Here is a 72089-nt window from a genome sequence, read left to right as displayed (position 1 = left end):
CTTGTTGCATTGAGCTCATTTGTCGGCACTTTTATCATATCAGCGTGCACTTGACATTGAAAGCATTTGTGGACATACTGAATGCAATCCGTTTCCATGGTCATCCAAAAATAACCGGCTTTGAGTATCTTCTTAGCCAAGACGAAACCATTCATGTGTGGACCACAGGTCCCAGCATGCACATCCTTAAGTAGCTTAGAAGCTTCCTTTGCGTCAACACATCTTAGTAGACCCAAATCAGAAGTTCTTATGTACAAGTTTGCTTCGTTGTGGAAGAAGTGATTTGACAATCTCCGGAGCGTGCGTTTCCGAGTGTGATTTGCATGCTCTGGGTATTCTCCTTTTGATAAGTATTCTTTGATGTCATGGAACCAAGGCTTTCCATCTATTTCTTCCTCGACATGAGAACAATATGCTGGCTGATTATTGATCCTCACGGGAATGGTATCAATATAGTTCTTATCTGGATGTTGTATCATGGATGATAAGGTGGCCAATGCATCGGCAAACTCGTTCTGAATTCTGGGCACATGTCGGAATTCTATCTTTTTAAACCTCTTTCTCAATTCCTGCACATGGCAAATATGACAATATCTTGGAATTCTTGGTGGCTCACTCTCCTTGTACCTGGTGCACAAGTAAATCTGAGTCGTCGATCACCAGCAGCTCTTGAATATTCATGTCAACTGCCATGTTGAGCCCTAGTATGCAGGCTTCATATTCCACCATATTGTTGGTGCAGGGGAATCTGAGTTTAGCAAATACCGGATAATGCTGACCCATTTCTGATACCAAAACTGCTCTAATGCCCACTCCTTTGAAATTTGTGGCTCCGTAAAAGAACATTCTCCAACTATCATATGCTTCGGTAATGTCTTCTCCTACAAATGATACTTCTTCATCAGGAAAATACGTTTTCAAGGGTCCGTATTCTCCTACCACTATATTTTCAGCAAGGTGATCTGTCAATGCTTGTCCCTTGACCGCCTTTTGAGTTATATAGACGATATCAAACTCACTTAGTAGTATCTGCCACTTAGCCAACTTCCTTGTAGGAATGGGTTTCTGAAATATGTACTTCAGAGGATCTATCCTGGATATGAGGTATGTAGTGTAGGCACAGAAGTAATGCCTCAATTTCTGGGTTGTCCATGTCAAAGCGCAGCAAGTGCATTCGAGTAGAGAATACCTAAGGTGTGAACTTCTTACTCAAGTAATATATGGCTCGCTCATTTCTTCTTGTCTCGTCATGTTGTCCCCAAACACATCCGAAGGCTCCATCCAATACAGATAGATAAAGTAGCAAAGGTCGTCCTGGTTCTGGCGGGACCAGAGCTGGTGGTGTGGACAGGTACTCATTGAACTTGTCAAAAGCTTTCTAGCAATCCTCGGTCCAGCTCGTTTCGGCATCCTTTCATAGCATCTTGAAAATGGGTTCATATATGACTGTAGACTGTGTTATGAAGTGACTGATATAGTTGAAACGTCCTAGGAAGCTCATCACATCCTTTTTGCTCTTAGGTGGTGGTAACTCCTGAATAGCTTTGACTTTAGTCGGATCCAGTTCGATCCCTCGACGACTGATGTTGAATCCTAATAACTTTCCTGCGGGAACCCCGAATGCACACTTTGCGGGGTTCAATTACAAATTGTACCTCCTGAGCCTGTCAAAGAACTTCTCAAGTCTTCTATGTGATTTGCGGCCCTCTTGGATTTGAAAATGACATCGTCCACATACACCTTTATTTATTTGTGTATCATATCATGGAAAATGGTTGTCATGTCTCTCATGTAAGTGGCCCCAGCATTCTTCAGACCGAATGGCATCATCTTGTAGCAATATACACCCTAAGGTGTAATAAAAGTTGTCTTCTCTACGTCTTCTTCATCCATACAAATCTGGTGATAACCTCAAAGCAATCTACAAAGGATTGGAGCTCATGCTTGGCATAGTTATTGATCAGGCTTTGTATGTTTGGTAGTGGGAAGTCGTCTTTGGGACTTGCTCTGTTTAAATCCCGATAGTCAACACATACTCTGACCTTCCCGTCTTTCTTCGGAACTGGCACAATGTTAGCTAACCAGGTTGGATATTCAACCACCCTGAGAACCTTGGCATTGATCTGCTTGGTAACTTCCTCCTTGAATTTCAGACTCATGTTTGGTTTGAATTTTCTGAGTTTCTGCTTGACTGGCGGACACATAGGATTAGTAGGCAACTTGTGAGCCAATATGGAAGTACTCAAACTGGTCATATCATCATATGACCACGCGAAGATGTCCTCATATTCCTTTTGGAAACGAATGTACTCTTCCTTCTCCGTTGGTGACAAATGAATGATGATGCGGGTCTCTTTGACGGTTTCGGTGTCTCCTAAATTTACTGCTTCGGTCTCGTCCATATTGGACTTCGACTTATTTTCAAAATTTTCAACCTCCCTAACGATTTCCTCGGGTATCTCATCTTCTTCCTCTGAGTCACTATTCTCATATTACATTGCCTCATTACATGTTACAGTCACTAGTTCATCAGCAAAGGTAGTAATAGCGATGTGGAAAGAAAAAGTGTAAATCTAGTAGTGAATAATAAAGAGCAAATGCATCTGATTAAAACTTGAGAAATTGTTCAGACAAAGCACGGCTCGATGAATCGAGCATTTATTTTAAAACAAGTAAAGATTAAAATGAAACTACAGGAAATTTTAAATGCCTAAAACGGCTATAGAAGTAAATCTTGCCAAGCTACCTAGGGACTCAGCGGGCTCGGGATGGTGTGGTAGTCTAGTTTCTGAGAACAACTCCCTTCGCCACAGTCTGAATAGTGAGGCCTTCTTCCTCCTCCTCCTCAATTATGGCACTGCAGTCCATGTCCTCATCCTCCAAGAACAAATTCTTCAACCCAGCGAGTGCTTCTTCCTCTGTAGTTCCCCATATTGTGTCAGCATGATGAAAAGCCTATTCCAAACATGGCACTAGTTGCTCAAGAGGGTAATATGGTCCAAGCCATGGAGGCGACCAATCATTGTACTCTTGCCATGTATATCGGTATCCGAGCCCAAAAGTGGTACCATGATTTTTCAGCTGTATTGGCTTGGTGATACCTTGGAGGTTCTTTCCCAACCCTTTGCCGGGTTCATATCCGAACCATGCTAGTATGCTTTCTATTTTGTTACTCCACCACTTATCCTTCTCGATGGCATTGACCCGTTCGATGTGATGATAGGTTTCTCCTCCTAGCCTTCTTCTATGTCCAATGGTCGGGATGATTTGACTAGTGTAGATAGGGTTACTCCCATCTCCGTATATGATCACCTCTTAAAAGTTCCATTTGAATTTCATGGCTTGATGTAGTGTGGAAGTCACGGCTCCAGCAGCATGGATCCATGGCCGGCCCAACAGAAGATTATATGAGGCTGGTATGTCAAGCTCTTGGAATTCAATGTCGAACCAAATTGGACCCATCTGCAAGCAAAGGTCGATTTCCCCGATCGTGGCCCTCTAGGACCCATAAAGAGCCTTCACATTCATGCTTCCTACCCGTATCTCTTGGAAACCTTTGTCCAACCTCTTCAGAGTGTCCAATGGACAAATATTCAGGCTCAAACCTCCATCAACCAGGACCCTGGCAATGAACTTATCTTCAAATTGCACTGTGATATATAGTACCCGATTGTGATTCAAACCCTCGGATGGTAGCTCATCTTCATAGAATATAATCTTATGGCTCTCCAACACCTGACCGACCATGTTGGCCATTTCTCCACCAGTGATGTTATTGGGTACATAAGCCTTGCTCAATACTTTCATTAAGGCGTTCTTGTGTGCCTCTGAGTTCTGCAATAGTGACAGGATAGATATCTGAGTAGGGACATTGTTCAGGTGATCAACAATGGAGTACTCATTTGCCTGTAGTTTCCTCGACAAGTCATGTGGCCCGGTCTCAATAATAGGCTATCTAGTAGTGCCCTCCTTACTTGAACCTACTAGGTTTTCAGGTGGATAGACTCTTCCAGTTCTAGTCATCCCTTGTGTAGCTTCAGATTCCTCTACCTTGGATTTCCCCTTTCGCCGAGCCTCGGCAACATAATCCCAGGGTATTGCTTTTGAGCTGAATGGGGGTGTAGTTGATATTGTCACAGTAAAATGTGTGACCACTTCTACTTCAAATGGAGCGGAGGTGGCTGCGGGCGGAGCTACTTCTACCTCGAATGGAACTGATGCAGTTACTCAACATCAATAGGTGCCTGAGTTTGAACCACAATAGGAGTAAGTGTGACTGCAACCTTAAAGCCATCCCCTTCTCGAATAAGCCTGATCGACCTCTCAGGGTCCCATTCTTCATTTGTCTCTATCACATGTACACCATCACCTATGTGATCAGGGAGGAGATTGTTGCAGACATTAGGTGCAGCTTCCTTTGCTTCTATGACCTTGTTGTCAATGAGTGTCTGGATCTTATCCTTTAATGTTTGGCACTCAGCAGTGGTGTGCCTTTTCATACCGGAATGGTACGCACAAGTTTTGTTCGGATTGACCCATTGGGATGGATTTACTAACGCTACAGTGAGAACAGGAGTGACGTAGCCTACGGCTTTCAACCTTTCATACAGTTGGTCGATGGGCTCAGCAATGGTAGTATATTATCTGGGTGGCTTGCGGTCGAAGTTGGGTCTTGGTCTTGGATAGTTTTGGCGAGTTGGTGGTGATTGAAAGTGGGATGGTTGGGAGTTATAGGTATGATGGATAGTGGATGGTTAGGAATATCTGGGAGATGAAGGTCGATATGTAGGCGTTAATGTTTGGTATGTGGGTGGAGGTGCTTGATATGTGGGTGGAGGTTTTGGATATGTTGGTGGAGGTGTTTGATAGGTGGGTGGAGGTGTTTGATATATGAGTGGAGAATTTGGGTCCTGGGCCACCATTACTGCCCCAACATCTCTCTTCTTTGATATGCCACCTGATTGTAGTGCCTTATTTGTGGCTTGCAGTGCCTCGAAGTTCGTTACCATCCTGCTCTTGATTCCTTCTTCGATTTTTTCCCCGAGTTTGATGATGTCATAGAATTTGTGATTTTCGATAACCATCAACCTCTCATAATATTGTGGATCCTGTGCCTTGGCGAAGAATTTATTCATTTGTTCTTTGTCCAAAGATGGCCTGACCTTGGCCACTTCTGACCTCCAACGAGTAGCGTATTCATAGAAAGTCTTCGTAGGTTTCTTCTTAATGTTCTGGATGTAGAAGACATCCAGTGCATTTTCTGTGTTGAACCTGAACCGGTCCATGAAATCTGACGCCATGCTTACCCAATTAGACTAGTTTTTGGGATTTTGGCTGATATACCAAGATAAAATGTCCCTAGTAAGGCTCCTCATAAAGAGCTTCATTTGGACCTTCTCATCTTTCCCGACCCCAAAAAGCTTATCACAATAGGTCCTGAGATGAACCCTGGGATCACCTGTACCATCAAACATTTCGAACTTGGGAGGTTTGTACCCTTCTGGCAGGTCAACATTCGGCTGTATGCACAAATCTTCATAGTTCAAACCTTCTATTCCTCTGTCGCCTTCAACACCTTGAACTCGGCTTGTCAACTTCTTAAGTTCTTCAGCCATGTTTTTAATAAGCAGGTCCTTCTCGGAGGATTCTGGTGCACAGGAGATTGGTTGGGTAGAATGAGGTATAGTTTCTACATATATAAGATTGCTTTGATGGGTTCCAGGAACTTGGGTGTAGTGATGGTCATTGGTGGAGTTTTGTGGATCGGGAATGGGTTGTGTGTTTTGGGGAGTGTGGTAAGTGGTGGTTGGTGGATACTGAATTAGTTGTTGATGATATTGTGGTAGAGTTGGTATTGGCAGTGGATTGATGTTGTGGGGTGGGGTTGCATATTGATTTAGTGCAGTAGGATTTTGTGGCTGTTGGTTTTGTGTGTTCTAAGGAGGTGTTGGGTTCTTTGTGTTTTGTTGGTGGATATCGGGGACATTGAGTGTGAGTGACAGGTTTGCTAGGTTGGGATCTGCTCAAGTTCTCCTTGCAGTTCTAGTATCTTTAGTTCCAATCTCAAAACTAGGTCATTCGGGGTCGGAGTACTACGGCCATCTAAAGTTTCTGCATTCTCAACATTTTCCTTTCAGATTCTGCTTAAGTCGTTCATCTTTGTCTTTCCTTTGCCCTTTATGTTGCTTGGAGGAAGAGGAGGTGGAGGGCCTCTAGATCTGGTATGATATGTTGATGAGGCCAGTATGAATGAACCAACCTAAGGGGATGGGAATAATCAAAAAGTAAAGAAAAACAAAAGGTAACAAGTCGGTGAGAATTCTGAAATATTTGTAGTATTTAAACACATATTGCGGAATGTAAACTCATTTCCTATTTGGGGAACCACATTGTGCTCGAGGTAGGCCTAGCGACAAATAAACTTGGAGAACTTTTAATGCCAATAAATACTTCATTTCATAATATAAAAATAGACGAATCCCAAAACGACACTAAGATAATAATAAACTAAGTCACTATTGGCACTTGGCCTTATTACATTTAGGAAAAGCAAGTAAATCTAGCCTATTTGGTCCCAGAAGGACCTTCTCCAGATTCGATCTTCCGGACTCCATCATATAGATCCCCCAGCTCGCGCAGTCCCAGTAGCAAGTAGGCTCTGGCCAGATTTCCTCCTTCAGCATTCTGGCAATTTTCAATCCTCTTTATGACTTTGCCTTCCAGCTCCACTATTCCTCGCCCTAGGTATTCCAGCTTTCTGTTGGAAGTGACTGCCATTTCTTTCCACTCCTCGATCAACCTCACATTCCTTTCATGTATTTCCCGGTGATTATTCTCAGAGTTGTGGACCCTCTTGCGCAGCCTGTTGTATTTAACTTGAGCTTCAGCTTCCTCGTCTATGATTCTGTTCCCTTGACCGATCACTGGTGTCACCATTCCTTTCAGATTATCCTCCAACCATGCCAAGTAGAGAGGCTCGCACCCTGTATGATACCTGTCTGGTTCAACGGTGCTTTTTTCCACAATGATTTTGCAGTGCCACACGTGCTGAGCTTGGCACTTGTAAGGGACGTCGTCATCTTGGAAGTATGCCCTGAAATGACTCATTTTGACAACCCTTGGTACAACCTATTTTCTGCCTGCTTGCCTCATAACTCGCATAGGGACATATGGGTATATTCCTCTCAACCCGATCAGCACCAAGTATGGAGTGTCCCGGGACCTGATAATAAACTAGTCTATTGGGAACCATTCAAACATCACTGCACCTATTCCTCGGTCAGATTATCGAAGAATTCTACCCATTCCTTGGCGCTTTCCGGCTGAGCAAATCTATCTGGACTGTAAGTCATCTGCTGAGGGTGATGGAAGGCAATGTGGTCGTTCCAAGCCCTTCGCATAAATTCTTGATGATAGCGAGCCTTTTGGAAATGTTCCAGCAACCATAACTGCAGCAACAAATTACAACCCTCGAAATGTTTGACCCATTTTTGACAGTGTTCCAGAACCCTGTAGATGTCAGCTATGATCATGGGGACTATGGTATATGTCTATCCATTAATCCCTTCCATTAGAGTCTTAGCGACCATGGCCAACCTAGTGTGGATTCTTCCTTTTTTCATTGGGAACACTATCAGGCCTAGAAAGCATACAATGAATACATACACTCTACGGTGGATGCGACCCAAAGAAGTGAGAGAGATCTCATCATGGTAGGTACATAAAGACTTGCTATGGCCATACCTCTTGTACAAGTATTTGAAAGGTATGTAGGAGTCCTTTAAGCATACTAGGTCGACATCCTTCTTCAGCCCCATCATCGTCAAAAACCCCCTGCCCGTACAATTTTCTGGTAACAATAGCTTGGGACTGTCCCAAGTCAATCCTGCAAGCCCTCCTATTTTCTCTAGAAGCGGTGTCATCTCTATGTCACCGAAACGAAACACAGCTCTTTCACTATCCCAGAATAAAGTGGCAGCCTCGATCAATTTGTTGTTTGGCTCAATATCTAGCAAGGAAGGAGGTTACCCAGGCACTTTTTCACATGTTTCTTGTCACTTGAGGAAAGGTCCTCTCACCAATCTAACAACAATGGTGGGATGTTGCTAACCATACCGAATCTGGGGACCTCGTGCCTCATTTTCTGCAAAACAAAAGGGTTAGACCTTACTCCCACCGGACTCAACTATTTATACATTTATGATCAACATATCGGCATTTAGTTCTCCAAATTAATGCACAAAATATGGTTGCATCTGTTGGGATTATGTAAAACCCGATGGACTTTGGATAAGGCCTATCTTAAATGATCATTATGTGGACAACATAACTGATCCGACTAGGTTTGACCATGATACATGCATACTTTTAACCAGAGTAAGGATTCTATAGGGTTTTAGACTGGTACCCTCAAGCGGACAACTCGAGGGGGAAGGCATGGAACCGTCAACTGCACCACTGATCGACTAGTTTTACCGCAAATAAGACTTTCCGAATTTAAGGGTAGTAAATAGGAAGAGCACAACCACTCATTAAAGCGTTGTTATAGGATTTGATACGCACGAGTGGAATATGACGCGGAGCATGATTTATGCAGCAATTAATAACATGTAGTCAAGTATTTTCATGTAGGAAAATAAATACAGCATTTAAATAATTAAAAGAAAACTACAGAAAAAGAAAACAAAGAGACAAGTCAGTTTCAGGACGATAAGTAAATCATAAATTCTTGAAAAATAGACAGTTAAATTCAAATAAGGGATAAAGTTACGGGATAAAGCATGCTTGGACTAATTTGTAAAAGATAAGTTTGTTATGGTAAGAGCCTAAAAATATCCCCAGCATAGTCTCCATGCTGTCGCGCCCCCTTTTTTTCCCTCCGCGGAGAGAGGTATGGGTTTCGACATTCCATGGGGTATGATAACTCATTTCTTTTTTGGGAATTGGTTACTTGAAGAGTCGCCACTTAACAGATTACGGTGCGTTAGGGCAGCTAGAGTGACTAACTCTTGGATTGGTTTGCATTACCAGAGATTTGGGGTAAGGGCTCAAAATAACCTCAAGGGGAAGGTGTTAGGCACCCCTCTTGGTCCACAACTGTGGGTCCCAGCCGTACTCATATTCACAAATTATTCCATTACAAATAAATAGTTGAATCAAATAGGTTGCAAGTAAAGCACGTTGGATAACTCAGATAGAGACAAGTTGTATAAAACAAAGGTTTTAACAAAAAAAGGAATTTTGGAAAAAGAGGAGTCCTAGGTTAGTTAGCCTATAGGATCACCCCACACAATGTCCAATAAACACTCCTCAATGAGGGGCTACACGTGACATTAGCGCGTAGTCATCATATCCCATATCTACCCTTCCCACCCCCTTAGTGGTCATTTAAAGCGAGTGTTTGGTCAGCGATCTCTATTGTGTGTTGTTACTCGTCCCTTCTTAATGGTCCCGGAGGGATTTAGGACATATACCTATAGGTGGTTCTAAATAGACCCCTAAGGTTTAAAAGGTGAAAATACTAAGGTGGCGGGCAAGAACAGTTAGGACTTTTAGCAAATAAGAATAAAAGGGAGCAATTAGAGGCTTAAAGTTTCCTCCTCAAACAAGGCACATAAATAGCACGACTCAAGCACAAATAAGGTCTTTTGTTAAACAGTATCCTAAGTCATAATGTCAAAGTGAATATACAGAAAACAGGCAGTTTGTTTTATAAACCCAGAAGTAATGACCCTATCAGTTGCCAACTGATTTTTTAAAACCCGTTAAAAAGATCAGAATGACATCAAGTATCAAAAATAGTTTTAGCATTGCAAGTTTTGGAAATGCCCTATAGGCTTGCCTACGCATGGAATAATGGTGACTATATTTTATATAGAACGAGACAAGGCAGGTTTAAAACGGACTCTTTTAATCTCTATAGGTATGATGTCTAAGGCGATTTTAAAAGAACTCACTTCAAGGAAATATAAACCACTAATTGAACTGATTTAGAAGTGAACTAATCGTTAACCAGATTAATTTATTTAAAACCAAAATAGTGTAGATCTATAGGCAGAATTTCTGGTGTTGTTTCCTATAGGCATGATATCTAGTTGAATACCGATTTTAGAAACTTGCAGGCATGAACACATGTAAACACTTGTCATAACAGAATTTGGATTAAATTATATCCTATAGGCATGGCATCTATTTGTGAAGCTGATTTTAAGACTTGTAGACATGATTTCTATTACGGAATTATTTGAAAGCTATAGGCATGATTTCTAACTGTATTACCCCATAAACATGCAGCTACCCACCCCTTTCACTAATTACTCCAATATTCGTTTACAAGTTATTACAGGCCATATGAATGAATTACATAAGTAAATAAGAAAAGAAGAAGTTATTCTATAGGGAGCCTATAGATAGGCCCAGATTTCCCAAAGCCTCAAATAGCCTCAATTCCATAGAAATTATCATAGTCTAGGTGCATCAAAGTTCCCAAAGGATCTCAAGAATCCCGGGCAGTGCTTACACCTAGACTTTGTAATCAAAATTGAATAAGTGCAGTGTGGAAGATCTAGCCTCGGTATGCCAAAGTTCAGAGGATTCTCCAGAGGATCCCAAGGCAGTACTGATACTGGAGGGGGTAGAACTTATTGACTTAGAAGTAGAGTGAAAGTGCTTGACACAAGTTGAAAGGTTTTAATGGGAAAACTGTACTAAGAGGAAGTTTGTTTGAAATAACTTAGTAAAACAACAGAGATAGTTTGAAAAGATAGTGGAGGAGCAAACAACAGTCCAAACACAACACTTTTAAGACAGGTTCATGCACAACCAAGGGTCACAGAACCAAAGCAGGTTCAGTAGTCAGGGGTCAAGGGATTGGGGGATACATAGAACACTTGATTGTGAACACATAAAAAGAAAAGGTCCTGGGAATTGATATAGACTTGCTCAGAAACAACTGACCAGACATAGTAACAGAACCAGACATAAAGAACAAACTTACATACATGGGTGATAGGGATTTGGGGGTACATGAGGATAAGCACATAACAGGCAGAGGTGATTGGTACATACATGCTCAAAAACAATTGATCAGACATGGGGGGACATGTTTATACTAATTCTAAGGAAGGGGAGTTCATAACCTGCTAATCATGTAAGCATATTAACTACAAGTCTCACAGTAAAACCATAGATAAAATTAAACTAGAAACAGGATGGATTGAAACAATAAAAGAACCATATTGTTGTTGGAACTTGAATTGAAACTAGAACATACCAGTAGAGAAGACAGTAAACAAAAGTGAAGGAGCAGGAGAATACAATGGTTAGAATTGGCTTGCAGCCGACTAACTTAGAATAGTAGCAAGTAGCACAAAAAGAGAGCAGAAAGTTTAAGTGTGTGTGTGTGAGAGAGAGAGAGAGAGAGCTTTTGAACCAAGAGTGTTCGTGTGTTTGTGGTAACAAGAGAGTGTGTCTATATAGTTTGAAAGCAGGTAGCAAATAAGGTAAAAATCAAAGTTCATCAGTAATTATGGGGACTCATAATCAATCAGTCATGAAATCAAAGTAAGTACTCCTTTAATTGAGGAGTCAACTTCAAATGGTATTAAACATGTGGCAAATAAGGAAGGAAATCGTATAAGGCTAAGCATAACAAATAAGGAAATATTTTTGCATAGTACCAGTACCCAACATGTAATAGAGGCTAGGTTCAGCATATTACAAGCAAGGAAAAGATTTAAGAAATCAATTAATAGCATAATTGACCGTAGAATAAGGTCAGAAAATATTTTACAAGGTTAAAAATTAGTAGAGATATCACGCGAAATCAGTGAAAAATCAATCACAAAGACTCAAGGACTCAAAATTAGAAAATAGCACTGATTTAGCACAACTTTATAAGAACAACCACATAGTAAGCAAAAACCAGAACTCTAAAAGGTCGAGTAGGACAAAAATCGTATATAAATTAGGGATTCATGTAGAGCACAGTCTGAATTAGTAGAATAAGCATACATGTAGGAGAAGTGAAGAATCAGAAACATTGGTGAACAAAATAGGGTAAAATCACACAATAGGCAGGGATAACCATACTTAGGAACCTTAGCAAGCAATCATAGGGTAAAATCACAGAATCACAGAAACATATAGATTAACTAAACACACTATCAAAACAAAACTTAGAAACCCAAGATTGGAACTAAGAAATTAGGGTTTTCAACATAGGCAAGTTGAAAAGGTAGTAAAATCATACAATCAGTCGAAATATACAAGAGATAGAAGTTTAAACATAAAGAATCGGTTTAACAAGTTTTTAGAAGAAGTTCCGAAAACCCTAATTTTAGAAGAAGGTGAAAACACTTTGAAATCGATGATTCTTGTAAAGAGTTACAAAGAGAGTGTAAAACATCAAAGAAATAGACTCAAATCATTTTAAGAATCGTACAGATCTAGCAAATGTAAGCAAAAATTAGGGTTTCAGAAGAAACCCAAGTAAAAATGAAAGAAAAAATAAAAATGAAAGAACCTGTCTAAAATCTCCAAGATCGTAACAAGTATAGCAAGATTTTGCTTGAAATCATATTGAAGTAGCCCAGAATAGACCAGATGGCAAACACTAGATGCAAGTCAGCTTGGCCCAGGGCCCTTGAAGGCCTCAGAGAAGGCGAGCATGGCAATAGAGGAGCCATTAGAGGCTTAGGAGTTGAAGGGAGATCACCGGAGAAGACCGGAGAAGGCAGTCGACGGTTGAAGGAGCTAGGGTTAGGTTGAGGGGTTGAGAGAGGAGAGGAGATGAGAAAATATAGAGGCGACGGATTTGAGAAATGAGATAGGGTTAGGGGTCGTTTGGGATAAAAAGGGAAAGAACTCATGAGGGCCATTGATCTTTTAGATCAACGGCCAGGATTTAACGGGTCTTGGGTCGGGTAGGCGGATTCAGGGTTTGGGTCAGGTGTTTCGGTTAGAAATTGAGCTGGGGTTGGGTTTAAAATTGGGCTGAAATTGAAAGGCAAATCTGGCTATATTTTAAATAGCCAATTTTCACCTATATAATTTATAATAAATAATAAATAATTTTTGGAAAATAATTTTGTGTACCAAAATGATTAAAAATATATATTTAACATTTTAAAAATATAGAAGATTACTTTCACGCCTATAAATGTAATTATGCATTAAATGGGCTAATATTGCAATTATGTGCAATTTAACTTTAAAAATATGAAATGCAATTATAAAAAATGCCAAAAAATATTTTAACCATATTTTGGCATAAATATAGAAATTAAATGATTAATTACCACAACAATATTTTGAGGGATAATTATTGGGGATTTTATGAATAAAAAGGAAGGAAATAAATCAATTTAAATCCTTAAAATTATGGGTAAAAATTATATAAACCTTATGAATGCTTATATATGCCTATATATGCTATTTTGAAGGTATTTATGCATATATAAAAAATATAGGAAAAAAATTGGGTATCAACAATCAAATCCAGATGAACCCCGGGGATAGGGAAAAGACTTCGTTCATCATGAAGTATGGTACCTACTGTTACAATGTAATGCCCTTCGGGCTGAAAAACTCAGGGGCTATGTACCAATGTCTAGTTAATAAAATATTTGAGCATCAAATAGGCAAATCTGTGGAAGTTTATATTGATGACATGCTAGTTAAGTCCCTGCGCGCAGATGACCATTTGACTCATTTGCAGGAAATATTTGACATCCTCAGAAGTTACAACATGAAGCATAATCCCGAGAAATGTGCCTTCGGAGTGGGTTCGGGCAAGTTCTTAGGCTTCATGGTGTCGAACAGGGGGATCGAGATCAACCCCGACAAAATCAAGGCCATCGAAGAAATCACGGTGATAAATAATGTAAAGGCAGTGCAACGGCTGACAGGGCGGATAGCAGCTCTGGGCAGATTCATATCAAGGTCGCCGAGATAGGAGTCATCATTTCTTCTTATTTACCGTGAAAATGATAATAACAAATAAATTTGATTATGGGATTCTAAAAATACGTGATCTAATTTTATGATAGTTGCTAGGCTGTTGATGCTATGTGAAAGACTTAGAAATGAGATAAGAGCTTTAAAATGAGATGTTAACCAAACCGAATCGCTGTCAGTCGGGGCCTCGAGCTTGCCTATTCGAGGGCCTTGGGGTCGAGTCTGAAGCTTAGTTGGGAGCTATTAAGGGTGGTTGATTGAGACTAATAGTTATGAATAAATCAATGACGGCTCTTTATGGCTAATAATAAGCAATAAATGATGAACAATAAATAGAACACAATAGATATAAGCAATAAATAGAGTAATGAGATCAAGAGAATATGTTAGAGAGCAGAGAGAATGTTCTTGTGTATTTAATATTGAGCAACAGATGTTTACAAAGTAACAAGGATCCCCTTTATATATAAGGGGAAATCCCAACATAGTACAAGTACATTTATTACAAAGATATGGAGATGGGACAACTAGTTAATGCCATGATGCGGGCTCAGACTAGCGTGACAGACTTTGTCGGCGCTAGCTTCACGCCTTGGGAACTCCCCACTTCTCCCCTAACCGTCAGTCTGTACCGCCCCGAGGTCAAACATCGATGGCCTTCGAGGGATGGAACTCGACCGTGGTTTTGAGCCTCGAGACATTGTAACAATGGAAAATTGGACCCTCCGATTTTACCGTACACAGATAGTCCATGCGTTTCTTATAGTAGAATGATAAGAAACGACCTTGACAACCAGCTTTCCGAGTTTCCATGATGACGTCATACTGATGAAGCAAGTCTCCATGATAACCGAGATGTCCCATCGTTTCACCTTTCTAGAATCATTGAAAACATTACCGTTTCTTATTATTCAAAGCAATAATGTCGTCGTCGGTCTAGCTCCCAAGGATTCATTGAATGCACCTGCTGATACGTCTTTCAAAGACAATAATTGCGCCGTCAGTTACCCTGCCGCCCTTTCTATAAATGGGTGCCTCCTTGAACCAACTTTTTATTCAAGTGCCTTCCAATATCTTTCCATCCTTTTTTTCTCACCATCGTCATCCATTGTTATCCACCATGTTTGAGGCTCATGGCCTTAAGGTTACATGGAGGCGTTCTCATTGGTCGCGCCATGGCCTTTTTCCTAGGCTTTTCCTTGCCGATCAAGATTACACCGTCTTGTCATTGTTGTTGTTGTTGTTGTTGTTGTTGTTGTTGTTGTTACTACTATCGTAGTTGGCTCGAGACGATGAGACAGGGGCTGATTTCTTCCGGCTTCAGAAGGTATTTGGACTCTTCACCGCTGCTCACGAGGGCGTTCGGACTATACACCGCTGCTCCCCTTCCTACCCCGACCTGGCATGGCACTTTATCCCTTTTGCTTTCTGTGGGGTGAAGTGGCACCTCTGGCTGGTAGCTTGTATGGCACGATGTCCCAAGAAGTGGACTCAAAGTATCCATGCAAGTAAGGCCAATGCCCATCATGTCTTCTACCAGATCGTGATCTTCCTGGCCTGGTGAAAGCATTTACTCTTTGGCAGGCTATGGTATTTTTTCATCCCTTTCTGCTTCTTCATATACGAGCGGCTCCTTTTAGAGCTTAATTTCTTCCTGAGAGAGGTCCTCAAGATAGGTTACCATCTCGGGACTTGCAATGGTGACAATGGCTTTCTGGAGCCCATCTTCCTTTGGATGGAGGTCCTTGAGATCGGGTACCATCTCAGGACTTGTAGTGATATTAATGGCTTCTTGGAGCATGTCTTCCTTTTTATGGAGGTCCTCGAGATCGGGTACCATCTCGGGACTTACAATGATGTCAATGGCTTCCTAGAGCCTAACTTTTTTTGATGGAGGTCCTCGATATTGGGTACCATCTCAGGACTTGCAATGATGCCAATGGCTTCTTGGAGCCTAACTTCTTTTTGATGGAGGTCCTCAAGATCGGGTACCATCTTGGGACTTGAAATGATGCCAATGGCTTCCTGGAGCCTAACTTCTTTTTTATGGAGGTCCTCGAGATCGGGTACCATCCCGGGACTTGCAATGATGCCAATGGCTTCCTGGAGCCTAACTTCTTTTTGAGGGAGGTCCTCGAGATTGGGTACCATCTCGGGACTTGGTTGGTGCGGGGGTCTCCGACCCTAAAACATCACATAGAGTCGTCAAATGTATGACACGGCTACAAAGTGACCGAGGCGATCCCGCTAGCACATCTTCCCGAAGTGATATCGACCAGTATTTTTAATTGGCCTTTGAGGCAGGCGGACCGTCACTGCCTTTTCCATATATAGGGTTGTCTCCGCCCTTCTGGAGATTCCGTCACTCTGAGTGGTTAGTCTCACTTACTACGTTAGGCCTTCCATTATTTCAGTATTAACGCTCTTGCAGTTCTCTAATTTTTCCACAGTCATGAATGCTACTTCAGGATCCGTTCGGTAGGGAGAAGAGAGTTTCGCCTCCGGTTCTCGCCTCGTTGGCGGAGCACCGCTGATGCCAAGCGGGCCTAACTCGGGGCATTTTTCTTGGAGAGGGGACTTTTTATCAGAGAAGTACCCCGATGCTCAGGATCAACAGGAGCATACCTTGAAGTTTACTTCTTCGATAGGAGAGGAACACCTTGGGTTGGTGAGAAAAGACTATGGATAGGGGGGAAGGTAGTATTGCAGATACTTTCCCCGGATGAGGGCATCACGAATCATGCCGATGGGTTTTTGAATGTATACACATATCCTTTCACGCTTGCCCCCCATTGATGGGGTCATGCTCGACTTTTGTCGAAAGTACCAGGTCACCTTGGCACAAATTCACCCGTTATTTTGGCAGACAGTATTGATGATAAGGTTCTTTACAAAAGATGTAGGTCTTAAATTCACTCTTAATCACCTCATCAGGATGTATCATCCCTTTCATCATCGAGGCATGTTGACCCTGCGATGCCGATCCACTACATCTTTCGTTGTTGACGACAAAGAAGATGGAGATCGGGGGTGGATGAGCCGATTCGTTCGGATACAGACTGTCGATATTATTCCAGTGGAGTTTCTGCCATTTCCTGAGGAATGGAATTTTACACGTAAGTGGTACACTCGTGCCTTCTTAGTTTTGTTTATAGCGAATGTTGGCTTCGTGAATGCGCCTCCTTTTCTTTTTCTGCAGCGATTTCGTGGATGCCAGGCGAGGTTCTCGATCTGCCGGATTGGGTTTGGAAGTTGGCGACCCACTCGACTTACAATGAGCATAAGTGGAGAGCTTTATCTATGGATAGGTGGGAGGCAAAACACCATAGTACGTGCTATGTGATTTGCTCCCCCCCCCCCCTTTTTCTCTCGGAAGGGCACATTTTCTTTCTGCATACTAACTCTGTCATCGTAGGCATTGGGGAGTCCCTCAAAGCAAGGTCGTGCCATTTATGAGAGAGGGGAAGATTTCCAGCTTCTGGGCTAAAGAATGATAACAATAAGAGATAGATGCCTCTGTAGGGCGACGGCACTCAAAGCAAGCGAACCTGTACCGGGGGCCCCGAGTGGAAGTATTGACTGAGCCTGCCGTGCATGTGATTCCTAGTTTTGGAAAGGCAGTTTCTCCTCTGATGTTATCTTCTTTTTCCATCGAAGGTACTTCGAGGGACACTCAAAACTCGGGGTCGTATGCACGGAGCGACTGTGCCTCAATCGGGGTCGACTGTTTCAGAGCTGAGGGAGCAAGGTTAGAAGATGTGCTCTTGACCTTCGAGGAAGCCCATCGGATTCACTCTGTGGTGAGTTTTGGCATAGGCCTTTCAAGTTTCGCGCCTTCCCTTCCTTATTGAGTTCTCTTTTGCAGGCCTTTGACAAGTTTAAGTCCGAACTGCTTCACCGTGAGGCCAGGATACGGAAAGCTCTGGATGAGGAGAAATCCCTTAGGCTCCTTTGTGATGAAAAGGATGTCAACTTGGCACACTTACGGTATGAGGCGAGTCGGAGCTTGAATTATGAGAGCTACTTGAAGGAATAGGTAGTTTTTGTTCCGAGTGAGTGTGTGTTCCTCCTTCTAGCTCCTGAGGCTAATGTTTCGTTTATTTCAGTTGCAGAAAAAGATGGAGGACTTGGAGCGCCTTCGGGATGATATTGGCCAAGCCAAGTGCGAGTATGACGAGTTAAAGACTCAGGCGGACGCTCAGGAGTCGACGGAGAAGGGTGCTCTGGCTAAAGCTTCTGCCTTTGAGGTTCAACTTCGCTTAGCTCATGATAATAGCTTGGTTCGAACAGATATGATTATGAAGCTCGAGTCTGAGCTCTTGAAAATAAAGGCTGAGGTTGTGGATGCTCGGGCTGAAGCTATAATGAGCCAAACTAAGGCTGACCAGAAAGTGGCGATCTATTTGAAGGACGATGTCGATGCCCAAGCTGGGCTGAGAAGGACTCTTGACCGTGAGGGAAGGAGCAAGGAATATACTCGGTGTAAGTCTCGAACGGAACCCTTCGAGGAGATTCATGCTAGGGCCTTTGACCTCTCGAAAGAGGTGAAGCGGGTGAAGGCGGACGAACATGGCGCTAAGTCACTTCTGTCTGACGCCGAGGATAATGAGGATGAGGCCGATGGGCCATAGTCCCCAAGGGGGACATAGATTTCCTTTTCTGATTCTACACATAGTACTTTCGAAGTATGTTGTAAATGGAGCTTCTATTTTCCCGCATGTATGTATAAAAGGAAACCCTCGCGGTTTCATTTCTTCTGCATTTCTTTTTGCCTTGATTTTAGCCATATGAACTAGTTTTTTAGTTAGAAGGAATCCTTAGATTCGTGGTATGGCCCTGAGGCTCATTAAGCTAGCCCGTAGGCTCTTACGCGATTGGTAGATACGACCTTTGGTTTTAGTGCTGGCGACAGTGGCTCTTACGCTTTTGGTCGGTTCGACCTTCGATATTAGTGATAGAGATAGTGGCTCTTACACATTTGCTCTTAGGCATATTCAGTTAACTATTTTGGGTTCAGTCTCCAAATCGAGTTTTGACTCGAGCTCATTCGACCCTCAAGTTTTTGAATTGCAAGCTGGTCCTTAGGCTCTTACGCGTTGGGTTGGTGCACCTTTTCTATGGTCTGGCAACAATGGCTCTTATGCCTTAGGTCGATACAACCTTTTATGTGGTCTGGAAATAATGGCTCTTACGCCTTAGGTCGATGTGGCCTTTTATGTGGGCTGGCAACAATGGCTCTTACGCCTTGGGTCGATGCAACCTCTAATATAGGCTTTATTTTTTCCTCATTAAGGACTTTCCGAAATAGTGTTTGCTTAACTCTTCTATGGTTTAATAAAAAACCTCGATTGTGAGTCATTATGTAACGATGATCGAGCACCTCGGGAGGTTTGGCTCAGAGGCTGAGTGTCTCGAAGCCAGTGTTTAGGAGCTAACATGGTCGAAGCTCTTTTGCCTATATCGAGGGTAGCCTGTTTAACCAGTTCTTTCGAAGCATATTCGAAGTAATTGAAGGCCTATGATTTATAGAGACGGTTAGGCATCCCCGAGTCGCATTAGTTTGGCTGGTATAGCCTTGTGACCAAGTTCGATATATATTGAGGGTATGCCTTTTTAGGGGTCTTACAAGTTCGATATATAGCCTAAACTTTGAGATCGGGTTTATGCCTTTAGTAAGGTCTTACAATTTTTACATGCATTTGAGGTCTTATAGTTTTGGATATTGGTACAAGTATGGTTCATGCCTTGCTTGAGGTCTTACAGATATTGCTATTGCCTTTTATAGGTCTTACGAGACCGAGGCTGCCCACATGTGGCCTTACGGCCCCGGGTTTGATAAGTTGATGGAGATGGCAATTGATCACAGTCCCCGAGGCATCGAGGGTTTCTTGGCTCGGGAGCCATTACTTGTGAACTTGGTATTGCCTCATTGAGGGCTTGCAACTTTGTAGTTTCCAACCCGGAGGTCGTGTGGCCTTGAGTTTTTGATACCAGTCCCCGAGTGTTCGGGACGTTTTTGGCTCTGGAATTATTTTTTGATCTCGTTGTTGCCTCATTGAGGGCTTATGAGTTTGAAGCTCCTACCCGGGGGTCGTACTTTTTCAAGTTGTTGACGCCAGTCCCCGAGTATTCGGGACGTTTTTTGGCTCAAGGGCCATTTTTACAAAAAATGATGAGCATCCTTGACACGCAAAATGCTTTGGAAAGTATTCTTTGATTACTTGGTACAAGTATACATGTCTTTGTTGTTTAAAGGCCCAGTTGTTCTATACGGGCATGGTTTGCTCGACGGTTTGGCCCGGTACATTATTTTCCTATCGAAACCCTTCTTGACGTATCTTGGCTTCTCTGAGTCGGTGACCTTCCGTGGGGTTGCCCCCAATATTCAAGGTTGATTGAAAAAGAAGCCTTGGATACTTGTTGAGTCTTCCTCAGGTAGCATATGGGTGTTGCCTCGTTAAAAACCTTGTTGGTAAAACCCTTTTTGGGATAAAAACTTGGTCGAAGGAAAAGTGTGCAATGCATGCTTTTTGAAACCTAATGCCTTCGAGTTGGAGAGTGCCTTGGTCATTTCAATCTGATGCCTGCACTCAGATCGGTGTAGAATGTAATTGAAAGAGAAAAGAGATGGTCATACCTTAGTGCAGAATGTCGGCGAGGTTTCGAGCCCTGGTATGTTTCAGTCGCTTGTGATGAGGACGCGGCACAATCCCCTACTTTGTTTAGTCGGGGATAGCTGAGATTGTAGCTTGTTATTGCTATTTTACTATTTGCTTATCCTTCGGCACCTTCGAAGGTGGAGGTACCGGTGTCAGGGCCACATCGTGCACCGCAAACATTTCTCTCACCGCATGTTGTTCCCTATAGATGGTCTTAATCCCATTCTATATGGGGAATTTCATTATTTGATGGAGGGTGGATGGTACTACTCTCATGCACTGTATCCATGGCCTTTCGAGCAAGGCGTTGTACCTCATGTCTCCCTCGATGACATGGAATTTGGCATTTTAGGTTGTGCCGGCCACGTTGGCTGGGAGGGTGATTTCCCCTTTTGTTGTTTCTCTTGCCATGTTGAATCCGTTGAGGACTCGAGAGGCGGGTATGATTTGGTCAAGCAGTCCAAGATGCTCTACCACCCTCGACCTGATAATATTAGTCGAGCTACCTGGATCCACAAGTACACGTTTAATTTGAAATGTATATACAAGAAAATAGATTACCAGTGCGTCGTTGTGAGGTTAAGACAAGGTCTCGATGTCCTCGTCGTTGAATGTGAGGGCATCCTCGGGTATGTAAACTCGAGTTCGCTTTTCTCTGGTGATGGATATTTTTGTTTTTCTCATCATGGGCTCCTGTGGGGCATCGATGCCTCCCAAGATAATGTGGATGACATGTTGTGGCTCATTCGTTTCGTTCTTCTTGGACTCCTCTCTATCTCTCGGAACTGATTTTTGGCCCGGTCGCTGAAGAACTCTTGGATGTGACCTTTATTGAGTAGTCTGGCTACTTCCTCTCGAAGCTGGTGGCAATACTTGGTCCTATGGCCGTGCGTGTTGTGAAATTCACACACTAAGTTATGATTTCTTTGTGAATGATCTGATTGCATAGGCCTGGGCCACCTGGCGTCTCTGATTTTACTGATGGCGAACACGATGTCTGATATGTCTACATTGAAGTTGTATTCTGACAAGCAAGGTGCCTCCGTCGGCCTTGTGTACCTATCGAGCCCAGCTCTGTTGACAAGTCCTCGAGGATTCTGACCTCGGTCCATCCTTCGATCATTGCGGGGTATGTTGTGCCTCAGGGCGTTTCTTCTATCTTCAACGTATGGTTGGTATCTTTCCTTATTTGGCTTTGGCTCCTTCGCCAGAAGCCTACTTGGATATACCGAGCCTGAGGGGGGCCTTAGTTGGTCGTCTTGACCCTAATTTTTGATTGATATTGATTGTGAACATCCGACCAAGTCACGGCGAGATATTCAACTAGATTTTGTTTAAGCTTCTTCGAAGCCACCGAGCTTCGTTCATTTAGACCTTGAGTAAAGACCTGCACTGCCCAATCGTCGGAGACTGGTGGTAACTCCATTTTTTCCATTTGAAAACGAGATACGAACTCCCGCAGCATCTCATTCTCCCTCTGTTTGATCTTGAAGACGTCGGATTTCCTCGTTGCTAATTTGATGGCACCGGCATGTGCCTTTATGAAAGAATCTGTCAGCATGTCAAATGAGTCTATAGAGTTAGGAGCTAGGTTGTGATACCACATCAGGGCCCCTTTCGAGAGTGTTTTCCCGAACTTCTTTAGCAAGACGGTCTCAATCCCGTCGTCCTTTAGATCGTTGCCCTTCACTGCAAAAGTGTAAGCAGTAACGTGCTCATTAGGGTCTGAGGTTCCATTATATTTCGGAAGGTCTGGCATTCTGAACTTCTTTGGAATGGGTTTTGGAGCCGCTTCCTCTGGGAACAGCCTTTGTATGAACTTTTTTGAATACACACCTTTCAGAATCAGGGGTGTGCTCGAAATTTGGTCGACCCTGGAGTTGTAGGTCTCGACCTTTTTGTCGTTGGCTTCTATGTTCTTATTGCCCTATTCGATCCTCTTTGTGAGGTCTTTGAGTATATTTACGATGGTAGGGTTAGCCATTGACCCGTTGTTGCTTGATCTCTCTGGTACTTGCTCGGCTGGGGGAGCCGTCCCCGGTGCTATCGTGTTGGGAGTTTTCTGGTGACTTTGCAACTGAGCTGTCGCTAGCTATTGTGCCTGCAACATTTCAAAAATAACGTAAAGGCTAACCTCCTGTTCTTCCCTAGCTGGAGTTTTTTGAGCTTCTTGTTGGTATCCTCGGTGCACGCTCCTGTTAGTGTGGGAGCTTACATCAACTTGTTGAGCATCGTGTGAGACTGCGTCCACGGGAATCAATTCTGGTGTGTTCTCAGGGTTTCGTGGTGGTACACCAACTCCTAGAACATCCACACAATTTTCTCCATGGTTCTCAAGTTGTTGTTCACTGAGTCAGACATTTTGACCTGAAATCAAAGATCTTGGGCAAGAAAATGTGTGAAATATAACTTGTGCTATGTAGTTAAACAAGCAAGAAAATAATCACTACTATTTTTATCCCCATGATGGGCGCCAAACTTTTTACCGTGAAAATGGTAATAACAATTAAATTTGATTATGGGATTCTAAAAATACGTGATCTATTTTTATGCTAGTTGCTAGCAGTTGATGCAATATGAAAGACCTAGAAACGAGATAAGAGCTTAAAAACGAGATGTTAACCAAATCGAATCGCTGTCAATTGGGGCCTTGAGCTTGCCTATTCGAGGGCCTTGGGTCGATTCTGAAGCTCGATTGGGATCTATCGAGGGTGGTCGATGGAGACTAACAGTTATGAATAAATCAATGACCGCTCTTTATGGCCAATAATAAGCAATAAATGATGAACAATAAATAGAACACAATAGATATAAGCAATAAATGGAGTAATGAGATCAAGAGAATATGTTAGAGAGCAGAGAGAATGTTCTTGTGTATTTAGTAATGAGCAACAGATATTTACAAAGTAACAAGGATCCCCTTTATATATGAGGGGACATCCCAACATAGTACAAGTACATTTATTACAAAGATATGGAGATGGGATAGCTAGTTAATGCCATGAGGGCTTAGACTATCCTGACAGATTTTGTCGGCTCTAGCTTCACGCCTTGGGAACTCTCCACTTTCTCCCCATAACCGTCGGTCCGTACCGCCCCAAGGTCCAGCATCAATGGCCCTCGAGGGATGGAACTCAACCGTGGTTTTGAGCCTTCGAGACTTCATAACAATGGAAAATTGGACCTCCAATTTTATTGTACAGACTTCTCTTTACTCAAAAAGAAAAACAACTTCGAATGGACTCCAGAATGCCAACACGCCTTGGAGGAATTGAAGCAATATCTGACTAGTCTGCCTATGTTCCACACACCAAAAGAGGATGAAATGTTGTATTTATACCTAGCCGTATCCGAGATAGCGGTGAGCGGTGTCCTAGTTCGAGAAGAGCAAGGTACGTAATTCCCTATTTATTATGTAAGTCGGACCCTAGGGGATGATGAAACCAAGTATCCGCACCTAGAAAAATTAGCTCTCGCATTAATAGGCGCATTGCAAAAATTGAAACCTTATTTTCAATGCCACCGTATTTGCATTTTAACAACGTATCCTCTCCGAAGCATATTGCATAAACCCGAACTGTCAGATTGATTGGCCAAATGGGCCATCGAACTCGGGGGGTATGATATCGAGTATCAAACCCGAACGGCTATCAAATCCCAAATTCTGGCGGACTTTATGGCTGACTTCTCGCCCTCCCTCGTGCCCGAGGTAGAAAAGTAACTTTTACTAAAAATAGGCACATCTTTCAGGGTATGGATCCTATTCACTGATGGCGCCACGAATGTGAGAGGATCCGTACTCGGTATAGTCCTGAAGCGACCTACGAGTGGCATAATCAGGCAATCTATAAAAACTGCAAGATTGACTAACAACGAAGCCAAGTATGAGGCTATGATTGCAGGTCTGTAATTGGCCAAAAACCTGAGAGTTGAGATCATTGAAGCAAAGTGCGATTCGCTCCTGGTAGTAAATAAGGTAAACGGGAGCTACGAGGTCCGAGAAGACAAGATGCAAAGATACTTTGACAAAATCCAAGTCACATTACACCGTTTCAAAGAATGGACCCTGGTCCACATACCTCGAGAGCATAACAGTGAGGTTGATGCCCTCGTAAACCTGGGATCATTTGTTGAAGAAGATGACCTACTCCCTGGGGCTGTTGTTCAGCTATCCAAATTAGTGGTCGTGGAAGGTCATGCCAAGATTAATTCCACTAGCCTAACATGGGATTAAAGGAACAAATATATTGACTATTTGAAAGATGGGAAACTACCCAGGGATCCTAAGGTATCGAGGGCCCTGCGAAACATAGCAGCCCGATTCTCGCTCAACGAAAACGAGACTCTGTACGAAAGAACTTTCAATGTCCCCCTAGCAGTATGTCTGCGACCGGGAGACATAGATTATGTACTCCGAGAAATTTACCAGGGTACTTGCGGAAACCACTCCAGCGCCGATTCCTTAGTCTGAAAGGTGATCAGGGCAGGCTACTACTGGGACAACATGGAAAAAGACACCAAGGAAATTGTCCGAAAGTGCGACAAATGCCAGAGATTTTCCCTATGATTCACCAACCCAGCGAACAACTACATTCGGTCTTATCGTCATGGCCGTACATGAAATGGGGAATGGACATCGTCGGACCTCTACCAACGGCACCAAGTAAAGCTAAATTTATTTTATTTATGACTGACTATTTCTAAAAATGGGTGGAAGCGTAGGCCTTCGAAAAGATAAGAGAAAAAGAAGTCATTGACTTCATCTGGGACCACATTAAGTGCTGATTCGGGATTCTTTCCGAGATAACAAGCGATAATGGGAGGCTGTTCATTGGAAGCAAAGTAACATAGTTCCTCGAGGATCACAAAATCAATAGAATCCTATCGACGCCCTACCACCCGTGTGCAAATGGTCAGGCTGAGTCTACAAACAAAACCATCATCCAAAACTTAAAAAAGAAGTTGGAAAGCGCTAAGGGAAAGTGGAGAGAAATATTGCCCGGAGTGTTGTGGGCATACCGAACAACTCCAAAATCAAGCATAGGGGAAACACCTTTCTCTCTAGTATATGGTGTCGAGGTTTTGATACCAGTGGAGGTCAGAGAGCCAAGCTCCAGATTCTGACACACCACCTAGAGCTCAAACAATGAGGCCATGACTATGGCCCTCGAACTATTGGATGAAAAGCGAGAAGCCTCACTGGTCCGAATGGCCGCCCAAAAGCAAAGGATTGAAAGGTACTATAACAGGAGAACAAACCTCCGACATCTCGGAGTCGGGGACTTGGTCCTAAGTAAAGTCACCCTCAACATCCGAAACCCTAATGAAGGAAATCTAGGCCAAAATTGGGAAGGACCGTACCGCATCCTCGGAGTAATCGGCAAAGGGTCCTACAAGCTCGATACCATGGAAGGAGAACAGCTTCCAAGCAATTGGAACATATCAATTCTGAAATGATACTACTGCTAAGGTGTCCAATGGAAGATTCTGAAACACCCTCAAACTCGAGAACATCGGGTTCTTAAAAGCATGCATTGTACTCTTTTCCTTCGACCGGATTTTGTCCTTAAAAGGGTTTTACCGGCAAGGTTTTTAACTAGGCAGCATTTATATGCTACCTAAGGAAAACTCAACAAGTATTCAAGGCTTCTTTTGCAGTCAACCTCGAATACCGTGGGGCATCCCCCCCGAAAGGTCACCTCATCAGAAAAGCCAAGAAGTGCTGAACGGGGTCTCGATAGGAAAATAATGTACCGGGCCAAACGGTCGAACGAACCATGTCCATATAAGAATAATCGAGTCCCTAACAGCGAAAACATGCATACTTGTACCAAGTAACCGAAGAATACTTTCCATCAAAGCATTTCGCGTTTCAAAGAAGATCGGTATTTTTGCAAAAACGGCCCCAGAGCCAAAAACATCCCGAATACTTGGGAACTGGCGTCAACAACTCGAAGTCATATGATTCCCTGGTCGGAGCTTCAAACTCATAAGCCCTCAATGAGGCAACATCAAGATCACAAAATGGCCCTAGAGCCAAAAACGTCCCGAACACTCGGGGGCTGGCATCGAAAACTCAAAACCACATGACCTCTGGGTCGAAAACTCCGAAATCATAAGCCCTCAATGAGGCAATAACAAGTTTACAAGTAATGGATCCCAAGCCAAGAAACTTTCAATGACTCGGGGACTGCCGCTAACTGCCACCCCCATCGACATATCAAAACCCGAGGCCATAAGACCACATGCGGTAGCCTCGGTATCCTAAGACCTATATAAGGCAACAACACTATACGTAACACCTCAATTAAGGCATGAACCACACTTGTACTAAGTAAGCAACAACAATATCTGTAAGATCTCAAGCAAGGCATGAACCATACTTGTACCAAGTAAACAAGACTGTAAGACCTCAAAGGCATGTAAAATTTGTAAGACCTTACTAAAGGCATAATCCCGATCTTAAAGTTAAGGCTATATATCGAACTTGTAAGACCCCTAAAAAGGAATACCCTCGATATATATCGAACTTGGTCACAATCTCAAAAAGTCCTTAGCGAGGGAAAAATAAAGTCCATATAAGAGGTATTACCGACCCAATGCGTAAGAGCCACTTTCGCCAGCCCATACAAGAGGTCTTACCGACCCAACGCATAAGAGCCTAAGGGTCAGCTTGAAATTCAAAAACTTGAGGATCGAATGAGCTTGAGTCGACACCCGACCTGGAGACTGAACCCAAAATTGTTAACTAAATATGCCTAAGAACAAAAGCGTAAGAGCCACTACCGCCAGCCCGTATGAAAGGTCGTACTGACCTAAAGCGTAAGAGCCTAAAGGCCAGCTCTAAATTCAAAAACTTTAAGGCCAATGAGCTCGAGTCGAAACCCGACTTGGAGACCAAGCCCAAAACAGTCAACTAAAAAAGCCTAAAGGCCCAACGCATAAGAGCCACTGTCGCCAGCACTAAAATCGAAGGTCGCACCGACCCAACGCGTGAGATCCACTGTCGCCAGCACTAAAATCGAAGATCGCACCTACCGAACGTATAAAAGCCAAGGCCTACTTCTAGACCTAAGGGTCAGTAAACCCGCGCCGAGGTACCGATGTAGGGATTGGGCCCCGCACGTTCGACCTTTGACCATTACGAGTCGCTCAGCAATAGCAAAAACCTGAGGGTCTAACCCAAGGTCTAAGATCTCAAATTGATTATCAAAAAACATCACACATTATTCAGGCAAAGGAGAAAAGAAGTGATAACAAACGGAAAGCCTTTTATACATATTGCTCACAGAGGTACGTTTACAAGGCCTTTAAAAACCCTCACAAAGAAGGAGCCGAATTTAATCTATCATCGAGCCTACATCTTTGACGGCTCCACCGGAGGTTGTGCCCCAACGGATCCGGCTACAACCCCAGGACCTTCAACGGCCTCTTCCCCTTTGGGGATCCCGCCTTCATTCTCATCATCTCCTGAGCCACTACCCGACACACTGCCAAAAGTAACCAGTGCAGCAGCTTTCTTCTCTAGAGTCTTCACCCTTTCGAGCTCGGCAGACAAATTGATACCCCCCACGTTTATATCCTCGAGAGTCCACCTCCGAGATTCTAACCGATCATGCTCCACGGCTCGATTTAGCTTCAATTCAGCCTCCTCGGGCACTCTCCCGGCTTGAGCGTTTATTATAACAACATCCTCCTTGTGCAAAGATATGAGCGCCTCAGCTTCAGTTTTGATCCCGGATAGTACAGCAACTAACTCGGAATGGAGACCTCTATACTTATCACTATCACCCTCACGTCATGAAGCTGGTGCCCGACTAAGGCCATATTTTTCTGGAGGGTATCCCTCTCAGAAGTTATCTTTGTCATGTGTCGTTTGAGTTTGAGAACTTCAGAGTCTCTGTCTCGGAGCTCCTCCCTCAATAGGGCACCTTCCTTCTCAAACTGCACGAATCAGATCAAAAATGTCAAAACGCTAGGATCTAGTAAACATTCAGATGATAACAAATGGAAACTAGGTAACATGTTCGACAAGATGAGTCTTCTCACGCTCATAACAGGTAACCTCAGCTTGAAACTATGCAAAACTCTAGTTGTAAAACGCCATGGGCTGAAGCCACGAAAAAGACAAGTTAGAAAGACAAAGATCAGGACGACAGGAAAGATTTACAAAATCTACCTGCTCACAAAACCTGTTCATCTCGCTAAAGACGAATGAAGCATCGAGCTCGGGAATTCCCTAGGGAACGGCTAAAGGCCTTTCAAATGTATCTCTACCTCTGAGGGGCACTCCCACATCGGAAGTTTCTTCATTTTGGGCATCTTGCGCTCATGTAAAAGGTAAGGTCTTTCCCTGAGGGAATCACTCACGACAATAGCACCAACAGGGTCAATCGAGGTCGTCTCTCGTCCCTACAGGGCTTCAGAACTAGGTTCCTCCGAACCGCCTGCCGAATGCGTCTCAGCTTGATAGATATTTTGGCCACCAGCCGGCTCGAGGACTTCATCCAATACTTCCTTAGTGGCCTCTCCAGCCCAAAGTTGGACCACGATGACATCAAGCTCCATCTCGGAAGCCACTGTCTCTACGGCGCAAGGGTCGATTGGGTCCCCTTCCTCTCCTCCCCCCGACACTATTAAGAAATTATTTCCCCTCTCGCCTTCAGCTCGGGGATTTCCCGCTGCTTCTAGAGTGAAGGCTTCTGGGTCAGCCTTAACTCCATCCACCTTGGTCTTCTTGGATTTCGAAGGTTCATTCGACGATTCCTTTTGTCTTTTCTTCCCTTCGTCGGGTCTCGAGATATCCTCTTCACCAGGTGATGTTTCCTTAATCGAGGAGACCTCCCCTATACCTACACAAATACAAGAGGTAAGCACAAGGAGTAAGGACACTATCAGTAACAATTCTAATTACAAGGTATGACTACAGCAGGAGTAAAGGCTCACCATGATACTTGGCTTCCCATCGAGCTTGGGACAGATCACGCCACACCCGCTCGGTGTATGGGCAAATTGAGTCCAGCCGGTCGACCCATCCTGAGAGGTCCATAACCATACCAGGATAAACTACTATGGTTGCATCAGCAGAAGGAATTAGTGCGTGGAAAGATGTACCTAAAAAGAAGCAAAGAGATGCTAGATAACGTATCTACTTATGTTCCATGTTCCACCTTTCGGGGAACGGCATCCTTTCCATCGGGATCAAGTCTAAAGTCCTAACTAGGACAAAACGGCTCGCCCACCCTCCGTTCCCAACTTCGTCAATGTAAGCAAAAAGGTCCCTCGAGGCTCGGCAGTGGAGCTTAATCAAGCCCCCACGAAAGAGACGGAGGTTGTACATCCTGACCAGGTGATCGAGGGTGAAGGGCATCTCCCCAATCAAGCTCACATAATACCTGATCATGTAGACAATGCGCCAGAACGAAGGGTGAATTTGGCCGAGGGTCACTCGATACCGTTGACAGAAGTCGAGAATCAAGGGGTCTATCGGAGGCAAGGATGGCCTCACCGGCCCAAGGGTAAATGGGTAAGTATACACACTGAGAAAATCGGCTTTGTATGTCGTTATATCCTCCTCCCTAGAAGGGACCTCCACGAGCACCGTATCCCCCCAGCGGCAATCAGTCCTCACCTTTTTAACGTCTGCTATTGAGCTAATATACTGAGACACAAGCTCACGACGCCCCGGCTTCAAAGAAGGTTTCTCGACCTTGAAATCGGAAGACATTGCAAAAGATCCTGGAATGCATTCCCAAACACGAGGAGGCAATGCTGCTTTTCCTTTAGATGAAAGCGAAGAGGAGGAGGTTACATTCTCTTGAGAAGTGGAAGTTTTCGCCATTCTTAAAAGATTTTAGAGGAGAAAAAGAAATTGCATTTCAAAGAAAGAACAAAAGTGAAGGTAGAAAGAACTTTTTGAGGGCTTGGTGGTGCAGTGAACAATAAAGAACGAGAGAAGAGGTATTTATAGAGGTCCAACACGCACGTTGAAGGAGGCCAAAGGACAGCCAGCCACTGTAATCAATACAAAGGCTTTTAAGTGTTGTCTGTACACGACCTTTTGGCACCCTATTTTATCGTTTCAATCATTTGGCAAGATGTGACCGCCATCATTATGGAAGTACCAGAAGGGCATAGATTCGAGGTCGTTTCTTATCATTTTATTCTAAGAAACGGGGGGACTATTTGTATACAGGCGAAATCGGGAGGCCCTATTTCACGACCATTGTGTCTCTTCCTTAGCCTCAAAAAGGCCCCGAAGATCCGGGGACACAGCTCGAGGCTTCGACCTTAAAGGCTTTCACACTTGACCTTGACGCAGCATGAGTCGGTGGTTACCGAGGGCAAGTGGGAAGTTCCCTAGGCATGTAGTCCGATCTGGCATCACCTGCAAGAATAATACCAGTCTGCACCAGATTGCTAGGTAGTTGTACCAGCCGTCTTACTTTGTAATAAATGCATTTGTACTATGTTGGGGTTCTCCCTCATATATAAAGGGGATCCTTGTCATTTTATAAGGATCTGATGAAAAATACTAAATACACAAGAACATTCTCTCTGCTCTCTAACATATTCTCTTGCTCTCATTACTCCCATTTATTGCTTATATTTATTGTGTTATATATGATGTGTTAATGTTGTTATTGTTCTTCATTTATTGCTTATAATTGAACATAAAGAGCCACCACCGTAGCTCTCATAACTATTATCCTTCCCTCGATCGCTCTAAGCCAGCCACCTGACTCGACCTTGAGGCCCCATATACGCGAGCTCGAGGCCCAGATCTCCAGCCGTTTGGTTTGACTATCATATCGTTTTCTAGCTATAATCTTGCTTTCTAATCTCTTATTTTAAAAAAATCTCTTACTTTAGCATCCATTGCCTAACAACTAGCATAAAAGTAGATTATGTATTTTTAAAGCCACAAAATCAAATTTAATTGTTATTACCATTTTCACGGTAAACACTCGTGTTTCCTCAAGTAAATCTAACTTGACTAGCAACGCTTCTTTGTTCGCTTCTTCATTTGCCTGGGAAAATCTTAAGGTAGGCTGCCCCACTTTCATCGGTATCAACTGAAGGCGTGAGGAACGGAGAAGATTTAGATGTGAGACCTGACATTATCTAGGATCCAGAAGAGAACTATTTAAACAACTATGAAAGAGCTCGAAATTGTTATATTAATTATCCATTGGCCCGACAGAAAAGTGTATGTTGGGAAAAACTTAAGTCTGGAGCTGAAAAGTAAGTTAATTGAATTTTCACGTGCTAACGCAGGTTGCTTTGCTTGGTCACACTCAGATATGATAGGTGTCACACCTCCTTTTTACCTACACCCCCGTAAATGTGTATAAGGGAGTTTTTTCCAACTTAAAGTGACAATCGAAACGGGATTATTTTATTTAAAATTCAGAGTCGCCACTTGGGATAATTTATGGTGTCCCAAGTCACCGGTTCAAATCCCGAATCGAGGAAAGATTGACTCTATTTTACAGTCCGCGAATGCAGAAATCCGGGTAAGGAATTATGTTAACCCGGGAGAAGGTGTTAGGCATTCCCGAGTTCCGTGGTTCTAGCACGGTCGCTCAACTATTACAATTGGCCTATTATCTGATTTTAACACATGTTTTAACCTATGTGCATTTTAACTTTAAACCGCTTTTAACCATTTTTTAAGAAAATATTGCAACGTCATTTAAAATATGTCTTGAACCACGTCACATAAATGCACTCACAGTCCACAACACATTTTATATAACATTGTTGAGATTTGGATTTGGGTCACATAAATGCGCACCCGAGTTTAAGAAGGTAATTTAATAAAATAACGCGCCTAAAGCAACTGCGCATTTTTAAATTTGCGAGGGCCATGGAAATTCAACTAAATGGCACACCTCGAATTCTAAAGGAAAAGCATTCAACTAAAAGCCCAAGGTGCGATGAAGCTTATTCCGGTCCAAATCTTTTAACAACTAGCCTACCCAAATGTGGTCGTCCTAAACATGCTTCTAGGTGACAATAAAAATAAAATAAAATAAAATAGAACTAAATAAATCAACGAAATATTGTGGAGAAAGAAAATCCAAATTAATGTTTACCTTTAATTAGCAAGGAGAAATTTAGTAATACTATACTCATAATTGAATAATATGGCATCTACTTCTTTAGCCTTCCACTCCCCACAGTATATTTCCAATTAATCATCATCACTGAATGACATTCTTTTTCTTTATATCTTTCATTTCTCATTTTATCAACAACAACAAAATAATGAAAAATCATGTCAAACTAAAGAAAATCAGATGCTAAGAATCAAACAACCAAAAATGAGCTCACATAGAAATTTATCACTAAGTAAACACATTTAAAATGAGATTCTGATCCATTAAATTCAAGAATAAAAAATGAGAGATTGACCTCAAGCAATTACAGCAGCGTAACAGGAGCCGAAAAACAGCAGCAACATGAAATTATTCCACGAACCTCGAACCTCGGACGACACCCTCGACCCAGACCTTGACGACTTCGAGCGGGAAACAGTGAATAGTGATCTCAAACTGAAAATCTCACCGGCAAATTCGAAAATCCGTAGCAGCAGACTTGAAGCTTGTTTGACGGAGGTTCACATGGTATTGGGAGGAATGATAGTTACCAATTTTTGTTCAAGGTGGTGTTACTGGATTTTTATGAGTTTAATTAGTTTTGGTTGGATAGTGTTTATTTAATGATGAGTTTTTATGGAAAAGCTGGTTTAAGATCAGAAAACGTAATTAGTTAAGGTGAGGATGAGTCTTTTTTTTTTTGGAAGTTGGGAGGGATGTCTATCGTTTCTTTTGTTGTTGACGAAGAAGCTCTCAAGGCTACCCACTCCTTTTTTTCCTCTATTTCAGTGTATTTTCCTCTCTTTAAATAGGTAGCATAAATTAATTACCTATTCACAAATACCCCTTCCCCAATTTTTTATTTGACTCCACTCAAATCCTTTTCTTTACTCTATTCAGTAATGCACTCCCAACCCCACCACTCTAGAAGCTTCCTAATTAGTTAGGTAAGACTACCCAATTTAAACAATCCCTAGACTACCCTTAAAACCCCATGTTAATTACTTCAAAAACCAAATGGGTCAAATTGACCCAAGATTCAGCTTATCAAATTAGATTAATTACTCAAAATAATAATTATCCCAACTAATTAAATACCAAAGAAAATTGCCAAAATTCGAAAATTAAAGAGTAAAATGCAACATGACTATTTTTTATGATTTTTTCTATTTTTGTCAAACAACAACTTACTTAATTAATTTAAAAATGTAAAATAAAATCATAAATGTAGATGCAATATATTTTTTTATATTTTATGATTTGAAATAAATGTCAAAACTAATCCTAATTAATTAAACTAAACATGAAACTATTTTTGTGTTTTCAAAATTATATAAAGATAAAAATAAGGTACTATTTTTTGTATTATTATTTTTTTTAAAAAAAATTATGAAAATACATAAACTAAAATATTTTTTGTAATTTTCATTTTTCTTGTAATAAAATAAAGTAAAAAGAGTCAAAATGAGTTGAAATAGTTATATTAGGCCTAAATTAAATATTTACATGCTAAAATATAAAAATATTGGGGAGGGTCAAAAATCACATGTCTACAGTTGTCCCTCTTTGACTGGAACGCGAAGAGTTTTCAGACAAAGAATGACTAGATAGGTTTTTTGACCCGACCCTTATCTGGAGGGACTAAAACTAAGAGAAAAGGGGAATGTGACTGAGCCCTGGTATTTGAGTTGCCTACATATCCTTGGATATAAAGGAATCAGGCCACGTGTAGTTTAGAGATGAGTGAGATGATGGAGTATACCGAGGTGGAGCCGATCGAGGTGCCATTCCATCGAGGTTCCGGTCCGCGGGCCTGTTATTACATCAAAATTAAAAAATGAAAAAGACTAACTAAGTCTGTCAACTATGAGTTACAAGATTCTTATCTATAAGTCTTCTGAAGCTTGATCTTGAGTCTTGAATGGTTCTTCATGCAGACTTTGGATTTGAACCTTGACGCTTGCTAGTTGCAGATGCTAGTTCGTTCTTCTTCAGATTTTCGGATCAAGATCGGACATGTAGTGCTTGTGACCTCAACCATGTCTTGGGTAACCCACATCTTTCATCAACTTCTGCATTTGGATTAACTTCTTGCCTTTCTCCTCTCTCTTTTTTCTTTATTGTGACTAACTTCTGTTGATCACCTCGGATTGTTGACTCGCATTCTTGCCGCGAGCTTCTTTTGTTGCTGACTTGAATTGTAATCTGAGATGCTTTCCCTTTCTCCAGGTGGATGCCTGACTGCTGAACTTAAATTATATTCCCGTGCTCTCCAGGTGGGCTCCTGACTACTGAACTTGAATGTATTCTCGTGCTCTCCAGGTGGACACCTGACTACTGAGCATGAATGTATTCCCATGCTCTCTAGGTGGGCACCTGACTGTTGAACTTGAATTGTATTTCCTTTCTCTCCAGGTGGGCGCCTGATTGCTGAACTTGAATTATATTCCCTTGCTCTCCAGGTGTGCGTCTGACTGCTGAACTTGAATTGTATTCCCTTGCTCTCCAGGTGGGAACCTGATTGCTGAACTTGAATTGCATTCCCTTGCTCTCCAGGTGGGCGCCTGATTGCTGAAATTGAATTGTATTCTCTTGCTCTCCAGGTGGGCGCCTGATTGCTGAACTTGAATTGTATTCCCTTGCTCTCCAAGTGGGTACCTAATTTTAACAAAACTAGACAAAACAAAGAAAATTTTCTACCCCAGTTTGGTAGTTGGGCACATATGTGAGTGTTAAACTGAATCATATTACTAAGAATTTGAAATCTAGGTCCCATTATCCAGGGGGGTCCTGACAACTCTTAACTAAACGACAATTTTAAATTAAGCTATATCTTTTAAAGGTATGACTTCCGCTAAATCTTGTTATCTAATAGGGTCTTAAACTACTCCCCACTATCCAGGAGGGTCCTGACAACTCTTAACTAAACGACAATTTTAAATCTAAGTTATATCTTCTAAAGGTGTTACTTCCACTAAATCTTGTTATGCAAGCCAGTTTTAAACTACGTCCCATTATCCAGGAGGGTCCTGACAATCAAAAATCAAGTCTTATCTTAAGGGTGACAATTTTACTGCTAAATTATATTACCCTACAATAGAACTTATGCTAAACCTTGTTATCTAATGGAAATCTTAAAGCTAGGTCCCATTATTCAGGAGGGTCCTGAAAACTCCTAATTGAATCATATCTCAAACATGCAAACTTTGAAACCAACTTATATTCCTTGGGGTACATTTATGCTAGATTTTGCTACTTATGATTGTTTCGATTTTTAAACTAGGTCCCATTTTCCAGGAGGGTCCTGAAAACTTTAAATTAAATCATATCCTAAGAATGAAAGCTTTAAAGCCAACTTATATCCTTTTGGGGTACATTTATACTAGATCTTGCTACTCATGATTGTTTTGAATTTTAAACTAGGTCCCATTTTCCAGGAGGGTCCTGAAAATTTCAAAATAAATCTAACCTTAAGAGTGACAAATTCAAAGCTAAATCCTATTTCCTAAAGGTAAAACTTATGCTAAATCTTATTTTCTATGAAGGTCTTAGAACTAAATCCCATTGTCCAGGAGGGTCCTGAACACTTAAAACTAAATCCCATTATCCATGAGGGTCTTGAAGAGCCGAGAATGAACTTAACTAAGCCATGCTTTCTTTCTAGAGGATCTCTGCAGAACGAACAAAATTCCTTACCTCTGAACCATGCTTTTCCTCATGGAGGGTTCCAACAGATTGAACAAATTTCCTTTTCCCTTCTCAAACCGTCTTTGTGCTGACAAAATTTGGGCATAACACTTGAAAAAAATTCAAACTTCCAAGCTTTGATTTGGACACAATTTGCGTCCCTTGTTTCAAACAAAGAAAACTTGTGAGTTTATAAATATGGTGCTTGGTTTGTGGCATTGACTTTGAGGGCGATTGCTCCTTCACTTCCCATGATAACTTTGGTTTCAATTTGAAAGACCTTGCCTGTTTATTGACTGACCACTTTCTCGGTCACCCTCATCACAGAAAATACCTCTGATCCGTTGAGACCCAATACCTTCTATCTGTTGCATTGCTCATGAACCGACATCTACCAAACCTTTGTGTTTCACATGATCCCCATGGTATATTGATTATTACCAACTTCAATGCACACATTGTTCTTTCCTGATTTAAATCACTGGCCTTGGTCTTGAGGTCTTGCTCCATCGCTTGCCATGATAGCTTTGATTTCTGCATGGAAGATCTTGCTTGTCACTGGTTTACCACCTTTTTTTTGTATTTCACATGGATCCCAACGCATGTTGATTGTTACCAACTCAGTGTATATGATGTTCTTCCTTGACTTAAACCACTGGCCTTGTCCTTGAGGTCTACTGCTCCCTCGCTTGCCATGATAACTTTGGTTTCTGCTTGGAAGACCTTGCTTGCCACTGGTTAACCACTTTTGTCAATCTTACCACAAAAGATACCTTTGATACGTTCACCTAACACCCTCCATTTGTTGCATTGTCCAGGGACTGATATGTACCAAAGCTTTGTATTTCACAAGGATCCCAAAGCATATTGATTGTTACCAACTTAGTGCGCTTGTTGTTCTTTCCTGACTTATGATGCTTTAATGTGCTAGCCAGATCTCATTTTGTGCACTTGGAAAGCTGGTGGCAAATTTTGAAGTCATTTCTCACTTGTTTTGACCAAACAGACTTAGAAAAGGAAGTAAACACGACAAAAGAAACAGAGTAAAGGACAAGGGAAAGAGATGATTCCTAACAAGAAAACTACAAAGGAGAAACCTATCAGATTGGATACCAACTCTAATGACCATGACATGCACTTGTGGCCTATTCTGTCAAGCAAGTCTGATGTTCAACTATTGTTGTACCCTCTGAGCCGTGAAACCAGGCTTCAATGCTCCGATTATCCAATCTGATTTATAATCCTTATTCGACTTGTAGTACCCAAAGGGTTATCACCATCAAGCCTCTCTCATTTGATTCTTTCTCTCAACTTTCAGTCACCTCAAGGTGCCTGTGAAGGTTTTCACCAATAAGACTCTCTCATTTTTATTTCTCTCAACTCCCGTCGCTTTACGGTGCCTGTGAGGGTTTTCACCAATAAGACTCTCTCATTTTCATTATTTTTCCTGCTTTGACTAAAGTGTTGCCCCTGATATGAATCACCTCTATTTGCTCGACTTGGCATCTCTCGAAGACTGATCGGAAGGTCTTTCTTTGGACCGTAATGCGGGCTTTTGGATGGGGTTAGAAAGAAAGGGTATCAAAGGCTCAAAACAGTTCGACATGGGTTTAAAATTACAACTTTTGGAATCAGATTTCTTACAGCAAACACAACTTCTACCCCAGTTTCTTTGCTTGGGGACTTTTGAATTTTTATTTTGATGGGACCGAACCGTGAGGCTGCCTACGTATCCTTAAAAGGAATCAGGTTGAATGTAGTTCATATCATAGAAATTATTTTGTTGTTGTGATTTTTCTTTCCTTTTTCTTCCTCTTTCTCTTCTTTCTTTTTTTCTCTTTTTGTTATTTTGTTATTTTCTTTTTCTTTTTCTTTTTCTTTTTCTCTTTCTCTTTCTTTTTCTTCCTTTTTTTTCCTTTCCTTCTTCTTTTTCCTTCACTTATCTTTCACGCTTGCGTTTCTGATCTTTACTATTGATTCCGAAAGAGGGGTATGAAAGAAAAATAAATAAGGCTCAAAGGGGTAACGAAGGATAAAGTGTTTAGATAGCAGAACAAAATGCCTTCGTCATTCCAATCTCCAAAACATGCTAAGTACAAACAACACAATTAAACAAACCAAGGAAAGCATTTGTAACATCTTTTGATTGCGCCAGACTTGATAACTATATCCACACATTCGCCTTCTACATTTGTTACATACAAAGCACCATTGGACAACACTCTCACTTTCATTACCACGAATGACCCCCTACAAATTTGGGTCAAACCTGTCGTTATCTTTACCCTGATGCGGTATGTTGCATTTCAATAGGGTTTCTCTATGTTCTATCTGCCCTAGTTTCACACAATTCGGGCTTGAAGTGATCTCATAATGCCTTTACTTATTTCCCTCAAATGTCACTATCATCTTCAAAATTGTTTCATTGCTTCCTGACTAAACTAACTTTTAAAGATTAGGCTGAGAATTATGCGTGCATGTCATGTCTCTAGGACAAGCATGAAAAGAACAATAAAAGGAGAAGAGAACTAAACAAAAATGATTAGAAATAGTAAAAAATAGAGAATTGTATTAGACAGACAGTGAAAGGGTTTGAACAACAAAACAAGCAAAATATACTGGGGTACAACCCTAGAACAAACCTAGATAACACTTAATGAGAAACTACAACTAAAGGAACTAGACAAAATAAAAGGATAGAAGGATTTGAATCACAAGACAATATCCGGATTACAACCCTGAAGTAACCCGGACAACAGAAATGACAACAAAATAAACCACCAAGACTTCTCCCTGGTTATCCAAGAGATGGAGCATCTTTCCAATCACCAAACTCAATATCTTAGCCACTGACTTCTGCATCAACAATACTAGGACCTTCACAAGTCTCCATCACATTGTTCTTAACAAATTGCTTTTGGGTTCCTTTTGCCTACTCGTTCTTAGGATCAACCTCTGATAGTGTTGAAAGTTTCACAGCACGTGGACCTCCGAGGACCTCAGAAGAATTCTCATATTCCTTTTCAAGACAAATCATACCCACCATATGTGTCTCATTATGCATAGGTGATGGACTTTGGCTAGTGTCTACTGCATCTGGACTTTGCACGACAATGTCGCCTGTATCAATAAGCTTCTGAATCGCATTCTTCAGATTCCAACACTTCTCTATGTCATGCTCCGGGGCATCTGAGCAATAGGCACACCTTTGAGAAAAATCAAACTTCTTTGAAAGAGGGTTTGGCATTTTTATCTGGATCGGCTTCAACATGTCCAATTTCCTTAGCCTCTGGAACAGACTGGAATATGACACTCCCAATGGAGTGAATGTTTTCTTCTTCTGTAACCTTTCGTTCTTAAAGTCTTGATTGGGCCGGAAACCTGATCCAGGGGGTTTTCGGTAGGCTCGTGGGGGTAGATAGGCATTTTGTGGAGCTGGGTACTGGGAAAGTGATGTGCGACTTTGGGAGTTCTATAGAGAGAAGTAGCATTGGGGAGGGTCATCTGGTGCATAAGCATATCCATGGGGACGATGTCGAGACTGGAAGTGTTGATCGGGAAAGCCCATCGGATCATCTTTTCTGTTTCTCTTTCTTCCACCCAAGCTTATTGGGATGTTCCGAATGTTTTTCGAACAACTCATGATTTTGCCTGACTTGATTCCCTCGTCTACTAGCTCCCCATTTTTAACACATCATTGAAAGGCTTTCCCAAGGCCGGGATCAAATGACTGAAGTAGGTGGGCCCTTGGGCTTTAAGAAAAGCTCAACCATTTCTTCTTCACCAATCGGGGTATTGACTCGAGCAGCCTGCTCCCTCCATCTGAGTCCAAATTCTCTAAAGCTTTCCTTCGGCTTTTTTTCCATTCTAGATAGGGAGGAGCGGTCTGGGGTAACGCCTGATCTGTATAGAAAGTATCGAACAAAATCTTGAGCCATGTCACCCAATGTAGGCCACTTACCAACATCTTGATGAATATGCCAGTCCAAAGCTGCCCCAGCCAGGCTTTTACTGAAATATGCCATCAACAGGTCATATTTCTCTCCAACGCTTCTCATTTCACTGCAATAGACCCTCAGGTGGGCTACCGGATCTCCACACCCATCATACAAGTTAAATTTTGGCACTTTGAACCCCGCGGGCAGGCGAACATCAGGGGACACAGACAGTTCTTTGTAAGCCATGCTACCCTGGTCTTCCCTTCCTTGTTTGTTCTTCAAGGATTGTTCTATGCCTTTCAGCCTCCTGGGTATCCCATCTTTCCCTTCTCTTCCTGTGAACCTTTCATTTTCAACATGAAGCTTATCCCAAGGGCTCTTCTTGTATGAGTCAGGAACTTTGTAGGCAACCTCTACGGGGTAGTTTTGGTCATGAGCTTTGAGTGGATATTCATTGTTGGGAATAGTGGATATGACAGAAGGGCACTTTTGGGAAAAGATAGTTGGAGGACGAGTGATGGAGCTACTAGGGTGGTTGGGAAAGCTGTGATAAGCGGGTAGATCTGGAGAGTATGGAGGATCATCTGGCATTGTGTCCGGAGTTTGGGTAAGGGCAGCATCTAGGAAGCTAGGCGGTGGCGGGGGTGGTGCCTTCCCAGTCATCCAAACCTGATACATGTCCTCCATGTGTTGTCTTAACATCTTTACCTCTTCAACCAACTCATTGTCCTGTTCAACCAACTGCTTTCGGGCACCGATATCAACCAAATCAGTTCTGTTGTTGTCTGCCATTGCCTTTTGACTTTGTGTTGTAGAGAAGAGTTACCACTTTAAAAACCACAAACCAACCACCCTTCTGCTATGAATATAACAAAATGAGGCCATCACGTTAGCGTTAGGGCATTTAACAGCAAAATATCACATTGCGTGCAACGCACCTAGCCATAATTAACGGTTCTAGAATGACTTCGAGGGTCATAAGGTCACTTGGCATCATCCCAATTTGTTCATTTCAACCTCTCTTTTCTTTGCTTTTCTAGCACTTGCTTGATCATTCTCCTTCCTCTCTTTTTTTCTAATTATCACTCTTTTCTTTCCTCTCATTTCTCACGTCCCATAATTTCACCCTTTTTTCTTTTTTTTCTTCTTTTTTTTCTTTTAATAGTAAAAAAATAAAATGATTTGATCGAACCCTATGTAGGTTGCCTACGTATCATGACGCCGCATGAATCAGATCTTTGCGTAGTTCTGGAAGAGCGGGAATAAAGTAAACAAACTGACATTCTCCTTTTTTTCTTTTTTTACCTTAACGACTACTCGGAAGAGAAGAGAGAAATAAAAGCAGCAAATCCCCCTTCTTTTTTATTTTTTTTATTTTCTAGACTTAACGTTCTATGACCTATTCTAAGCTCAAACTTAACGGGCATGTTTTTTTTTTGTTTATTTATTCTTTTGAAACAAATACTCTATCAAGGAAATATCCTAGAAGAGAAAAATATTTTTTGATTATTATTTATTTATTTATTTATTTTTAGGAAGAAAATCTAAAGAATAAACCACATAAAAATGTTTAAATTTTCATTTGATATCTTGACGCAAGATTTTGAAACAAGCAATATTTTTGGATTTCAATTTTGATTGCCTAAAAGAAAAACTTTGAAAATAAACCAAAGATAAAGTATGTTGTCTTTTTTTTTCTTCTATGTACAATATCCTAAAGTTCTAACGAAAAATAAAAAGAATTTTTTTTTTTCATTTTTCACTAATTTCCAAAGAAACACCTCAAAAGAAAATCTTTTTGGATTTTGGAATTAACACCTTAAAGAAAGCTTTTAAAGAAGTACTAAAAGAAAATTCTCTTTTTTTGAATTTTGGTCCTAATATACTTAAAGGAAACATAAAAACAACTCATTTTAAGTCCTATATTAATTGCCTAAAGGAAGAACAACCTTAAAAAAAATTCTTTTTTTTTCCATTTCTAGAATTAGTAATCTAAAGAAAACTTATAACGGAAATATAAAATGCAACATCTCTTTTTTTTTTTGGATTTTTGAGTTACAACACATTTTTTCAAATATAAAGCAGAAAATACAATAATAAAAGACTTGACATTACTGTACAAAAACTAGAAAGTAAAAGACGACATAAAATGAAGAACGGACTCAAAACATAAAAATAAAACAAATCTCCTTAAGTAACTCCTAATTGAGCGATCCTGACTGGATGGTCACGGGGTGTTTGTCATGCTCAAACTCCGGTAAATAAATCCACACCTATATGAGAAAACTTTAAATCAACACTATGTGAGACAATAACACTCCCTACTGGACACATGCAAGACATGATTGAGGCTATTTTTGCAAAATGACTTATTTGGCCAAAAGGTGGCTAGAAGTGCAAAATTTGGCTAAGACCTCACAAAGCCAAGAACCTAAGATTTACTAGGAAGACCGGACCCTATGTGGGTTGCCTACGTATCCCGCCCCGAGAGACGAAAATCAGGTTCGCGTAGTTCGGGCAATTTGGATACGGGCGAGAATTAAAACAAAAACAACTAATTTAGAGAAAATATATATATTTTTTTTTGTCTTTTCCTTGAAAATAATGAAACATGCAACATCTTTTTTTGTATTTTCTTTTTCCCTTTTTTTTTTATTTTTGATTTTCAAAAACGATGAAAAAGTGCAAATCTTTTTTTTTTTTGAATTTTCAAGCTCTTTTCCCTTAACAAAAAATGTGACAGAAAACATAATTGAGCCCCACTCTATTCACACTTCACCCTCTCTTTTTTCTTTTTCTTTTTTTTTCTTTTTTTTCATTTGCTCTCAACTATCATTAGTCCGCCAAATGACCCTTTTACCCTCGAAGAAATGCAACATGTAGCACATAGGATGCATCAAGATGGTCTGTTATATTGGGTACATCTGTCCTAGACAGACCCAACCCCTGTGTTGAGTTTCCAAAGTCAAATGTACATAATGCAGATAAACGTTCCTACTACGGATCCGGCATGAGGCTGAGTTATTCTAGGTTTAAAACCTGGGTGTATTGTTCTAGACCTGGCTTACCCGAGCGGACAACTCGAGCCGAGGGGGCTGCGTACCGGTAACCAAAAGATCATCCGGCTTTGCAACTTGTCCGAACCTCATTCTATTTAGGACATGACACTAATAGAAAGAAGTCACGACCAGCGTGCACTCCTCGGGAGAGAGAAGAGAGGGTTTCGTAGTAGTTTATATATACAGTTCAGATAATATCAAAGCAGTAAAAAGCAACATTTAGCACATTAGGCCCAAACATGTAATAAAATCAGATAAAAAATAAAGCCAAATATAACAATTCATCTAAGCTCGAATTCTGAACCCTGAACCAGAGATTCTGGGTTCGATCCCCAGAAGAGTCGCCAGAGCTGTCACACCTCCTTTTTATCTACACCTCCGTAAAGGTGTATAAGGGAGTTTTTTCCAACTTAAAGTGACAATCGAAATGGGATTATTTTATTTAAACTTCAGAGTCACCACTTGGGATAATTTATGGTGTCCCAAGTCACCGGTTCAAATCCCGAATCGAGGAAAGATTGACTCTGTTTTACAGTCCGCGAACACAGAAATCCGGGTAAGGAATTCTGTTAACCCGGGAGAAGGTGTTAGGCATTCCCGAGTTCCGTGGTTCCAGCACGGTCGCTCAACTATTACAATTGGCCTATTATCTGATTTTAACACATGTTTTAACCTATGTGCATTTTAACTTTAAACCGCTTTTAACCATTTTTTAAGAAAATATTGCAACGTCATTTAAAATATGTCTTAAACCATGCCACATAAATGCAACCGCAGTCCACAACACATTTTATATAACATTGTTGAGATTTGGATTTGGGTCACATAAATGCGCACCCGAGTTTAAGAAAGTAATTTATTAAAATAACGCGCCTAAAGCAACTACGCGTTTTTAAATTTGCGAGGGCCATGGAAATTCAACTAAATGGCATGCCTCGAATTCTAAAGGAAAAGCATTCAACTAAAAGCCCAAGGTGCGATGAAGCTTATTCCGGTCCAAATCTTTTAACAATTAGCCTACCCAAATGTGGTCATCCTAAACATGCTTCTAGGTGACAATAAAAATAAAATAAAATAAATTAGAACTAAATAAATCAACGAAATATTGTGGAGAAAAAAATCCAAATTAATGTTTACCTTTAATTAGCAAGGAGAAATTTAGTAATTCTATACTCAAAATTGAATAATACGGGATCTATTTCTTTAGCCTTCCACTCCCCACAGTATATTTCCAATTAATCATCGTCACTGAACGACATTCTTTTTCTTTATATCTTTCATTTCTCATTTTATCAACAACAACAAAATAATGAAAAATCATGTCAAACTAAAGAAAATCAGATGCTAAGAATCAAACAACCAAATATAAGCTCACATAGAAATTTATCACTAAGTAAACACATTTAAAACGAGATTCTGATCCATTAAATTCAAGAATCAAAAATGAGAGATTGACCTCAAGCAATTACAGCAGCGTAACAGGAGCCGAAAAAAAAGCAGCAACATGAAATTATTCCACGAACCTCGAACCTCGGACGACACCCTCAACCCAGACCTTGACGACTTCGAGCGGGAAATAGTGAATAGCGATCTCAAACGGAAAATCTCACCGGCAAATTCGAAAATCCGCAGCAGCAGACTTGAAGCTTGTTTGACGGAGGTTCACATGGTAGTGGGAGGAATGATAGTTACCAATCTTTGTTCAAGGTGGTGTTACTGGATTTTTATGAGTTTAATTAGTTTTGGTTGGATAGTGTTTATTTAATGATGAGCTTTTATGGAGAAGCTGGTTTAAGATTAGAAAACGTAATTAGTTACGGTGAGGATGAGTCTTTTTTTTTGGAAGTTGGGAGGGATGTCTATCGTTTCTTTTGTTGTTGACAAAGAAGCTCTCAAGGCTGCCCATTCTTTTTTTCCCTATTTCAGTGTATTTCCCTCTCTTTAAATAGGTAGCAGAAATGAATTACTTATTCACAAATACCCCTTCCCCAATTTTTTATTTGACTCCACTCAAATCCTTTTCTTTACTCTATTCAGTAATGCACTCCCAACCCCACCACTCTAGAAGCTTCCTAATTAGTTAGGTAAGACTACCCAATTTAAACAATCCCTAGACTACCCTTAAAACCCTATGTTAATTACTTCAAAAACCAAATGGGTCAAATTGACCTAAGATTCAGCTTATCAAATTAGATTAATTACTCAAAATAATAATTATCCCAACTAATTAAATACCAAAGAAAATTGCCAAAATTCGAAAATTAAAGAGTAAAATGTAACATGACTATTTTTTATAATTTTTTCTATTTTTGTCAAACAACAACTTACTTAATTAATCTAAAAATGTAAAATAAAATCCTAAATGCAGATGCAATATATTTTTTTATATTTTTATGATTTGAAATAAATGTCAAAGCTAATCCTAATTAATTAAACTAAAAATGAAACTATTTTTGTGTTTTCGAAATTATATAAAGATAAAAATAAGGTACTACTTTTTGTATTATTTTTTTTTTTAAAACAAAATTATGAATACATAAACTAAAATATTTTTTGTAATTTTCATTTTTCTTGTAATAAAATAAAGTAAAAAGAGTCAAAATGAGTTGAAATAGCTATATTAGGCCTAAATTAAATATTTACATACTAAAATATAAAAATATTAGGGAGGGTCAAAAATCACATGTCTACAATAGGTATACCATTGAAGGTAATGACTTATAAGCTAAATGATGATCAATTATACCCGCCGGTGAAGCGAAAGAAGAGAAAGTAGAGAGCATTCAAAAATCAGGTAGTTCGAGAAAAGGTAAGTAAACTTTTGAAAATTAGTTCATTTCGTGAGGTAAAATATCCTGACTGTTTAGCCAATAATGTTGTAGTACCTAAGAAAAATGGAAAATGACGAGTATGTGTAGATTATATTGATCTAAATAAGGTGTGTCCTAATGATTCATTTCCTTTACTACATATAGATCAATTAATCCATTCTACTGCTGCTCATGAACTTTTAAGTTTTTTTATGCTTATTCTGGATATAAGCAGATAAAAATGGATCCCCAAGACGAGAAAAAAACTTCTTTTAATTTATTACACACATGGGGAGACGACTTATTGTTACAAAGTCATGCCTTTTATCTTGAAGAATGTTGGAGCTACGTACCAGAGGTTGGTGACCAAAATGTTTCAAGAACATTTATTGAAAACCACGGAAGTATACATTGATGACATGCTAGTTAAATCGGCAAAAGCAGAAGATCATATGAAACATTTGAGCCCTTTGATATACTTCGCAAATATAATATGAAGTTGAACCTAGAGAAATGCGCTTTTAGTGTGCATCAGATAAATTTTTAGGTTTTCTTGTTTCTAACAGGGGGATTGAAGTATATCCAGCTTAGATCAAAGAAATACCGGATGTACTTACAAGTAAAATGAAAGTACAAAGGCTAACTAGGAGAGTAGCTATTATGGGGAGATTCATATCAAGATCCTCATAGAATTGTTTCAAATTTTTCTCGTTATTGAAAAAACAAAATCAGTTCGAATGGACTAATGACTACCAACACGCTTTGAAAGAATTGAAAGTGTACCTGTCAAAACCGCCTCTGCTATCGAAGCGAAGGGATGGAGGGAGATTACCCATCCACTTAGTTGATCTGAAGTGGTAGAAAGCATCGTATTAGTATGAGAAGTAAGAGGTACGCAATCTCCCATTTACTATATTAGCAAGTCTTTATTGGAAGCTGAGACATGATATCCTCATTTGGAAAAACTAGCGCTAGCATTAATAATGGCATCTAGAAAGTTACGACCCTATTTTCAGTGTCTTCCTATTTTTGTCGTAACTACTTTTCCATTACGAAATATTTTACATAAACATGGATTATCAGGGAGATTAGCTAAATGGGTGATAGAACATAGTGAATATGATATTACTTATCAGCCACGAACAGCCATAAAGTCACAGTACTAGCAGATTTTAGTTCAAGTTTACTTCCTGAAGCTGAAAATGAGGTACGGGCGTTTATCGGATCTAATGTGGGGACTTGGACATTATACACTAATGGGTCCTCAACTATAAAAGGAGCAGGTTTGGGTATTGTTTTAATTTCACCTTAGGGGGGAATTATTAGGCAAGCAATAAAATGCTACCCTACAGATATTAATTCAAATTGTCAGATGTTAATTTTAGCAAAACAATACCAGAAGGAACTTTAAATAACTAGTCTCAGGAGATGTGAACAACCAGTCAATAATAACACAGAGACATTTAACAAAAGAATTGACAGCATAACTCACCAGATCCTTGTTGTATAAGACATTACAATACAAAGGAGAAGAAAGATTTTCAATTTGGGAAAGACAACAATTTGAAGAAGATAGCTGTACATTTAATGAGTAAAAAATGCCACTGTGAAGTGTTAAAGAAAAGAATCAGTATTTGATGGATGTCTTGCATCAAAAGCTTTCGCTGAAGCTTTTACTTCCATCGAAGCCTCTATTATCTTTCTTCGTCCTCCTACTCATCTCCATTTCCTTGCTCAGTTGGCCTTCACAATTTGATCCAGACGGATGCAAGCCATACTCACTTGTTGGATTACTGTACTGATCAGTGCTGCCATATTCTTGGCTTGCAAGTGCTAACTTCCTAAATTTCTTCATATCATCACTGTATTGGGAAGCATCATAATCCGAACTTCCGTATGAACTGTACACTGTGCTGTGTCCAGGTCTAATCCCTTCATTGAGATCGGACAATGACATATCCCCTTCTAAAGCTCTGACAACCTGCTCAATTTCAAAGTTTTAGCTTAGCATTTTTGCATCTGGACAAGGACATTGGACCTAATGTTTTAATAGCACCTTAGCTAGTATATTGAGTTCACTGAACATGGTTTTAGTTACGTTAATTCCAAATACCTCAGGTAGTAAGAAGTTGAGATATCTTAAAACTTCAAAAGATGGCTGTATCATTACTAGATGAAACTTTCTCAGTGCATGCCAGGATAAGAGCTGTACTAATTGACTGCTGAGAACAAACTCTTTCAGAAAAAAATTATTTTACCTGGCTCATTCGCGGTCGACGCTTTGCTGAATGGCGAACAGAAGAAGCAGCACAAGCAACCATCCGAACCATCTCATTATGGCTATAATCATTTTCCAACCGTCGATCAACAAGTGTATCAAACTTTTCATCTTCAAGTGCTCGTGTCAACAAAGGTCTTGCCTGTAACAGGCAAGGAGATCAGTAACTTTTCTTCAATGATAAAAAAAAACTAATGACACTGTGAGAAGAAGTTTGGATATATATTGATTGGATGTATATTCTTCAACACGCTAATATAAGTACCTACCCAGTCCACCAAACTGTCATCCATGGATGATTGACTAGAGCCAACGGGGCGTCGTCCAGTTAACAACTCTAGAAGCATTACTCCAAAGGAGTACACATCTGATTTTTCTGAAAGCTTCCCAGAAGAAGCATATTCTGGAGCCAAATATCTAGAGTCAACACAAAAAGCAAAATACAGTTAGACTCTAATTGGTAAAAATGAAAGAAGAAAAAAAACATTAAAATTGTTAACACGGATATTAATTGGGAATGTCAATAACATGCAATCGGAGATTAAATATCAACTCCATTTGCAAATAGAGATTTGTCTTGGAAGTCAGAGAGTAAGCAGCATACAAGTTGAAAGAATCTAAAATCTTACCCAAAAGTTCCCATCACTCTGGTAGAAACATGAGTGTTAAAATCAGAAGTGATCTTTGCAAGTCCAAAATCTGCAACCTGATAGACAAACAGGGTTTATTTATTAGTGCAGAAACGAAAACAAGACGCTGGATTCCAGATCAGTTTCTGTCATGTATGTCAAACTAGTAACGGAATATAGTTTCTTATGGTGAATTTAACTTCTCGTGTATTATCTGACAAGAGGGGTTGCTCTGATGGTAAACAACCCCCACTTCCAACCGAGAGGTTGTGAGTTCGAGTCTCCCCAAGAGCAAGGTGGGAAGTTCTTGGAGGGAAGGATGCCGGGGGTCTATTTGGAAACAGTCTCTCTACCCTAGGGTAGGGGTAAGGTCTGCGTACACACTACCCTCCTCAGACCCCACTAAGTGGGATTATACTGGGTTGTTGTTGTTGCTGTTGTTGTGTATTATCTGTACTTTATGAAATATCCACCGGAACGTACTCTCGGTAATAATACGATAACATAGACCCAAGCAAATGAAGTTCTAGTCATATTCTGGTCATGTATGCTGAAGTCTGTACCTTTGCCTCAAAGTTAAAGTCAATAAGTATATTAGCTGTCTTGATTTCACGATGTATGATTTTAGGTTGGCCTGTGATGTGAAGGAAAAGACTTCATTTAGGGTACAGAACTAATCTGACACAAAAGCCAATAAGGATTTATCAAATGATTTAACAAGAAAACTGTTAAACCAAGAGAGTAAGAAAAACGTACAATCTTCATGCAAGTATGCCAGTCCTTTGGCAGACCCTAGAGCAATCTTCAATCGTGCTGGCCAATCCAATGTAGGCCTTCCCTTTTCTGAAATTATAAGCATTTGAAGGCATATTTAGCTAAGATTGAATCAGGCAGGTTATGTTTTTTGATAGAAAAAGGTTGTATGTTTAATTTACCATGTAAATGGAATTCCAATGTGTTGTTTGGAACAAATTCGTAGACAAGCATCCTCTGAGATCCAGTGATACAGTATCCGACAAGAGAGACAAGATGTCTATGATGTACACGGCTAATGATCTCAACCTCAGCCTGAAATTCACGCTCGCCCTGTCTACTTCCAGCCTTAAGCTGTTTAATAGCAACCACTTTGCCATTAGGAAGGAGTCCTCTATACACATAACCAAAACCACCTTGTCCAAGAAGGTTTGCATTTGAGAAGCCATCAGTTGCCCGTGCCAATTCCTCATATGTGAATGTGCTCTGAGGGAAACCTAACGCCATTTCAGGAGAAGGCGGTGGGAGTGGGTTTTCAGATCCAGAATAATTCGATGATGCTCCACTACTGCTCATGTAAGGCAGGGGCTGAGGAGGAAGTAGAGAGTGTGGAGGCCGTGCTGCCCCTGCCGGTGGTGGAGATGGTTTCAGGGGAACTGAAACAAAATGATCTCCAGGTAATGGAGCATTTTGCTGCCAGTGAGAGTCAGCTGCAAAATAAGACTAACATCAGTCTTAAAGTGATATGATAATGAAGTCCGACAACAGTAAAAACATCAACCTACCTGTACATTGACTGTAATACTACATATATTAAAAATCGAAGAAAACACGTTCCCCATATTCAATTTTTTCAAACTTAAAAAGTAAAAGAACAATTGTATAATTTATGATTCTCAACCCATATAATATTCAGACAATTAATAGAGCGATGGTATAACAAAAATTTGGTAAATTTTTTGGTGAATAAAAAATGTCTGTACAACGAAAATCAAATAATTTGAATTTTGAACAAAAGATTGCACCTTTGATCGGCAATGGTGGTGGAGGTGGATTATAGTAATCTATTGGTCTCTTCCTCTTTCTCTTGCACTATATGATTATCAAAGCCAGCACCGCCAGAATCACAAGACCCCCTATGGCTATTCCCACCACTGCTCCTGTCGGTATTCCTGAAGACCCTCCACCTGACGGCGGCGATGACGACGCCGGCGTTGAGGGCCCTCCTCCACTAGGTAGGGGTGGGCATATCTCGGTCGGAACCGAACTAACCGACCGAATCGAATTTTTTTTTTTTATTTCGGTTTCGGTTATTCGGTCGATTTCGGTTTAAAATTTTAAAATTTCGGTTTTTCGGTTCAGTTAACCGAAAAATCGAATTATTAACATATATGTTCTTTAAGTTATATATAGGCTAAGCCCATAGGTAATAAATTAATACTATTAGGTCAAATCTATCAAAGACTCAACCCAATTAAGTAAGTCCATCAACTTTCCAATCTTAAAGACTTTCAGTCTATTAAAACTTCCATAGCATATGTGATAGATACCGGGAGAATTTCACACAGAGTTGTAATTTACACTATGTTTGAATTTTATGATCCATAAAGTGTGCAAAGTTTAGTCTATTTTTTTTCTCTATAAACACAATATTTCCAACAATTTCGAAGTTTTGGGGAAAATCAACAAATTCGTCAGTCGTATTATTACATAGAAGGAGTCCAATATGATAATGTTCAAACCGAAAACCGAACCGAAATAACCGAACCGAAATTAGAATAACCGAACTGAACCGAACTTATTTCAGTTCGGTTTCGATTACTACTTTTACAAAACCGAAAACCGAATAACCGAACCGAATTTCTTCAAACCGAACCGAACCGACCGAATGCCCACCCCTACCACTAGGTGATGGCTGAGACCCTCCTGACCTAGAAGGTGTTGAATGAGAGTGTCACGAATGGAGACAACATTGGGCCAATCCAGGAAGCTGAAGTACAAGTTGATCCACCAAGTGGGCCTAGAAGTTTGCCCAGAAGAAGTAAGAGGGGTCGAATACCAGCCCAAAGGCTAGATGATTATGTATGGGGGCATTTGCATCTATACCCGCTTTTTGTGTCACGTTTTAACTTATGTTCGCTTTGCAAAAAAAATTGCAAGCGTACCTGCTTTTTCGCATAACTTCAGCATACGGGGCTGAAGTAGCAAAGGTAATCGCGCAAAATTTCAGCATTCTAGTAGCCGGGCCTGAAGTTCAGCTCTAGAGCTGAAGTTTTTGTTTTGTAACTGTCGAACTTCAGCTCTAGAGCTGAAGTTTTTGTTTGTAACTGGCGAAGTTTTTGTTTGTAAGCTTCAGCTCTAGAGCTGAAATTTTTATTTTTTAACTATCGAACTTCATCTCTAGAGCTGAAATTTTTTGTTTGTAACTGGGGAACTTCAGCTCTAGAGCTGAAGTTTTTATCTTTTTAACTAGGGAACTTCAGCTCTAGAGCTGAAGTTTTTATTTTTTTTAACTGGCGAAGAGCTGAAGTTCCAAGACTGCAATTGCATAGTTATAACTCACCAGTGATATCCATGAGTGCGTGGAAGATAAGAAATGACTGGACAAGAAAATATACAGCACTATTAGCATGGGAAAACGTATGGTATCCAAAATCTGCTAGGGGTTTCAATTTTATTGCTCTGATTGGATGTGCATTGACTTCTTTTTCATTCGTCACTGTTGCTTTTTGTTAATAAACTGGTCCAGACCAACCAAGGCAACAATGTTACCACAAGGTACATCCTCAACAGTTTCCTGCTTCTTACTCATCCAGATAAGAGTTCACACTGACGAAGAAAACAAGTTACACTAGAAAAGCAACACGAGAAGCCTAGATTTCTGGCACTTTTGTACAGAGATGTATTAGTGGTTTTAACTATAGTCAAACTTATACATAGCTGTAACGGATTTCTTGCAGAAAAGGGAGAAGGAGAAGTTTGAGAAAGAAGAGGTGGATATAACTTTGAGGAGGAGAAGGAGGAGGAGAAAGGGAGCTGAAGTTGTTTAAAAAGTGGGTACAAGTTAAAAGTTTTTAAAAAATGGGTATAGGTTAAATGGGGGCGACCAAATAGGACGCCCCGTGCATTTTTTACTTATGTATGGGATACTGGCTAATTAGGAGAACTTGTTGTCCAATACATATCTCAGGAGGGGACCAGTTAGTAGTATATTAATAGAGGAATGGAGACAGAGTAGAGCGGGCAAGAGTTTGTTAGAATATTTCCCTTCCTCTGTCTGTGGCTCTATCCTCCCACTATTTTTTCTTTCTGTCATTGTCATTTCCATTCCAGTGTTTGTTGGTATTTTCCTCTCAACTTGTATTATATTTTTATCATCAGAAATCAAAGCCCATTTTGTTTGATTAGTCTGTTTGTCAGATCATAACATTTGGTGCTTTCATTGACTTCATCTACCATGGTAGATACAAAGCTTTCTGCTGGTACATCATCGGAGCCGGTGATGGATCCTTCGTCCGCTAGCTCACCAGCAGTGGTCGAATTCCGTGTTGTGGTCGAAGACAACCAGCGTTTCATGAAAGAAATGTTCGCTCAAATGGCGGCTCTCACAACCCAAATCCGGCTTCCCACCGGTGAAGCTCCTCAAAAGCGACCAGCTGAGATAACCTTACCTCCTGACAAGGTAGGGCATCACCACCCCACGTTACGCCATAAACCCGCTCCTGTTGAGATAAGCCGTTTTGATGGCGAAAACCCAGCAACTTGGATTTTTCAGGTGGAGCGCTACTTTGATTTTTATCGCATTGCCGATGATGAAAAACTCACTATCGCTTCGTTTTACCTTGACGGAGAGGCTAGAGATTGGTACCGATGGCTTCATAGGAACCGGCAATTGGTAGATCGGGGCCACTTTGATGAGAAGTTGCTCATTTGCTTTAAGAAGCGTATGGTTCTGGGTCCAGCCGGTCGACTATCAAAGCTACTGCAAACTTCGACGGTAGCAGAGTTTCAGTCACGTTTTGAAGCTCTATCCACTGAAACGGTGTCATTGCCTGAAGAATTTATGGTTGAATGTTTTTTGTCTGGGCTCCGCCCAGATATTCAGTCGGCAGTCGTGGCACATGAGCCCACTATGCTAGAGCGGACCATATTTTTGGCCCATATCCAAGAGCAGTGCATAGCTTATGAAAAAGGCCCTGCAACCCCTACGCCCAACTATACCTAATATGCAAATAAGCCCACTTATAACAAATCACCCCCTCTGTTACCAACACCATCTCCCACAACTCTAATTTTACAGTCCGCCCCAGCTAGATCTCCGGCGACACGCCTTCCAATAAAACTCTTATCTTCCGCTGAAACTCAACAAAAATGCCGAAAAGGGCTTTGTTTCTATTGTGATGAACGGTACACCCCTGTCCATAAGTGTAAAACGCAACCCCAACTTCTTCTTCTTGATGAGAGCCCATCCGAGCTCAGTGCCTCATCGGACACGTTCGTCTCAGACGATGTTATCGTCGAGGAACTTCAATGTCTCGAAGTTCAATCACACTCTGCGATTTCCTATCATGCTTTAGCTGGTGGCAATTCACCAACCACTCTCCGCTTCACTTGGTCCATTAATGGATCACCTGTTCAAACACTTATTGATGGGGGGAGTACTCATAACTTCATTCAGCCTCGAGCCGCCAAATTTTTGAACTTTCAGTGGAACCTACACCCTGTTTCTCTGCGGTGGTGGGAAGTGGGCAGCGGCTTAAATGTGAAGGGGTGGTTCAAGTTGTACCCTTGGTGATTCAAGGCTATTCTTTGGTACTAGATCTTTACCTTCTATCCTTCTATGGAGCAGATGTGGTACTCAGAGTTTCATGGTTGGAGACTTTAGGTCCGGTGCTTACGAACTATAAGACTCGCCAATTTGAGTTCTCGTGGGAAGGGGCACAGTATAGCTGGTTAGGAGATTCGTCCATTGATGTTCAACCAGTACAGTTCCAGACTATTTGTAGGTTGACTGAGGTGGATGGCATCACATGTTACTATCGCCTAGAGCTGGTTCGAGATCACAAGCCAGCGACACCTTTATACCCAGCTGATTTGACAACTGTGTTGCAACGATTTAAGGATGTGTTTTGCAAACCACATGGACTTCCCCCATCTAGAGCTCAGGATCATGCCATCATTTACAACCTCAAGCAGGGCCTGTGAATGTGAAACCTTATCGCTACCCCTATTTCCAAAAGCAGGTGATGGAACAATTGGTGCCTGACATGATGAAGGAAGGGATAGTTCGACTCAGCTTTAGTCCCTTCTCTTCTCCAGTGTTACTAGTCAAGAAAAAGGATGGCACTTGGCCTTTTTTTGTACTATCGCGCGCTCAATGCTATCACGGTGAAAGACAAGTTTCCAATGCCCACAATCGATGAGCTGTTTGGCGAACTTCATGGAGCTCGCTATTTTTCAAAGTTGGACCTGTTGTCTGGTTACCATCAAATTAGAATTAAGCTCGAGGATGTGGAGAAAACTGCTTTTAGGACTCATGAAGGCCATTACGAATTCTTAGTAATGCCTTTCGGATTGTCTAATGCGCCCTCGACCTTTCAAGCTATCATGAACTCTTTATTTCGGCCTCATCTCCGTCGGTTCGTTTTTGTATTCTTCGACGATATCTTGGTTTACAGTGGATCGTGGAAATTACATTTGGAACACCAAGCCACTGTTCTGCAGTTGCTCAAGGACCACAAATTGGTAGCAAAGGAGGCTAAGAGTTTATTTGGGCAAAAGAAGATCGATTACTTGGGCCATGTAGTTTCGGAGAAGGGGCTATCAGTTGATCCAACCAAAATTCAAGCCATTTTACAATGGCCAGTTCCACAAAATGTAAAGGAGGTTCGTAGTTTTTTGGGACTTGCCGGTTATTATCGCCGGTTTATCCGCCAATATGCTTCTATCTCTAGCCCTATAACGGATTTGCTGTGAAAGGAACCGTTCAAGTGGACTGATCAAACCCAAGAGGCATTTTGAAATTCTCAAGAAGGCATTAGGCCCTGCTCCAGTTCTTTCTCTGCCCGACTTCTCATTGGAATTCCATATTGAAACAGATGCTTCTAGGTCGGGAATTTGGGTTGTGCTATCTCAGCGAAGCCACCCAATAGCTTACTATAGCCATAAACTTTGTCCGCACGTGCGAAATGCTTCAACCTATCACCGAGAAATGTTCACAATAACGCAGGCAGTCAGTAAATGGAGGTAATACCTGCTGGGTAGGTGTTTTATCATCTACACTGACCAACAGGCTTTGAAAAATTTGACTAATCAGGTGATACAGACTCCAGAGCAGCAGCAATGCCTTAGCAAATTAGTGGGATATGATTTCAAGATTCTCTATAAGCCAGGGAAGCATAATATAGCGGCTGATGCTTTATACCGCATGCCTGAGGCTTCTTTTCTAGCCTTGTCTGGTTAAAATTTCGACATCATTACCGTATTACAACAGGCTAACCAGAAACATCCAAAATTATTGGAGATTCAGAAATAACTCCAGATGAGTCCAACAGCTATCACAGACTATATCTTCCGTGATGGCTTACTGCTATTTCGAGGACGCTTAGTCTTGCCATCTGATTCTCCTTTGCGAGTACAATTGTTGGAAGAATTTCATTCCTCCCCTATTGGAGGACATGCTGGGGTTTATCGGACTTTCCATCGCCTCTCATCTAATTTCTTTTGGAAGGGAATGCGCAAGGATGTCCAAACCTTCGTGTCTTCATGCCAAGTATGCCAGCAGATAAAGGACTTGTATCGGCAACCAGCAGGCTTGTTGCAACCTCTTCCCGTGCCGGACTTGGTATTTGAAGATATCACCATGGACTTTATTACCTTCTTACCTAGCTCGAAGGGAAAGGAAACCATTATGACGGTGGTGGACCGATTGTCAAAATATGCACATTTTGTAGCCATTCCTTCACCTTCACGGCCCAGACTGTGGCAACAACTTTTGTGGCAGAAATCATAAGACTTCATGGACCCCAAAGGTAATCGTGACAGATAGAGATTCCCGGTTCATGAATTCATTTTGGAAAGAGATTCATCGGCTTCAAGGCACACCTTATCAATGAGTACGGCCTATCACCCACAAACCGATGGCCAGTCAGAGGCTTTAAACAAATGTGTCGAGCAATATTTGTGTTGCTTTGTAGTGGACAGCCCACATGAATAGTCTCCCCTCTTGCCCTGAGCTGAGTACTGGTATAATGCAGCCTACCAGACTTCGGCGAGGATGACACCCTTTCAAGCATTATACGGGTGTGAACCTCCAACTCTGGTTCGCTATGCATTGGGTTCTAGTTCAAATGACTCATTGAGCAGTACATGCTGCAAAGGGATGCAGTAATGGATCTGTTAAAGTATAATCTTGCTAAGGCACAATAGAAGATGAAAGAGTTTGCATATAAAAAGCACAACTTTGTGGAGTTCTCTGAGGATGATTGGGTTTTTGTAAAATTGAAACCATACAGACAAAACTCCCTACAATTGCAGAAACATCAGAAACTTGGGCGTCGCTTCTTTGGACCCATTAAGGTGCTCAGGAGAATCGGTGAGGTCGCTTACAAATTGGATTTACCAGATGAGGCCAAGATTCATCTGGTTTTTCATGTCTCTATGCTGCGCAAATGTATAGGATTGCCTGAAAATCATATTACCCCATTGCAATTGTTCGATGCACCACAAACGAACCTTGAGGGCAAGGTTCAATCTGGAGATGAGGGTATTGTCACGAATGGAGACAACATTGGGCCAATCCAGGAAGCTGAAGTACTAGTTGATCCACCAAGTGGGCCTAGAAGTTTGCCCAGAAGAAGTAAGAGGGGTCGAATACCATCCCAAAGGCTAGATGATTATGTATGGGATGCGGGCTAATTAGGAGAACTTGTTGTCCAAGACATATCTCATGAGGGGACCAGTTAGTAGTATATTAATAGAGGAATGGAGACAGAGTAGAGTGGGCAAGAGTTTGTTAGAATATTTCCCTTCCTCTGTATGTGGCTCTATCCTCCCACTATCTTTTCTTTCTATCATTGTCATTTCCATTCCAGTGTTTGTTGGTATTTTCTTTTCAACTTGTATTGCATTTTTATCATCAGAAATCAAAGTCCATTTTGTTTTCTTAGTCTGTTTATCAGATCATAACAGAGAGTCTACGCTCGTCGGCGGTGAAGGCAAAGAACCGGAATTAGGAGGAGAAGGGTTGGTGGAGGTAGGAGATTCATATGGCGGAAAACCAGAGGCGGCCGGAGGCGGAGTTATCGCAAGGGGTGTTGGGAATGAAGGACGAGCTTGAGCTGGAGGGGCCGGTGGTGGTAGTGATGGAGATGAAGCAGCAGCAGGAGGAGGAGCTGTTGTGTTAGTAGACAGCGCAGGAGGCGACGGTGGCCCCGGAGTGGACATTTTCCAGAGAGCCCTTTATTATTATAGAAATAAAACAAAAACACAAGCGCGCAACAAATGCAAATATATAAACTTGGATAATATGAAATATGTTGCTGGCAAAGTTTGCTTTATCCTTTGCTTCTCTCTGTAGATATTTACTGGTAGCAGTTAGGATTGAAAGATGTAGATTTTTATAAGCTACTGCTACTCAGGGCGGATTTCGGGGCAGAACGGTTCACTCGCTAGAAAAAGTTACACTATACATATAAAGCAATTCCTTTTATCTCTACTACCATTGCTACTGCAATGCTATATTATGTTGATGGAGACTGGGGATCATGTTCGTGTGGGGCAGAACTCAGAAGGAGAATGATCGGACAGGTTGGAACAGAATGGGACCCACGTGTTACACCCCTGTCCGCGGATTTACCTGCTCCCATATGTCTAATCCTTCTTAGAGTAGATTTTAAGTGAGGCTACAGTGATTGAATGAACATGAATTGGCGCCCGTCGGTTTCAATTCATGCAGGGATGTTTGATTGAACACAATTTAAGAAAAAAAATAATATTAGCATCTGTGACTTTAAATATATTATACAGTTAGGAGTCGTTTGGTAGAGTGTACAAGAATAATGCTAAATAAGGTGTATTAGTAATGCAGGAATTAATAATACATGAGTTAGTAATGCAAGTATTAGCTATGCAGAGATTATTTATTATCCATTGTTTGGTGCGGTGTATAAAAAATTAAAATTCATTGCATATTTTTAAGAAAATTATGTGTTTACAAAAATGCCCTCCATATTCTTTAGTTTTAAGGGACTTTAAGGATAATTTTGCATTTAATCATACTAATGCATGCATTAGTAGCCTTGGTATTGCTAATACCATGGTTTGCTATGCATTAGCTATACGTAGGATAATACCAAATAGGGTGTATATTGTTATACATATGTTGAAAAAGTGTACCAAACAAGGTTTTACTAATACACAAAGTTAATGCATGCATTATTTTCCCTAATGTACTCTGATGATAGGCTATAATTATGTATTTTAGTCGCTTATTTCACTCAAATTTACTGCACTTTAATTGAGTTTGAGCTTTAATCGCTAGTGTCTTGCACTAATTGTATGTTTTATGCCTTGTATGAGTGATTCCGAGCTATGTAGATGTTATGGAATGAATTCAAATGATTTGAAGCTTTGAAGTCTGAGTAAAAGCTCGAGGATTTAGGCCGGGATCGTGTTCGGGGGTCAACGGATGATAGTTAGAACAAACGAAGAATCGAGTAGGCATATTGTGCACTATCTAGTAAAATGTGCATAACCTTTTTCTCAAAACTCCATTTAGGCTCCACAATATATGATTGGAAAGCTAACTCAAAGGGCTACAACTTTTATGATTTACGTTTTTCCAAATTCCAAATGGAACAGCGTGAAAGACGCGCAGCCGCACTCAGGCCACGCTTGTCAGGCAAAATACTGGGCAATATGCACGGTCACGAGCGCGGCCGCGCTAGTCAAACCTGGGAAAAGTGTTTTTCCATCTAGGAGAAGGTATAAGTGTTTGGGCTCGACCCTACTTGGTATATATACATGGGAAAACGGTATTTTGACAACTTTTGACATACTTTTGACAATTTAGACCTAAGGAGGCTAAGGAGACCGGGAATTCGACCTAAGGAGGCAAGAACACATTAGGAGCAAGGCGAAGAATTCGTCCACAAATTTTTCACTTCCTTCTTCCTATTTTCATTGTTGGTTATGAATTTGAGTATTGTGTTTTCATATACTTTTATGAATAGTTAATTTGTTGTGATGACCCAAAATGTCATCTTTTAAATTAAATAATCATCTCGGTATTTTAAGACCTTGAAAAGCGCTATCAATAATTCCTCGACTTGCATACACAGTCCGTATAATTTTTCGGAAGATTTTTATGTAAAAAAAATGGATTAAATTGTGAACTAGAGCTTTAAAGCTCAATTGAGTTGACTTCGGTCAACATTCTGAGCAAACGAACCCGGATAAAAGTTTTGACCATTCCGGTAGTTTCGTATCATGATTTGGAACTTGGTCATATGCCCGAAATCGAATTCGGAGGTCCCTAGATCAAATTATCGCCATTTAACGGAATGTAGAAATCTAAGGCTAAAGATTTCTTAAGTTTGACCGGAGATTTGACTTTTGAGAAAAGACCCCGGAATGGAATTTTGATGATTCCAATAGTTTCGTATGGTGATTTTGGACTTAGGCACATGTTCGGATTTGGATTTGAAAGTCTGTAGGATAATTCGGCGCATTTTGGCGAAAGTTGGAAAATAGAAGATTTTTGAAAAGTTTGACCGAGGGTTGACTTTTTGATATCGGGGTCAGAATCCAGCTCTGAAAATTTTCATAGCTTCGTTATGTCATTTATGACTTGTATGCAAAATTTGAAGTCATTCGGACTTGATTTGATAGGATTTTGCATCGAATATAGAAGTTGAACGTTCTTAGATTCATTAGGCTTGAATTGGGGTGTGATGCACGGTTTTAGCATTTTATGATGTGATTTGAGGTTTCGACTAAGTTCCTATGATGTTTTAGGACTTTTTGGTGTATTTTGTTGAGGTCCCGAGGGTCTCGGGTGGATTTCGGAAGGTTAACGGATCAATTTGGACTTGTATTTATCTGCTGAAATTTTCTGGGCAGTTTCTACATTTTTCGCACGTGTGAACAGTGACCGCACCTGCGTGAAAAGTATCCATGTACAGTAGCGTGTACAGTATCCATGAACATTATCCATGAACAGTATCCATGAACAAAACCATGAATAGTACCCGTGAACAGTCCCCGAAATTTTCTGGACAGATTTAACTCTAGCAGTCCGGGTTTTGGGTCAATTTTTTGACTTCAAAACTCGGATTTTGGCAATTTGAGCGAGAAATCACGGGAATACTTGAGGCAAGTCCCTTGTGATCATTATTAGTCAATATTATTAAATTATCATTGAATATCCCAGCTAGATTATGTGTTTTTGAGGTGTAAATCGGGAATTTGGGCCTAGGGATTTGAAAATAAGATTTGATGATTTGGAGGCCGAATTGTTGTCGGATTTTGGTAAAATTTGTATGATTGGACTCGTGGTTGGATGGGGGTTCATATTCCGTAATTTTTGTCGGGTTCCGAGACGTTGGCCCCACGGGCAAATTTTTAGTGCAATTTTGAATTTTTTATGGAAAATGTAGAATTTCATGTGGAATTAATTCCTATATTTTTATTGACTGAATTGAATTATTGTGGCTAGATTCAAGGCATTTAGAGGTCGATTTGAGAGGCAAAGGCATTTCAGAGTAGAAGTTTTGCTCGGATTGAGGTAAGTAACGGTTATAAATCTGGTCCTGAGGGTATTAAACCCTGGACATTGTGTTGTATGACTATTTTGGAGGTGATGCACATGCTAGGTAACGGGCGTGTGGGCGTGCACCATAGGGATTGTGACTTGGTCCGTCTCGCGAGACTGTGGAATTAATTGGCCTACTGTTTAATACATGTTCCCTTTGTTTTCATAGAAATTGACTATACTTCATGTTAGAAATCATGTTTAGGCCTTATGTGATCACTGTTGAGACCTGCGAGGTTGTGTACTTATTGAATTAGCTGCTAATTATTGTTTTGTACTCAGTCATAGCTTTTCTTGCTTATTATGCCTCTGTCTCTTGTTGTTCGTTGTTGATACATGACATTACCTCTATTTGGGCTGTTTATATGATTTTTGAGAGCCAGAGAGACTGGAGAGATTGATGACTGAGTGAGGCCAAGGGCCTGATCTGTGAGGATATTAAGGGATCAGGCTGCAAGCTGCAGCATGTTGTTACTGATTTATGACTGAGTGAGGCCGAGGGCCTGATCTATGAGGATATTTATGGGATCGGGTTGCACGCCGCATCATGTTATTACTGATTTATGATTGAGTGAGGCCGAGTGTCACGACCCGGATTTTCCACCCTCGAGAGTCGTGATGGTGCCTACTAATGGGATCTAGGCAAGCCAAACCTTAACTACCTACTACACTTTCATATTGCTTCATTTTAACAAACACGAGGAGATAACATGATAACAGCGGAATTTTAAGTAAATAAGCAGAAGTCAACAGTTATAAAACTTAAAACTACATCTATTACAACTTTTAAACTTTAATTACCCCAAAATCTGGTGTCACAGTATCACAGTTTGTCTAAGAGTTACTACATACAAGGTCTGAAGAAATAACAGCACATCGTTTCTGAAGTATGAAAAATGAAACAGGAGATAGAGATAGAGGGAGACGCCAGGGCCTACGGACCCATGCAGGTCTACCTTGGGTCTACGAGTGGACTGAAGGAAGCCCTCCAACTACTGTCCGAAAGCGGCTCCGGGATCTGCGCACAGTGCAGAGTGTAGTATCAGCACAACCGACCCCATGTACTGGTAAGTGCCTGGCCTAACCCCGGCGAAGTAGTGACGAGGCTAGGACCAGACTCCAGATAAACCTGTGCAGTTATATAACATATTGCAGAAAAGTAACAATTAATAAGCAATTAAAGCTGGGGAAGGGGAACATGCTTCGGGGGTAACTGACAAAACAAAATAACAAGAAATAATAAGGAAGCTAACAATATAACTTCTAATACAGATAAAGAAAAGTAAAGACAACTTTCACTTATAGTTCCCATCTTGTTGCAGGCGTGCAACCCGATCCCATTTCTCATATCTTGTGGTAGGCGTACCACCCGCTCCCATTTCATCATATCTTGTGGTAGGCGTACCACCCGCTCCCATTTCATAATATCTTGTGGTAGGCGTAGCACACGCTCCCATTTCATAATATCTTGTGGTAGGCGTACCACCCACTCCCATTTTATTATTTTGTGGTAGGCGTACCACCCGCTCCCATTTCATAATATCTTGTGGTAGGCGTACCATCCGCTCCCATTTTATTATCTTGTGGTAGGCATACCACCCGCTTCCATTTCATTATCTTGTGGTAGGCGTACCACCCGCTCTCATTTCACAGTTCATCACACAATCACAAGAAATCCCGGCAAGGGAACAAAAGCAATATAATAATCTCCCGGCAAGGGAACAAAAGCAATATAATAATCTCCCGGCAAGGGAACAACAATATCGAAATAGTCATCCCGGCAAGGGAGAATCAGCTATAACCAATCTCACTTAGCTGGTACTCAGTTCAATTAATGGAAATGATCAACCATAGAAGATCATTCATTAAAGCATACAAGGTGTCATTCAAGAACATAACAACTTTCAATTTAAGACCCACGGTCATGCTTGACACCAACGTATAGATACTTGTCACCATGTCTATATGTCGTACTCAATAAGAAGCAAGTAGCAAGTATAACTCAACTCCTAATCCCTCAAGCTAGGGTTAGACCAAACACTTACCTCGATGCCTTGAACACCACTGAAGCCTCAAGTATAGCTTTACCCCTCGATTCCACCACCAATCGGCTCGAATCTAGTCACAAGTTACTTAATTACATCAATAAGTGCTAAATGAATCAACCCCAATGCATGAAAAATGAGTTTTCCAAGGTTTTACCCAAAAGTCAAAAATCACCTCCGGGCCCACATGGTTGAAACCCGAGGTTCGGACCAAAACCCGATTACCCATTCCCCCACGAATCCAAATATATAACTTGTTTTGAAATCGGACCTCAAATTGAGGTCCAAATTCCCAATTTTAGAAAAATCTAGGTTCTACCAAAACACCCAATTTTGCCCATGAAAATCTTTGATTTGAAGTTGAAATCATGTTAAAAGATGTTAAGGAGTGAAGAAAATGAGTTAGAAATCACTTACCAACGTTTTGGAGAAGAAAGGTTGTTTGAAAAATCGCCTCTTATGTTTTTGGGGTTTTGAAAAGTGAAAAATAACTAAAATTCCCGTTTATTTATACCCCTCTCAGAACCCCCTGTGCGGACCGCATCAAATGGACCGCGGCCGCACAGGCCTCCCTGAAGACCTGCAGTTCAGCACCCTGTGCGGATCGCACAAAGGCGACTGAGGCCGCACAGCCTCCACCGCGCTCCGCACAAAGATGACCACGGCCGCGCTGGCCCTTCCGCGGCCACACGCGATTTCTCGCGGACCTCACTAAAGGGTTCAGAGACCTGCAACTTCCTGGACCTGCAACATCTGACTTTCTAAGCCTAAGGCATCCCGGAACCTACTCGAAACTCACCCGAGCCCTCGAAACTCCAACCCAAGTATACATACAACCTCAAAAACATCATACGGACATATTCGTGTAATCAAAATACCAAAATAACATCGCGAGCATCGAATTAAACCTCGAGATCAATGAAATTTCTCAAAACTCTTTTAAACATCAAATTTCTCAATTAAGGTCCGGATCGCGTCAAACAATGTCTGTTTTTAACCAGATTTCACAGGAATGACTCAAGTCATATATAAGACTTGTACCGGGCACCGAAACCAAAATACGGGCCCGATACCATTGCTTTCTAATCAGTTTTCATTTCAAATTTCCTTAAACAATTTCTGAAAATAATTTCACTTAAAAATTCATTTCTCGGACTTAGGACCTCGAAATTCGATTTCGGGCATACGCCCAAGTCCCATATTTTCCTACGGACCCTCCGAGACTATCAAATAATGGATCCGGGTCCGTTTACCCAAAATATTGATCGAAGTCAAATTTATTCATTTTAACATCAAAACTTAGCATTTTTCACAGAGTTTCATATTTAAGCTTTCCGACTATGCGTCCGGAATGCGCATGCAAAATTGAGGTGACTCTAATGAGGTTTTCAAGGCCTCGGAGACACATAAATCAACTGAAAGCAAGTGATGACCCTTTGGGTCATCACACCGAGGGCCTGAGTGATTTATGCCACGAGGTGGCTTGTTAAAGCTCTTGGGCTGAAGGAGCCCCTCCGGAGTCTGTACACTCCTCCACTGAGAGCAGGTACCTATTGAGTGCGAGTGCCGAGTGCTGAGCAACTGGGAGGAATGAGTGAATGTGAGGAATGAATGATTGTGAGGTTGGAGTTAATGGGAGGACAAAGTGACTGTTATTCTGAGAAAATACATTTACTTCATTACTGTTGCATCGCAGATGTCATATCACTGTTTTGAAAATTATTGGAAGATATTATTTACTGCTCAGTCAATTTGATATCTAGTTTATTGAGTATGTACTGATGTGACTTAAACTGTTAAATTGAAAGTATGACTACTCTTATTTGAAAGTTATTGAGATAACTGTATTTGCATAGCTCGTCACTACTTCTCAGTTCCTTATTTATTTATGTTACTTACTGAGTTGGTGTACTCATGTTACCCCATGTACCTCGTGTACAGATCTAGACACTTCTGGTCACGGCGGTTGCTGATTGAGGAGTCAGACTCAGGAGACTATTGAGGTAGTTGCATGGCGTTCGCTGACCTTGACTCCCCTTTCCTTTTATGTTGTACTGTACTATATTTCCAGACAGTGTTTTATCAGTCGGATGTTGTTATCATTTAGATGCTCATGCACTCAGTGACACCGAGTTTTGGGGATGGATTGTTTAGTATTTTTGGAGTTATATTCTGTTCTAAAAGGTTTTATTTAATGTTAACTACTTCCGTCTTTATTTAAAAGTTCTACTGTGTTGAGATGTTGAGTTGAGGCTTGCCTTGTACCACGATAGCAGCCATTACGACGGGTGAGATTTTGGGTCGTGACAAGTTGGTATCAGAGCACTATGTTACATAGGTCTCACGAGTCATGAGCAGGTTTAGTAGAGTCTTGCGGATCGGTACAGAGACGTCTGTACTTATCTTCGAGAGGCTGCAGAACCCTTTAGGAAATTCCACATTCTTGAATTCTTATCATGCGACATTGATTAAACTTGAAGCATAATTCCTTGAATTCCTTCCACGCATTCATGTGCGCACATGAGCGCTCAATATCTACTGTACATCGACAGCTTGTGATTCCTAGATGAGGTGCTAGATGTGATTTCTATGTATGATGTTGGGCCAGTCTGGAGGACTTGAGGCCAGGTTTTGTCTGTGGCTTGAGTACTGAGATTTCGATTGTGTGAACACGTGCATTTGGGACGTATATGTCAGTTTGTGTCTTTACTGGTGGGATTTATGACTGGATGACTAGGGGTAAGTATGATTTGATTGCGAGATGTGTTCAAATTGTTCGAATGTGACGGGAAGAGTTTGCTGAGGATGTAGCAAGGATTATTAGGTGTTTGACTTCTGTCTTGAATTGGTATATGGCCTCGAGCTATGGGTGTATTGAAGGACCTCTCGTGTAGTTAGTTGTGGAGCGGAGTAAATCTTCATATTGTGTTATGAGTTCAGACTCAGAGGGAGATTAAGTGATTGTGTAATTGTTATGATTATGGAAGAGTATAGAGAGATACCAGTTTGAGGCTAAGCAAGTGGATTATCTTCTGCGGGATGTCCTAAAGTTTGTGTGATCCTTCTGTTGTTGGTTGGCAGTCCTCTTTTACCAGTGAAATATACGTGTTGCAATTTGAGTTTGGATCGGTTATAAGAGTGGGCTTGACTGTTACGAGGGTGAATGCAAGATTTACAAATGGTTTGAGGAATTAGATGGGTTGTGTTGCATGAGCTTATGAACGATTTAGCTTAATCTCATCCAGTTGGGGCAGCTCAACCAGTTATTGCGGCACAGGCCGATGACAGGTCTACCTTGTCTTTTGAGGCTTTGCTGAGATAGGATAAGTTTACCTAGCTATTTCCAGTCCATTTTAGTTGTACACCTTCTGAGGACCCACAGGATTTTCTGAACAGCTGCCATGAAGTATTGCAGAATATGGGAATAGTTGAAAGAAATAGGGGTTAATTTTACTGTGTTCAGATGACGGGTTCCGCCAAGAGATGGTGGAAAGATTAGGTATTTACTAGACCCTTTATAGTTCCGTCTGAAGATGCGGACGTATTGAGAAGATCACCCAGTGAATCATGTAAGGGTGCAATGGACCTTGACATCTGGTTGATTTATATGAGTTACAAATGTCAACATTGTGGATTATCGGATGTTGTGACCCATGACTTCACGCCAAATGGGGATGTCTACTATCAATGAATGGATCGAATGGTCATGTGTTATATTAGTTTTGACCTGAAATATATATATATGGTACTGAAAGGCTCCCCAATAATTTACACATATTTAAGGCCTGAGACATGCAGGGGATAAGGTTGGGACTTGCGGTATGTCTGCCTCTTTAATTATCCACTACTTCAGTATCAAAGGAGTTAGAAAAACAACCTTAAATTTATTGAAGGTCTATATATATATATATATATATATATATATATATATATATGGTACTGAAAGGCTCCCCAATAATTTACACATATTTAAGGCCTGAGACATGCAGGGGATAAGGTTGGGACTTGCGGTATGTCTGCCTCTTTAATTATCCAATACTTCAGTATCAAAGGAGTTAGAAAAACAGCCTTAAATTTCCGCTTAGTGTGGATAGTGTGGAAGTCAAGGTTGCAGATTTTGGGGTGCTTTAGAGGAAGTATAGTGGTTGATGATCTTCTGGACTATGTAGTTCGTGCCAAGATTTATCTTGATGGAGCTATACTTTTGTCATTATTGTGCATAATTAGGGGAAAGAGATACGTCAAAGAAGAATCGAAGAGTATATGAATAAATAGGTTAGCTCAGCAATGTTAAGCCAACATAGCAAAAGAAGAAATTAGCCGCCGGTGTTTGTGGCAAGCCTATGAAGAGGGCTGACTAGCCAATGCAACACCACCTACTCAGCTTAGTTCTCAGAAATATTTTTGAAGGAGTTTGTCTACCGGATTCTCTGTAATATGTGGTATATGTGGTCTGAACGGTTGTGTTAGGTCACCATGACAGTGTCAGAATATGTCATCAGGTTCAATAAGTTAGCTGTCATACTCCTACTTTGGTTCCTAATCTAGAGGGCGAGTCCACAGACTCATTAAAGGACTCAATTATGATCTTGAAATTTAGTAAAACCTGGGAAGCTACAGGTTGATGCTTCATTTCGGCTAGTGGTAGAAATTGCCAAAATGTTAGAATATGTTCTGGATGAGGAAAAGAGGAAACTAAAACGACCAAGAGGTCTCGAGGTTTCAAAGGATTCAGCGGATTCTACTCTGCAACTACAAATCATTATGACAGGGGCTCGGGTAGCTGGCCAGCCCAGTCAATATATCTGATTACTCAGGGTGCTCCAGTAAGTTCTTTTAATGCACTACCGACACAAGGTTTATATAATGGTTAATACAGTTATCTAGCATAGACTCAGTATGAGCAACTGAACCCTCAAAGGGATTGTTATGAATGTGGTAGTACTATGCACATCATGGTAAAATTGTCCTAGACATGGGAGAAACATAATTTTTAAAAGCACTCAGGCTACATGCCTCATTGCAGTTACTACTCCACTTAAATGACTAGTGAGAGGTAGGGGTCAGGATGTTAGAGGTGGAGGTGAGACTCCTAGATGTGGAGACCCAGCCCGTTAATATATTTTCTATGGTATGGCTGAGGTCACAACACCAGATGGTGTCATTACAAGTACGGTCTTGAATTATTATATGGTAATAATTTTCTTAACTTGATTCGGTTCTGAGTATCGAGGCAAGAACACATTAGGAGCAACCTAGGAGCAAGAACACATTACGCTGACCTTGACTCTCCTTTCCTTTCATGTTGTACTGTTCTATATTTCCAGACAATGTTTTATCAGTCGGATGTTATTATCATTTAGATGGTAAAATTGTCCTAGACATGGGAGAAACATAATTTTTAAAAGCACTCAGGCTACACGCCTCATTGCAGTTACTACTCCACTTAAATGACTAGTGAGAGATAGGGGTCAGGATGTTAGAGGTGGAGGTGAGACTCCTAGATGTGGAGACCCAGCCCGTTAATATATTTTCTATGGTATGGCTGAGGTCACAACACCAGATGGTGTCATTACAAGTACGGTCTTGAATTATTATAAGGTAATAATTTTCTTAACTTGATTCGGTTCTGAGTATCGAGGCTAGAACACATTAGGAGCAACCTAGGAGCAAGAACACATTTCGCTGACCTTGACTTTCCTTTCCTTTCATGTTGTACTGTTCTATATTTCCAGACAGTATTTTATCAGTCGGATGTTATTATCATTTAGATGCTCATGCACTCAGTGACATCGGATTTTGGGGATGGATTGTTTAGTACTTTTGGAGTTATATTCTATTCTAAAAGGTTTTATTTAATATTAACTGCTTCCGCCTTTATTTAAAAGTTCTACTGTGTTGATATGTTGAGTTGAGGCTTGCTTGTACCACGATAGGCGCCATCACGACGGGTGAGATTTTGGGTCGTGACATTTGTTATCTAGGGTTTTGATGGAACTTTTTGTAGGATAAATTCTCGTTATGTTTTTATATAATTGAGTCATAGTATTTTCTCTATTTGTTCAACTATATTATTCTTTTGGTTGATTGAAGGGCCCTCAATTAGCTGTGCCTATTTAGTATGTATTAGTCGGGAGAGAGTGCATATTCAGGTAGTTGTTGAACAATATCACTCTCGACGTATGTGAGGAATCAATAACCAAGGGTCTAAAGGTGGGATTAGGGATAACGAAACCTTGGGTGCGATCTAAGTGAGCTGTAATTAAAGCCAGTTAGTGTAACTCGGGAGAGTATGTCTAGTAAATTATCGTAGTTACTCGGGAGAGAATTACAACACGCAGAGCGCTCATGATAGGTAGAGAATACTTAGGCGAAATTATAGAAGACATAGCGGGAAGGATTTCGACAATTGGGGAAATCATAACTCTAGACCTCCTTAATCTTTTCTCCAACATGTTGTATCTTTAGTGTTAATTTATTATTTTAATTAGTTAGTTAGTTAGTTAAACACAAGAATCTTAATATCTATAAGTTAGGAATTGTTCAAGCTTGTATTCTTGGTGATAGTGAACAACTGTAGCTAAACCTTAGTTCTCTGTGGAATTCGACTCCGAACTTGTAAACCGAATTATATTTGCAACGACCGCTTTGTCCTTTTTATAAGGCATAGTTGGGCGTAATCACACTCTACCAAACAACCTCTTAAATTACTTATAAAATAATTCTAATTTCATTTATATAATAAATATATATTATTAGGTGATAACCTAAAAATTGTAACTAATTTGTTATCACATATTAATAAGATACTAATATATATATATATATATATATATATATATATAGAGAGAGAGAGAGAGAGAGAGAGGGAGTAAAAGTACAAAAAAGGAAAGTATATCATTTATATTGAAATAGAGGGAGTAATATATATATATATATATATATATATATATTACTCCCTCTATTTCAATATAAATGATATACTTTTTTTATTAGTTTGTTCCAAAAAGAATGACATGTTTCTATATTTGAAAACAATTTAACTTTAAACATTTCATTTTACCTATTGTACCTTTAATGAGAAGTTTTTATAGTCACACAAATATCATGACCCCAAAAATTTTTTGTCCCTTAAGCTTTTAAGACTACATGTTTTTAAAGTATTTATTTTTTTTTTATTAGTCTGTTCCAAAAAGAATGACATGTTTCTATATTTGAAAACAATTTAACTTTAAACATTTCATTTTACCTATTGTACCTTTAATGAGAAGTTTTTATAGTCACACAAATATCATGACCCCAAAAATTTTTTGTCCCTTAAGCTTTTAAGACTACATGTTTTTAAAGTATTTATTTCCTTAAATTTTATGCCAAGTTAAACTATATCATCTAAATTGAAACGGATGGAATTCAAAAATATCACATAAAATAAGACAGAGACAATTGTGCGGCGTTTTGTGTTCTTGGATAACGTATGGATTGTCCTTTTTTCCATTTTGGGAATAAGGTTCTTTTGCAGTCCCACTAGTGACAAATTAGAATAGTTAAAATAGCACGAGCTAGCCAATTTTCGGATTGGTCATTCAAAAATAACTAATGATTGCAAAGTTATTGAAAAATAGTTATTATTTTGCTGCAATACAAAAATTTCCAGCATAATATAATGGAGACCGGTACATTTGTGTATGAACTTCCAGTATATTATGCTGAAACTCCAACAAGCGGAAAGTTCCAGTATAATATACTGGAGATTAGAGCACCGATGCTCCAATCTCCAGTATATTATGCTGGACCGGTATATTATACTGTAACTCCAGTATATTATACTGGAGTATTTTTTGAATTTTGAATAGTATTTTCATTCAAATTTATCTTTACATAAAAGGTGGCTAAATTTCTATTACTTTTAAAGTTGTGACTATTTTTAAATGACCCAATTTGAATTTATCCTATTGGAATAGGGTGAGCTGGTTATTCCCACGGTAGCTCCATCTCATCTTACCTACGGTTACCGTTTCTAATTTCATATGTTTGACCTAATTCATTCTTTCCAATTTGGTTAACATTGCTTAATTGGATGTCAACCGAACTAAATAGCCTCAGTTCACCTATTAAGTCAAAAATATCCTGCAAAAATTAATAGACCATTTAAAACAAAACGGGAAAAATCAAAATTGTCCCTAACCTATTACACTTGGTTAAATATATTCTTTGTTAATCATATATCAAATTATATTACACATATATTTTTAAAGATTCAACCTGCCCATAAGATCCAAATTTGAATTTAATAAGAGAATTCCACACCCGAACTCTTTCCTTGTTTTCCAATGAGTTTAATCATCTTTTTGTATCTTCTTAT

At 40.6% G+C, this 72089-nt stretch overlaps 1 protein-coding gene and 1 pseudogene across 3 annotated transcripts; both read right to left on the bottom strand.

Annotated features, from left to right (window-relative positions):
• Positions 1-14345: 14345 nt before the first annotated feature.
• Positions 14346-45515, bottom strand: LOC107813302 (uncharacterized). Of its 3 annotated transcripts, XR_001654300.2 has the most exons (3): positions 44857-45369; positions 33033-41197; positions 14346-28559 (listed from the first exon to the last, which is right to left on the bottom strand). XR_001654300.2 is itself a non-coding variant. In XM_075225368.1 (2 exons), the coding sequence occupies exon 2, from the start codon at positions 41131-41133 to the stop codon at positions 40126-40128; it is 1008 nt and encodes a 335-aa protein (XP_075081469.1). In that variant the 5' UTR covers positions 41134-41197; positions 44857-45369; the 3' UTR covers positions 32935-40125. The 3 variants fall into 3 exon arrangements, 1 of the variants encoding a protein (XP_075081469.1); XM_075225368.1 differs by lacking the exon at positions 14346-28559 and having other exon boundaries at positions 32935-41197; XR_012696681.1 differs by lacking the exons at positions 14346-28559; positions 33033-41197 and adding an exon at positions 41408-42614 and having other exon boundaries at positions 44857-45515.
• A 2170-nt stretch (positions 45516-47685) lies between these two features.
• LOC107813301 (proline-rich receptor-like protein kinase PERK15) lies at positions 47686-58315 on the bottom strand (annotated as a pseudogene).
• Positions 58316-72089: the final 13774 nt, after the last annotated feature.

The sequence above is a fragment of the Nicotiana tabacum genome, chromosome 11 (genome assembly GCF_000715075.1).
Source record: "Nicotiana tabacum cultivar K326 chromosome 11, ASM71507v2, whole genome shotgun sequence".
NCBI lineage: Eukaryota > Viridiplantae > Streptophyta > Magnoliopsida > Solanales > Solanaceae > Nicotiana > Nicotiana tabacum.
The sequence above is the reverse complement of the archived record's forward strand: the minus strand, read 5'-3'. Positions and strand labels throughout refer to the sequence as shown.

What these genes read in the sequence shown, in the direction of transcription:
- LOC107813302 (XM_075225368.1), bottom strand. Translation starts at nt 41,133, where the DNA reads ATGGCAGACAACAACAGAACTGATTTGGTTGATATCGGTGCCCGAAAG.